The sequence below is a fragment of the Hydractinia symbiolongicarpus genome, chromosome 5 (assembly GCF_029227915.1).
Source record: "Hydractinia symbiolongicarpus strain clone_291-10 chromosome 5, HSymV2.1, whole genome shotgun sequence".
In the NCBI taxonomy this organism is placed as follows: domain Eukaryota; kingdom Metazoa; phylum Cnidaria; class Hydrozoa; order Anthoathecata; family Hydractiniidae; genus Hydractinia; species Hydractinia symbiolongicarpus.
Genome location: NC_079879.1, coordinates 31,350,835 through 31,422,923, shown reverse-complemented (window position 1 = coordinate 31,422,923; position 72,089 = coordinate 31,350,835).

Genomic DNA, 72,089 nt, shown 5'->3' with positions numbered 1-72,089 from the left:
ACATTTTTGAAAACTACAAGTCTCATGCGTTTTAGCGGTGAAAGAATAATATAAAAAATCGTTCGGGAAATGAGTTTACTCCCTGGGTACTTTCTTTGTATACTTTTGACTATACGCGCCAAGCCCGGGATTACGGGAAATGGCTGGTTTTCGTTTGCCGGCGATTAAACTTCTTTTATTCAGTGTCTCATCAAAAATGAAAACATTTTTAAAAACTACAAGTCTCATGCGTTTTAGTGGTGAAAAGATAATTTAGAAAATCGTTTTGGAAATGAGTTTACTCACAAGCTACTTTCTGTGTATACATTCGACTATACGGGCCAAGCCCGGGATTTACGGGAAATCGCGGGTTTTCTTTTGCCGGCGATTAAATCTCTTTCATTAAGCGTCTCATCAAAAATGAAAACATTTTTAAAAACTACAAGTCTCATGCGTTTTAGTGGTGAAAAAATAATTTAAAAAATCGTTCGGAAATTGAGTTTACTTCCTGGGTACTTTCTTTGTATACTTTTGACTATACGGGCCGAGTCCGGGATTTACGGGAAATCGCGGGATTTCGTTTGCCGGCGATTAAACCTCTTTCATTAAGCGTCTCATCAAAAATGAAAACATTTTTGAAAACTACAAGTCTCATGCGTTTTAGTGATGAAAAAATAATTTAAAAAATCGTTCGGAAATTGAGTTTACTTCCTGGGTACTTTCTTTGTATACTTTTGACTATACGGGCCGAGTCCGGGATTTACGTGAAATCGCGGGATTTCGTTTGCCGGCGACTAAACTTCTTTTATTCAGCGTCCCATCAAAAATGAAAACAATTTTGAAAACTACAAGTCTCATGCGTTTTAGCGGTGAAAGAATAATATAAAAAATCGTTCGGGAAATGAGTTTACTCCCTGGGTACTTTCTTTGTATACTTTTGACTATACGCGCCAAGCCCGGGATTACGGGAAATGGCTGGTTTTCGTTTGCCGGCGATTAAACTTCTTTTATTCAGTGTCTCATCAAAAATGAAAACATTTTTAAAAACTACAAGTCTCATGCGTTTTAGTGGTGAAAAGATAATTTAGAAAATCGTTTTGGAAATGAGTTTACTCACAAGCTACTTTCTGTGTATACATTCGACTATACGGGCCAAGCCCGGGATTTACGGGAAATCGCGGGTTTTCTTTTGCCGGCGATTAAACCTCTTTCATTAAGCGTCTCATCAAAAATGAAAACATTTTTAAAAACTACAAGTCTCATGCGTTTTAGTGGTGAAAAAATAATTTAAAAAATCGTTCGGAAATTGAGTTTACTTCCTGGGTACTTTCTTTGTATACTTTTGACTATACGGGCCGAGTCCGGGATTTACGGGAAATCGCGGGATTTCGTTTGCCGGCGATTAAACTTCTTTTATTCAGCGTCCCATCAAAAATGAAAACATTTTTGAAAACTACAAGTCTCATGCGTTTTAGTGGTGAAAAAATAATTTAAAAAATCGTTCGGGAAATGAGTTTACTCTCTGGGTACTTTCTTTGTATACTTTTGACTATACGCGCCAAGCCCGGGATTACGGGAAATGGCGGGTTTTCGTTTGCCGGTGATTAAACTTCTTTTATTCAGTGTCTCATCAAAAATGAAAACATTTTTGAAAACTACAAGTCTCATGCGTTTTAGTGGTGAAAAGATAATTCGAAAAATCGTTTTGGAAATGAGTTTACTCACAAGCTACTTTCTGTGTATACATTCGACTATACGGGCCAAGCCCGGGATTTACGGGAAATCGCGGGTTTTCTTTTGCCGGCGATTAAACCACTTTCATTAAACGTCTCATCAAAAATGAACACATTTCTGAAAACTACAAGTCTCATGCGTTTTAGTGGTGAAAAAATAATTTAAAAAATCGTTCGGGAAATGAGTTTACTCCCTGGGTACTTTCTTTGTATACTTTTGACTATACGGGCCGAGTCCGGGATTTACGGGAAATCGCGGGTTTTCGTTTGCCGGCGATTAAACTTCTTTTATTCAGCGTCTCATCAAAAATGAAAACAAGTTTGAAGACTACAAGCCTCATGCGTATTAGTGGTGAAAAAATAATTTAAAAAATCGTTGTGGAAATGAGTTTACTCACAGGGTACTTTCTTTGTATACTTTTGACTATACGGGCCAAGCCCGGGATTTACGGGAAATCGTGGGTTTTCATTTGCTGGGGATTAAACTTCTTTTATTCAGCGTCTCATAAAAAATGAAAACATTTTTGAAAACTACAAGTCTTATGCGTTTTAGTTGTGAAAAAATAATTTAAAAAATCGTTGTGGAAATGAGTTTACTCACAGGGTACTTTCTTTGTATACATTCGACTGTACGGGCCAAGCCCGGGATTTACGGGAAATCGCGGGTTTTCGTTTGCCGGCGATTAAACCTCTTTCATTAAGCGTCTCATCAAAAATGAAAACATTTTTAAAAACTACAAGTCTCATGCGTTTTAGTGGTGAAAAAAAAATTTAAAAATTCGTTCGGGAAATGAGTTTACTCCCTGGGTACTTTCTTTGTATACATTCGACTACACGGGCCAAGCCCGGGATTTAGGGGAAATCGCTGGTTTTCGTTTGCCGGCGATTAAACCTCTTTCATTAAGCGTCTCATCAAAAATGAAAACATTTTTGAAAACTACAAGTCTCATGCGTTTTAGTGATGAAAAAATAATTTAAAAAATCGTTCGGAAATTGAGTTTACTTCCTGGGTACTTTCTTTGTATACTTTTGACTATACGGGCCGAGTCCGGGATTTACGGGAAATCGCGGGATTTCGTTTGCCGGCGATTAAACTTCTTTTATTCAGCGTCCCATCAAAAATGAAAACATTTTTGAAAACTACAAGTCTCATGCGTTTTAGTGGTGAAAGAATAATATAAAAAATCGTTCGGGAAATGAGTTTACTCCCTGGGTACTTTCTTTGTATACTTTTGACTATACGGGCCAAGCCCGGGATTACGGGAAATGGCTGGTTTTCGTTTGCCGGCGATTAAACTTCTTTTATTCAGTGTCTCATCAAAAATGAAAACATTTTTGAAAACTACAAGTCTCATGCGTTTTAGTGGTGAAAAGATAATTTAGAAAATCGTTTTGGAAATGAGTTTACTCACAAGCTACTTTCTGTGTATACATTCGACTATACGGGCCAAGCCCGGGATTTACGGGAAATCGCGGGTTTTCTTTTGCCGGCGATTAAAGCACTTTCATTAAACGTCTCATCAAAAATGAACACATTTCTGTAAACTACAAGTCTCATGCGTTTTAGTGGTGAAAAAATAATTTAAAAAATCGTTCGGGTAATGAGTTTACTCCCTGGATACTTTCTTTGTATACTTTTGACTATACGGGCCGAGTCCGGGATTTACGGGAAATCGCGGGATTTCGTTTGCCGGCGATTAAACTTCTTTTATTCAGCGTCCCATCAAAAATGAAAACATTTTTGAAAACTACAAGTCTCATGCGTTTTAGTGGTGAAAGAATAATATAAAAAATCGTTCGGGAAATGAGTTTACTCCCTGGGTACTTTCTTTGAATACTTTTGACTATACGGGCCATGCCCGGGATTTACGGGAAATCGCGGGTTTTCTTTTGCCGGCGATTAAACCACTTTCATTAAGCGTCTCATCAAAAATGAACACATTTCTGAAAACTACAAGTCTCATGCGTTTTAGTGGTGAAAAAATAATTTAAAAAATCGTTCGGGAAATGAGTTTACTCCCTGGGTACTTTCTTTGTATACTTTTGACTATACGGGCCAAGCCCGGGATTTACGGGAAATCGCGGGTTTTCGATTGCCGGCGATTAAACTTCTTTTATTCAGCGTCTCATAAAAAATGAAAACATTTTTGAAAACTACAAGTCTTATGAGTTTTAGTGGTGAAAAAATAATTTAAAAAATCGTTGTGGAAATGAGTTGACTCACAGGGTACTTTCTTTGTATACATTCGACTATACGGGCCAAGCCCGGAATTTACGGGAAATCGCGGGTTTTCGTTTGCCGGCGATTAAACCTCTTTCATTAAGCGTCTCATCAAAAATGAAAACATTTTTGAAAACTACAAGTCTCATGCGTTTTAGTGGTGAGAAAAAAATTTAAAAATCGTTCGGAAAATGAGTTTACTTCCTGGGTACTTTCTTTGTATACTTTTGACTATACGGGTGAAGCCCGGGATTTACGGGAAATCGTGGGTTTTCATTTGCTGGGGATTAAACTTCTTTTATTCAGCGTCTCATAAAAAATGAAAACATTTTTGAAAACTACAAGTCTTATGCGTTTTAGTTGTGAAAAAATAATTTAAAAAATCGTTGTGGAAATGAGTTTACTCACAGGGTACTTTCTTTGTATACATTCGACTGTACGGGCCGAGTCCGGGATTTACGGGAAATCGCGGGATTTCGTTTGCCGGCGATTAAACTTCTTTTATTCAGCGTCCCATCAAAAATGAAAACATTTTTGAAAACTACAAGTCTCATGCGTTTTAGTGGTGAAAGAATAATATAAAAAATCGTTCGGGAAATGAGTTTACTCCCTGGATACTTTCTTTGTATACTTTTGACTATACGGGCGGAGTCCGGGATATACGGAAAATCGCGGGTTTTCGTTTGCCGGCGATTAAACTTCTTTTATTCAGCATGTCATCAAAAATGAAAACAAGTTTGAAGACTACAAGCCTCATGCGTTTTAGTGGTGAAAAATTAATTTAAAAAATCGTTCGGGAAATGAGTTTACTCACAGGGTACTTTCTTTGTATACACTCGACTGTACGGGCCAAGCCCGGGATTTACGGGAAATCGCGGGTTTTCGTTTGCCGGCGATTAAACCTCTTTCATTAAGCGTCTCATCAAAAATAAAAACATTTTTGAAAACTACAAGTCTCCTGCGTTTTAGTGGTGAAAAAATAATTTAAAAAATCGTTCGGAAATTGAGTTTACTTCCTGGGTATTTTCTTTGTATACTTTTGACTATACGGGCCAAGCCCGGGATTTACGGGAAATCGTGGGTTTTCGTTTGCCTGGGATTAAACTTCTTTTATTCAGCGTCTCATAAAGAATGAAAACATTTTTAAAAACTACAAGTCTTATGCGTTTTAGTGGTGAAAAAATAATTTAAAAAATCGTTGTGGAAATGAGTTTACTCACAGGGTACTTTCTTTGTATACATTCGACTGTACGGGCCAAGCCCGGGATTTACGGGAAATCGCGGGTTTTCGTTTGCCGGCGATTAAACCTCTTTCATTAAGCGTCTCATCAAAAATGAAAACATTTTTGAAAACTACAAGTCTCATGCGTTTTAGTGGTGAAAAAAAAATTTAAAATTTCGTTCGGAAAATGAGTTTACTCCCTGGGTACTTTCTTTGTATACATACGACTACACGGGCCAAGCCGGGATTTAGGGGAAATCGCTGGTTTTCGTTTGCCGGCGATTAAACCTCTTTCATTAAGCGTCTCATCAAAAATGAAAACATTTTTGAAAACTACAAGTCTCATGCGTTTTAGTGGTGAAAAAATAATTTAAAAAATCGTTCGGAAATTGAGTTTACTTCCTGGGTACTTTCTTTGTATACTTGTGACTATACGGACCGAGTCCGGGATTTACAGGAAATCGCGGGATTTCGTTTGCCGGCGATTAAACTTCTTTTATTCAGCGTCCCATCAAAAATGAAAACATTTTTGAAAACTACAAGTCTCATGCGTTTTAGTGGTGAAAAGATAATTTAAAAAATCGTTTTGGAAATGAGTTTACTCACAAGCTACTTTCTGTGTATACATTCGACTATACGGGCCAAGCCCGGGATTTACGGGAAATCGCGGGTTTTCTTTTGCCGGCGATTAAACCACTTTCATTAAACGTCTCATCAAAAATGATCACATTTCTGAAAACTACAAGTCTCATGCGTTTTAGTGGTGAAAAAATAATTTAAAAAATCGTTCGGGAAATGATTTTACTCCCTGGGTACTTTCTTTGTATACTTTTGACTATACGGGCCGAGTCCGGGATTTACGGAAAATCGCGGGTTTGCGTTTGCCGGCGATTAAACTTCTTTTATTCAGCGTCTCATCAAAAATGAAAACAAGTTTGCAGACTACAAGCCTCATGCGTTTTAGTGGTGAAAAAATAATATAAAAAATCGTTCGGTAAATGAGTTTACTCCCTGGGTACTTTCTTTGTATACTTTTGACTATACGGGCCAAGCCCGGGATTTACGGGAAATCGTGGGTTTTCGTTTGCCGGGGATTAAACTTCTTTTATTCAGCGTCTCATAAAGAATGAAAACATTTTTAAAAACTACAAGTCTTATGCGTTTTAGTGGTGAAAAAATAATTTAAAAAATCGTTGTGGAAATGACTTTACTCACAGGGTACTTTCTTTGTATACATTCGACTGTACGGGCCAAGCCCGGGATTTACGGGAAATCGCGGGTTTTCGTTTGCCGGCGATTAAACCTCTTTCATTAAGCGTCTCATCAAAAATGAAAACATTTTTGAAAACTACAAGTCTCATGCGTTTTAGTGGTGAAAAAAAAATTTAAAATTTCGTTCGGGAAATGAGTTTACTCCCTGGGTACTTTCTTTGTATACATTCGACTACACGGGCCAAGCCCGGGATTTAGGGGAAATCGCTGGTTTTCGTTTGCCGGCGATTAAACCTCTTTCATTAAGCGTCTCATCAAAATTGAAAACATTTTTGAAAACTACAAGTCTCATGCGTTTTAGTGGTGAAAAGATAATTGAAAAAATCGTTTTGGAAATGAGTTTACTCACAAGCTACTTTCTGTGTATACATTCGACTATACGGGCCAAGCCCGGGATTTACGGGAAATCGCGGGTTTTGTTTTGCCGGCGATTAAATCACTTTCATTAAACGTCTCATCGAAAATGATCACATTTCTGAAAACTACAAGTCTCATGCGTTTTAGTGGTGAAAAAATAATTTAAAAAATCGTTCGGGAAATGAGTTTACTCCCTGGGTACTTTCTTTGTATACTTTTGACTATACGGGCCAAGCCCGGGATTTACGGGAAATCGTGGGCTTTCGTTTGCCGGGGATTAAACTTCTTTTATTCAGCGTCTCATAAAGAATGAAAACATTTTTAAAAACTACAAGTCTTATGCGTTTTAGTGGTGAAAAAATAATTTAAAAAATCGTTGTGGAAATGAGTTTACTCACAGGGTACTTTCTTTGTATACATTCGACTGTACGGGCCAAGCCCGGGATTTACGGGAAATCGCGGGTTTTCGTTTGCCGGCGATTAAACCTCTTTCATTAAGCGTCTCATCAAAAATGAAAACATTTTTGAAAACTACAAGTCTCATGCGTTTTAGTGGTGAAAAAAAAATTTAAAATTTCGTTCGGGAAATGAGTTTACTCCCTGGGTACTTTCTTTGTATACATTCGACTACACGGGCCAAGCCCGGGATTTAGGGGAAATCGCTGGTTTTCGTTTGCCGGCGATTAAACCTCTTTCATTAAGCGTCTCATCAAAATTGAAAACATTTTTGAAAACTACAAGTCTCATGCGTTTTAGTGGTGAAAAAATAATTTAAAAAATCGTTCGGAAATTGAGTTTACTTCCTGGGTACTTTCTTTGTATACTTGTGACTATACGGGCCGAGTCCGGGATTTACAGGAAATCGCGGGATTTCGTTTGCCGGCGATTAAACTTCTTTTATTCAGCGTCCCCTCAAAAATGAAAACATTTTTGAAAACTACAAGTCTCATGCGTTTTAGTGGTGAAAAAATAATATAAAAAATCGTTCGGGAAATGAGTTTACTCCCTGGGTACTTTCTTTGTATACTTTTGACTATACGCGCCAAGCCCGGGATTACGGGAAATGGCGGGTTTTCGGTTGCCGGCGATTAAACTTCTTTTATTCAGTGTCTCATCAAAAATGAAAACATTTTTGAAAACTACAAGTCTCATGCGTTTTAGTGATGAAAAGATAATTTAAAAAATCGTTTTGGAAATGAGTTTACTCACAAGCTACTTTCTGTGTATACATTCGACTATACGGGCCAAGCCAGAGATTTACGGGAAATCGCGGGTTTTCTTTTGCCGGCGATTAAACCACTTTCATTAAACGTCTCATCTAAAATGAACACATTTCTGAAAACTACAAGTTTCATGCGTTTTAGTGGTGAAAAAATAATTTAAAAAATCGTTAGGGAAATGAGTTTACTCCCTGGGTACTTTCTTTGTATACTTTTGACTATACGGGCCGAGTTCGGGATTTACGGGAAGTCGCGGGTTTTCGTTTGCCGGCGATTAAACTTCTTTTATTCAGGGTTTCATCAGAAATGAAAACATTTTTAAAAACTACAAGTCTCATGGGCTTTAGTGGTGAAATAATAATTTAAAAAATCGTTCTGGAAATGAGTTTACACCCTGGGTACTATCTTTGTATACTTTTGACTATACGGACCGAGTCCGGGATTTACGGGTAATCGTAGGTTTTCGTTTGCCGGCGATTAAACTTCTTTTATTCAGCGTCTCATCAAAAATGAAAACATTTTTGAAAACTACAAGTCTCATGCGTTTTAGTGGTGAAAAAATAATTTAAAAAATCGTTCGGGAAATGAGTTTACTCCCTGGGAACTTTCTTTGTATACTTTTGATTATACGGGCCGAGTCCGGGGTTTACGGGAAATGGCGGGTTTTCGTTTGCCGGCGATTAAACTTCTTTTATTCAGCGTCTCATCAAAAATGAAAACATTTCTGAAAACTACAAGTCTCATGCGTTTTAGTGGTGAAAAAATAATTTAAAAAATCGTTCGGAAATTGAGTTTACTTCCTGGGTACTTTCTTTGTATACTTTTGACTATACGGGCCGAGTCCGGGATTTACGGGAAATCGCGGGATTTCGTTTGCCGGCGATTAAACTTCTTTTATTCAGCGTCCCATCAAAAATGAAAACATTTTTGAAAACTACAATTCTCATGCGTTTTAGTGGTGAAAAAATAATATAAAAAATCGTTTTGGAAATGAGTTTACTCACAAGCTACTTTCTGTGTATACATTCGACTATACGGGCCAAGCCCGGGATTTACGGGAAATCGCGGGTTTTCTTTTGCCGGCGATTAAACCACTTTCATTAAACGTCTCATCAAAAATGAACACATTTCTGAAAACTACAAGTCTCATGCGTTTTAGTGGTGAAAAAATAAATTAAAAAATCGTTCGGGAAAAGAGTTTACTCCCTGGGTACTTTCTTTGTATACTTTTGACTATACGGGCCGAGTCCGGGATTTTCGGGAAATCGCGGGTTTTCGTTTGCCGGCGATTAAACTTCTTTTATTCAGCGTCTCATCAAAAATGAAAACAAGTTTGAAGACTACAAGCCTCATCTGTTTTAGTGGTGAAAAAATAATTTAAAAAATCGTTCGGGAAATGAGTTTGCTCCCTGGGTACTTTCTTTGTATACTTTTGACTATACGGGCCAAGCCGGGATTTACGGGAAATCGTGGGTTTTCGTTTGCCGGGGATTAAACTTCTTTTATTCAGCGTCTCATAAAAAATGAAAACATTTTTGAAAACTACAAGTCTTATGCGTTTTAGTGGTGAAAAATGAATTTAAAAAATCGTTGTGGAAATGAGTTTACTCACAGGGTACTTTCTTTGTATACATTCGACTGTACGGGCCAAGCCCGGGATTTACGGGAAATCGCGGGTTTTCTTTTTTCCGGCGATTAAACCTCTTTCATTAAGCGTCTCATCAAAAATGAAAACATATTTGAAAACTACAAGTCTCATGCGTTTTAGTGGTGAAAAAAAAAAATTAAAAATTCGTTCGGGAAATGAGTTTACTCCCTGGGTACTTTCTTTGTATACATTCGACTACACGGGCCAAGCCCGGGATTTAGGGGAAATCGCTGGTTTTCGTTTGCCGGCGATTAAACCTCTTTTATTAAGCGTCTCATCAAAAATGAAAACATTTTTGAAAACTACAAGTCTCATGCGTTTTAGTGGTGAAAAAATAATATAAAAAATCGTTCGGGAAATGAGTTTACTCCCTGGGTACTTTCTTTGTATACTTTTGACTATACGCGCCAAGCCCGGGATTACGGGAAATGGCGGGTTTTCGTTTGCCGGCGATTAAACTTCTTTTATTCAGTGTCTCATCAAAAATGAAAACATTTTTGAAAACTACAAGTCTCATGCGTTTTAGTGGTGAAAACATAATTTAAAAAATCGTTTTGGAAATGAGTTTACTCACAAGCTACTTTCTGTGTATACATTCGACTATACGGGCCAAGCCCGGGATTTACGGGAAATCGCGGGTTTTCTTTTGCCGGCGATTAAACCACTTTCATTAAACGTATCATCAAAAATGAACACATTTCTGAAAAGTACAAGTCTCATGCGTTTTAGTGGTGAAAAAATAATTTAAAAAATCGTTCGGGAAAAGAGTTTACTCCCTGGGTACTTTCTTTGTATACTTTTGACTATACGGGCCGAGTCCGGGATTTTCGGGAAATCGCGGGTTTTCGTTTGCCGGCGATTAAACTTCTTTTATTCAGCGTCTCATCAAAAATGAAAACAAGTTTGAAGACTACAAGCCTCATCTGTTTTAGTGGTGAAAAAATAATTTAAAAAATCGTTCGGGAAAAGAGTTTGCTCCCTGGGTACTTTCTTTGTATACTTTTGACTATACGGGCCAAGCCGGGATTTACGGGAAATCGTGGGTTTTCGTTTGCCGGGGATTAAACTTCTTTTATTCAGCGTCTCATAAAAAATGAAAACATTTTTGAAAACTAGAAGTCTTATGCGTTTTAGTGGTGAAAAATTAATTTAAAAAATCGTTGTGGAAATGAGTTTACTCACAGGGTACTTTCTTTGTATACATTCGACTGTACGGGCCAAGCCCGGGATTTACGGGAAATCGCGGGTTTTCGTTTGCCGGCGATTAAACCTCTTTCATTAAGCGTCTCATCAAAAATGAAAACATATTTGAAAACTACAAGTCTCATGCGTTTTAGTGGTGAAAAAAAAAATTAAAAATTCATTCGGGAAATGAGTTTACTCCCTGGGTACTTTCTTTGTATACATTCGACTACACGGGCCAAGCCCGGGATTTAGGGGAAATCGCTGGTTTTCGTTTGCCGGCGATTAAACCTCTTTTATTAAGCGTCTCATCAAAAATGAAAACATTTTTGAAAACTACAAGTCTCATGCGTTTTAGTGGTGAAAAAATAATTTAAAAAATCGTTCGGAAATTGAGTTTACTTCCTGGGTAATTTCTTTGTATACTTTTGATTATACGGGCCGAGTCCGGGATTTACAGGAAATCGCGGGATTTCGTTTGCCGGCGATTAAACTTCTTTTATTCAGCGTCCCATCAAAAATGAAAACATTTTTAAAAACTACAAGTCTCATGCGTTTTAGTGGTGAAAAAATAATATACAAAATCGTTCGGGAAATGAGTTTACTCCCTGGGTACTTTCTTTGTATACTTTTGACTATACGCGCCAAGCCCGGGATTACGGGAAATGGCGGGTTTTCGTTTGCCGCCGATTAAACTTCTTTTACTCAGTGTCTCATCAAAAATGAAAATATTTTTGAGAACTACAAGTCTCATGCGTTTTAGTGGTGAAAAGATAATTTAAAAAATCGTTCGGAAATTGAGTTTACTCCCTGGGTACTTTCTTTGTATACTTTTGATTATACGGGCCGACTCCGGGGTTTACGGGAAATGGCGGGTTTTCGTTTGCCGGCGATTAAACTTCTTTTATTCAGCGTCTCATCAAAAATGAAAACATTTTTGAAAACTACAAGTCTCATGCGTTTTAGTGGTGAAAAAATAATATAAAAAATCGTTCGGGAAATGAGTTTACTCCCTGGGTACTTTCTTTGTATACTTTTGACTATACGCGCCAAGCCCGGGATTACGGGAAATGGCGGGTTTTCGTTTGCCGGCGATTAAACTTCTTTTATTCACTGTCTCATCAAAAATGAAAACATTTTTGAAAACTACAAGTCTCATGCGTTTTAGTGGTGAAAAGATAATTTAAAAAATCGTTTTGGAAATGAGTTTACTCACAAGCTACTTTCTGTGTATACATTCGACTATACGGGCCAAGCCCGGGATTTACGGGAAATCGCGGGTTTTCTTTTGCCGGCGATTAAACCACTTTCATTAAACGTCTCATCAAAAATGAACACATTTCTGAAAACTACAAGTCTCATGCGTTTTAGTGGTGAAAAAATAATTTAAAAAATCGTTCGGGAAATGAGTTTACTCCCTGGCTACTTTCTTTGTATACTTTTGACTATACGGGCCGAGTCCGGGATTTACGGGAAATCGCGGGTTTTCGTTTGCCGGCAATTAAACTTCTTTTATTCAGCGTCTCATCAAAAATGAAAACAAGTTTGAAGACTACAAGCCTCATCTGTTTTAGTGGTGAAAAAATAATTTAAAAAATCGTTCGGGAAATGAGTTTACTCCCTGGGTACTTTCTTTGTATACTTTTGACTATACGGGCCAAGCCCGGGATTTACGGGAAATCGTGGGTTTTCGTTTGCCGGGGATTAAACTTCTTTTATTCAGCGTCTCATAAAAAATGAAAACATTTTTGAAAACTACAAGTCTTATGCGTTTTAGTGGTGAAAAAATAATTTAAAAAATCGTTGTGGAAATGAGTTTACTCACAGGGTACTTTCTTTGTATACATTCGACTGCACGGGCCAAGCCCGGGATTTACGGGAAATTGCGGGTTTTCGTTTGCCGGCGATTAAACCTCTTTCATTAAGCGTCTCATCAAAAATGAAAACATTTTTGAAAACTACAAGTCTCATGCGTTTTAGTGGTGAAAAAAAAAAAATTAAAAATTCGTTCGGGAAATGAGTTTACTCCCTGGGTACTTTCTTTGTATACATTCGACTACACGGGCCAAGCCCGGGATTTAGGGGAAATCGCTGGTTTTCGTTTGCCGCCGATTAAACTTCTTTTATTCAGTGTCTCATCAAAAATGAAAACATTTTTGAAAAACTACAAGTCTCATGCGTTTTAGTGGTGAAAAGATAATTTAAAAAATCGTTCGGAAATTGAGTTTACTCCCTGGGTACTTTCTTTGTATTTTTTTGATTATACGGGCCGAGTCCGGGGTTTACGGGAAATGGCGGGTTTTCGTTTGCCGGCGATTAAACTTCTTTTATTCAGCGTCTCATCAAAAATGAAAACATTTTTGAAAACTACAAGTCTCATGCGTTTTAGTGGTGAAAAAAAAATTTAAAAAATCGTTCGGGAAATGAGTTTACTCCCTGGGTACTTTCTTTGTATACTTTTGATTATACGGGCCGAGTCCGGGGTTTACGGGAAATGGCGGGTTTTCGTTTGCCGGCGATTAAAGTTCTTTTTTTCAGGGTCTCGTCAAAAATGAAAACATTTTTGAAAACTACAAGTCTCATGCGTTTTAGTGGTGAAAAGATAATTTAAAAAATCGTTTTGGAAATGAGTTTACTCACAGGGTACTTTCTTTGTATACATTCGACTATACGAGCCAAGCCCGGGATTTACAGGAATTCGCGGGTTTTCGTTTGCCGGCGATTAAACCACTTTTCGTTTGCCGGTGATTACACTTCTTTTATTCAGCGTCTCATCAAAAATGAAAACATTTCTGAAAACTAAAAGTCTCATCCGTTTTAATGGTGAAAAAATAATTTAAAAAATTGTTCTGGAAATGAGTTTCCTCCTTGGGTACTTTCTTTGTATACTTTTGACTATACGGGCCGAGTCCGGGATTTACAGGAAGTCGCGGGTTTTCGTTTGTCGGCGATTAAACTTCTTTTATTCAGCGTCTCATCAAAAATGAAAACATTTTTAAAAACTACAAGTCTCATGGGCTTTAGTGGTGAAATAATAATTTAAAAAATCGTTCGGGAAATGAATTTACAGCCTGGGTACTTTCTTTGTATACTTTTGACTATACGGGCCGAGTCCGGGATTTACGGGAAATCGCAGGTTTTCGCTTGCCGGCGATTAAACTTCTTTTATTCAGCGTCTCATGAAAAATGAAAACATTTTTGAAAACTACAAGTCTCATGCGTTTTAGTGGTGAAAAAAAAATTTAAAAAATCGTTCGGGAAATGAGTTTACTCCCTGGGTACTTTCTTTGTATACTTTTGATTATACGGGCCGAGTCCGGGGTTTACGGGAAATGGCGGGTTTTCGTTTGCCGGCGATTAAAGTTCTTTTATTCAGGGTCTCGTCAAAAATGAAAACATTTTTGAAAACTACAAGTCTCATGCGTTTTAGTGGTGAAAAGATAATTTAAAAAATCGTTTTGGAAATGAGTTTACTCACAGGGTACTTTCTTTGTATACATTCGACTATACGAGCCAAGCCCGGGATTTACAGGAATTCGCGGGTTTTCGTTTGCCGGCGATTAAACCACTTTTCGTTTGCCGGCGATTAAACTTCTTTTATTCAGCGTCTCATCAAAAATGAAAACATTTCTGAAAACTAAAAGTCTCATGCGTTTTAGTGGTGAAAAAATAATTTAAAAAATCGTTCGGGAAATGAGTTTACTCCCTGGGTACTTTCTTTGTATACTTTTGACTATACGGGCCGAGTACGGGATTTACGGGAAGTCGCGGGTTTTCGTTTGCCGGCTATTAAACTTCTTTTATTCAGCGTCTCATCAAAAATGAAAACATTTTTGAAAACCACAAGTCTCATGCGTTTTAATGGTGAAAAAATAATTTAAAAAATCGTTCGGGAAATGAGTTTACTCCCTGGGTACTTTCTTTTTATACTTTTGATTATACGGGCCGAGTCCGGGGTTTACGGGGAATGGCGTGTTTTCGTTTGCCGGCGATTAAACTTCTTTTATTCAGCTTCTCATCAAAAATGAAAACATTTTTAAAAACTACAAGTCTCATGGGCTTTAGTGGTGAAATAATAATTTAAAAAATAGTTCTGGAAATGAGTTTACACCCTGGGTACTTTCTTTGTATACATTCGACTATACGGGCCAAGCCCGGGATTTACGGGAAATCGCGGGTTTTGGTTTGCCGGCGATTAAACCACTTTCATTAAGCGTCTCATCAAAAATGAAAACATTTTTAAAAACTACAAGTCTCATGGGCTTTAGTGGTGAAATAATAATTTAAAAAATAGTTCTGGAAATGAGTTTACACCCTGGGTACTTTCTTTGTATACATTCGACTATACGGGCCAAGCCCGGGATTTACGGGAAATCGCGGGTTTTGGTTTGCCGGCGATTAAACCACTTTCATTAAGCGTCTCATCAAAAATGAAAACATTTCTGAAAACTATAAGTCTTATGCGTTTTAGTGGTGAAAAAATAATTTAAAAAATTGTTCGGGAAATGAGTTTACTCCCTGGGTACTTTCTTTGTATACTTTTGACAATACGGGCCGAGTCCGGGATTTACAGGAAGTCGCGGGTTTTCGTTTGTCGGCGATTAAACTTCTTTTATTCAGCGTCTCATCAAAAATGAAAACATTTTTAAAAACTACAAGTCTCATGGGCTTTAGTGGTGAAATAATAATTTAAAAAATCGTTCGGGAAATGAATTTACAGCCTGGGTACTTTCTTTGTATACTTTTGACTATACGGGCCGAGTCCGGGATTTACGGGAAATCGCAGGTTTTCGTTTGCCGGCGATTAAACTTCTTTCATTCAGCGTCTCATCAAAAATGAAAACATTTTTGAAAACCACAAGTGTCATGCGTTTTAGTGGTGAAAAAATAATTTAAAAAATCGTTCGGGAAATGAGTTTACTCCCTGGGTACTTTCTTTGTATACTTTTGATTATACGGGCCGTGTCCGGGGTTTACGGGAAATGGCGGGTTTTCGTTTGTCGGTGATTAAACTTCTTTTATTCAGCGTCTCATCAAAAATGAAAACATTTTTAAAAACTACAAGTCTCATGGGCTTTAGTGGTGAAATAATAATTTAAAAAATCGTTCTGGAAATGAGTTTACACCCTGGGTACTTTCTTTGTATACTTTTGACTATACGGGCCGAGTCCGGGATTTACGGGAAATCGCAGGTTTTCGTTTGCCGGCGATTAAACTTCTTTTATTCAGCGTCTCATCAAAAATGAAAACATTTTTGAAAACTACAAGTCTTATGCGTTTTAGTGGTGAAATAATAATTTAAAAAATCGTTCGGGAAATGAGTTTACACCCTAGGTACTTTCTTTGTATACTTTTGACTATACGGGCCGAGTCCGGGATTTACGGGAAATCGCGGGTTTTCGTTTGCCGGCGATTAAACTTCTTTTATTCAGCGTCTCATCAAAAATGAAAATATTTTTGAGAACTACAAGTCTCATGCGTTTTAGTGGTGAAAAAAAAAAATTAAAAATTCGTTCGGGAAATGAGTTTACTCCCTGGTTACTTTCTTTGTATACATTCGACTACACGGGCCAAGCCCGGGATTTAGGGGAAATCGCTGGTTTTCGTTTGCCGCCGATTAAACTTCTTTTATTCAGTGTCTCATCAAAAATGAAAACATTTTTGAAAACTACAAGTCTCATGCGTTTTAGTGGTGAAAAGATAATTTAAAAAATCGTTCGGAAATTGAGTTTACTCCCTGGGTACTTTCTTTGTATACTTTTGGTTATACGGGCCGAGTCCGGGGTTTACGGGAAATGGCGGGTTTTCGTTTGCCGGCGATTAAACTTCTTTTATTCAGCGTCTCATCAAAAATGAAAACATTTTTGAAAACTACAAGTCTCATGCGTTTTAGTGGTGAAAAAAAAATTTAAAAAATCGTTCGGGAAATGAGTTTACTCCCTGGGTACTTTCTTTGTATACTTTTCATTATACGGGCTGAGTCCGGGGTTTACGGGAAATGGCGGGTTTTCGTTTGCCGGCGATTAAAGTTCTTTTATTCAGGGTCTCGTCAAAAATGAAAACATTTTTGAAAACTACAAGTCTCATGCGTTTTAGTGGTGAAAAGATAATTTAAAAAATCGTTTTGGAAATGAGTTTACTCACAGGGTACTTTCTTTGTATACATTCGACTATACGGGCCAAGCCCGGGATTTACAGGAATTCGCGGGTTTTCGTTTGCCGGCGATTAAACCACTTTCATTAAGCGTCTCATCAAAAATGAAAACATTTCTGAAAACTACAAGTCTCATGCGTTTTAGTGGTGAAAAAATAATTTAAAAAATCGTTCGGGAAATGAGTTTACTCCCTGGGTACTTTCTTTGTATACTTTTGACTATATGGGCCGAGTACGGGATTTACGGGAAGTCGCGGGTTTTCGTTTGCCGGCGATTAAACTTCTTTTATTCAGCGTCTCATCAAAAATGAAAACATTTTTAAAAACTACAAGTCTCATGGGCTTTAGTGGTGAAATAATAATTTAAAAAACCGTTCGGGAAATGAGTTTACACCCTGGGTACTTTCTTTGTATACTTTTGACTATACGGGTCGAGTCCGGGATTTACGGGAAATCGTAGGTTTTCGTTTGCCGGCGATTAAACTTCTTTCATTCAGCGTCTCATCAAAAATGAAAACATTTTTGAAAACCACAAGTCTCATGCGTTTTAATGGTGAAAAAATAATTTAAAAAATCGTTCGGGAAATGAGTTTACTCCCTGGGTACTTCCTTTTTATACTTTTGATTATACGGGCCGAGTCCGGGGTTTACGGGAAATGGCGTGTTTTCGTTTGCCGGCGATTAAACTTCTTTTATTCAGCTTCTAATCAAAAATGAAAACATTTTTAAAAACTACAAGTCTCATGGGCTTTAGTGGTGAAATAATAATTTAAAAAATCGTTCTGGAAATGAGTTTACACCCTGGGTACTTTCTTTGTATACATTCGACTATACGGGCCAAGCCCGGGATTTACGGGAAATCGCGGGTTTTGGTTTGCCGGCGATTAAACCACTTTCATTAAGCGTCTCATCAAAAATGAAAACATTTCTGAAAACTATAAGTCTTATGCGTTTTAGTGGTGAAAAAATAATTTAAAAAATTGTTCGGGAAATGAGTTTACTCCCTGGGTACTTTCTTTGTATACTTTTGACTATACGGGCCGAGTCCGGGATTTACAGGAAGTCGCGGGTTTTCGTTTGTCGGCGATTAAACTTTTTTTATTCAGCGTCTCATCAAAAATGAAAACATTTTTAAAAACTACAAGTCTCATGGGCTTTAGTGGTGAAATAATAATTTAAAAAATCGTTCGGGAAATGAATTTACAGCCTGGGTACTTTCTTTGTATACTTTTGACTATACGGGCCGAGTCCGGGATTTACGGGAAATCGCAGGTTTTCGTTTGCCGGCGATTAAACTTCTTTCATTCAGCGTCTCATCAAAAATGAAAACATTTTTGAAAACCACAAGTGTCATGCGTTTTAGTGGTGAAAAAATAATTTAAAAAATCGTTCGGGAAATGAATTTACTCCCTGGGTACTTTCTTTGTATACTTTTGATTATACGGGCCGTGTCCGGGGTTTACGGGAAATGGCATGTTTTCGTTTGCCGGTGATTAAACTTCTTTTATTCAGCGTCTCATCAAAAATGAAAACATTTTTAAAAACTACAAGTCTCATGGGCTTTAGTGGTGAAATAATAATTTAAAAAATCGTTCTGGAAATGAGTTTACACCCTGGGTACTTTCTTTGTATACTTTTGACTATACGGGCCAAGCCCGGGATTTACGGGAAATCGTGGGTTTTCGTTTGCCGGGGATTAAACTTCTTTTATTCAGCGTCTCATAAAAAATGAAAACATTTTTGAAAACTACAAGTCTCATGCGTTTTAGTGGTGAAAAAATAATTTAAAAAATCGTTCGGGAAATGAGTTTACTCGCTGGGTACTTTCTTTGTATACTTTTGAGTATACGGGCCGAGTCCGGGGTTTACGGGAAATGGCGGGTTTTCGTTTGCCGGCGATTAAACCACTTTCATTAAGCGTCTCATCAAAAATGAAAACATTTCTGAAAACTACAAGTCTCATGCGTTTTAGTGGTGAAAATTAATTTAAAAAATCGTTCGGGAAATAAGTTTACTCCCTGGGTACTTTCCTTGTATACTTTTGACTATACGGGCCGAGTACGGGATTTACGGGAAGTCGCGGTTTTCGTTTGCCGGCGATTAAACTTCTTTTATTCAGCTTCTCATCAAAAATGAAAACATTTTTAAAAACTACAAGTCTCATGGGCTTTAGTGGTGAAATAATAATTTAAAAAATCGTTCGGGAAATGAGTTTACAGCCTGGGTACTTTCTTTGTATACTTTTGATTATACGGGCCGTGTCCGGGGTTTACGGGAAATGGCGGGTTTTCGTTTGCCGGTGATTAAACTTCTTTTATTCAGCGTCTCATCAAAAATGAAAACATTTTTAAAAACTACAAGTCTCATGGGCTTTAGTGGTGAAATAATAATTTAAAAAATCGTTCTGGAAATGAGTTTACACCCTGGGTACTTTCTTTGTATACTTTTGACTATACGGGCCGAGTCCGGGATTTACGGGAAATCGCAGGTTTTCGTTTGCCGGGGATTAAACTTCTTTTATTCAGCGTCTCATAAAAAATGAAAACATTTTTGAAAACTACAAGTCTCATGCGTTTTAGTGGTGAAAAAATAATTTAAAAAATCGTTCGGGAAATGAGTTTACTCGCTGGGTACTTTCTTTGTATACTTTTGAGTATACGGGCCGAGTCCGGGGTTTACGGGAAATGGCGGGTTTTCGTTTGCCGGCGATTAAACCACTTTCATTAAGCGTCTCATCAAAAATGAAAACATTTCTGAAAACTACAAGTCTCATGCGTTTTAGTGGTGAAAATTAATTTAAAAAATCGTTCGGGAAATAAGTTTACTCCCTGGGTACTTTCCTTGTATACTTTTGACTATACGGGCCGAGTCCGGGGTTTACGGGAAGTCGCGGTTTTCGTTTGCCGGCGATTAAACTTCTTTCATTCAGCGTCTCATCAAAAATGAAAACATTTTTGAAAACCACAAGTGTCATGCGTTTTAGTGGTGAAAAAATAATTTAAAAAATCGTTCGGGAAATGAATTTACTCCCTGGGTACTTTCTTTGTATACTTTTGATTATACGGGCCGTGTCCGGGGTTTACGGGAAATGGCGGGTTTTCGTTTGCCGGTGATTAAACTTCTTTTATTCAGCGTCTCATCAAAAATGAAAACATTTTTAAAAGCTACAATTCTCATGGGCTTTAGTGGTGAAATAATAATTTAAAAAATCGTTCTGGAAATGAGTTTACACCCTGGGTACTTTCTTTGTATACTTTTGACTATACGGGCCAAGCCCGGGATTTACGGGAAATCGTGGGTTTTCGTTTGCCGGGGATTAAACTTCTTTTATTCAGCGTCTCATAAAAAATGAAAACATTTTTGAAAACTACAAGTCTCATGCGTTTTAGTGGTGAAAAAATAATTTAAAAAATCGTTCGGGAAATGAGTTTACTCGCTGGGTACTTTCTTTGTATACTTTTGAGTATACGGGCCGAGTCCGGGGTTTACGGGAAATGGCGGGTTTTCGTTTGCCGGCGATTAAACCACTTTCATTAAGCGTCTCATCAAAAATGAAAACATTTCTGAAAACTACAAGTCTCATGCGTTTTAGTGGTGAAAATTAATTTAAAAAATCGTTCGGGAAATAAGTTTACTCCCTGGGTACTTTCCTTGTATACTTTTGACTATACGGGCCGAGTACGGGATTTACGGGAAGTCGCGGTTTTCGTTTGCCGGCGATTAAACTTCTTTTATTCAGCTTCTCATCAAAAATGAAAACATTTTTAAAAACTACAAGTCTCATGGGCTTTAGTGGTGAAATAATAATTTAAAAAATCGTTCGGGAAATGAGTTTACAGCCTGGGTACTTTCTTTGTATACTTTTGACTATACGGGCCGTGTCCGGGGTTTACGGGAAATGGCGGGTTTTCGTTTGCCGGTGATTAAACTTCTTTTATTCAGCGTCTCATCAAAAATGAAAACATTTTTAAAAACTACAAGTCTCATGGGCTTTAGTGGTGAAATAATAATTTAAAAAATCGTTCTGGAAATGAGTTTACACCCTGGGTACTTTCTTTGTATACTTTTGACTATACGGGCCGAGTCCGGGGTTTACGGGAAATGGCGGGTTTTCGTTTGCCGGCGATTAAACTTCTTTTATTCAGCGTCTCATCAAAAATGAAAACATTTTTGAAAACTACAAGTCTTATGCGTTTTAGTGGTGAAAAAATAATTTAAAAAATCGTTCGGGAAATGAGTTTACTACCTGGGTACTTTCTTTGTATACTTTTGATTATACGGGCCGAGTCCGGGGTTTACGGGAAGTCGCGGTTTTCGTTTGCCGGCGATTAAACTTCTTTTATTCAGCGTCTCATCAAAAATAAAAACATTTTTGAAAACTACAAGTCTCATGCGTTTTAGTGGTGAAAAAATAATTTAAAAAATCGTTCGGGAAATGAGTTTACTCGCTGGGTACTTTCTTTGTATACTTTTGAGTATACGGGCCGAGTCCGGGGTTTACGGGAAATGGCGGGTTTTCGTTTGCCGGCGATTAAACCACTTTCATTAAGCGTCTCATCAAAAATGAAAACATTTCTGAAAACTACAAGTCTCATGCGTTTTAGTGGTGAAAATTAATTTAAAAAATCGTTCGGGAAATAAGTTTACTCCCTGGGTACTTTCTTTGTATACTTTTGACTATACGGGCCGAGTACGGGATTTACGGGAAGTCGCGGTTTTCGTTTGCCGGCGATTAAACTTCTTTTATTCAGCTTCTCATCAAAAATGAAAACATTTTTAAAAACTACAAGTCTCATGGGCTTTAGTGGTGAAATAATAATTTAAAAAATCGTTCTGGAAATGAGTTTACACCCTGGGTACTTCCTTTGTATACATTCGACTATACGGGCCAAGCCCGGGATTTACGGGAAATCGCGGGTTTTGGTTTGCCGGCGATTAAACCACTTTCATTAAGCGTCTCATCAAAAATGAAAACATTTCTGAAAACTACAAGTCTTATGCGTTTTAGTGGTGAAAAAATAATTTAAAAAATCGTTCGGGAAATGAGTTTACTCCCTGGGTACTTTCTCTGTATACTTTTGACTATACGGGCCGAGTCCGGGATTTACAGGAAGTCGCGGGTTTTCGTTTGTCGGCGATTAAACTTCTTTTATTCAGCGTCTTATCAAAAATGAAAACATTTTTAAAAACTACAAGTCTCATGGGCTTTAGTGGTGAAATAATAATTTAAAAAATCGTTCGGGAAATGAGTTTACAGCCTGGGTACTTTCTTTGTATACTTTTGACTATACGGGCTGAGTCCGGGATTTACGGGAAATCGCAGGTTTTCGTTTGCCGGCGATTAAACTTCTTTCATTCAGCGTCTCATCAAAAATGAAAACATTTTTGAAAACAACAAGTGTCATGCGTTTTAGTGGTGAAAAAATAATTTAAAAAATCGTTCGGGAAATGAGTTTACTCCCTGGGAACTTTCTTTGTATACTTTTGATTATACGGGCCGAGTCAGGGGTTTACGGGAAATGGCGGGTTTTCGTTTGCCGGCGATTAAACTTCTTTTATTCAGCGTCTCATCAAAAATGAAAATATTTCTGAAAACTACAAGTCTCATGCGTTTTAGTGGTGAAAAAATAATTTAAAAAATCGTTCGGGAAATAAGTTTACTCCCTGGGTACTTTTCTTGTATACTTTTGACTATACGGGCCGAGTACGGGATTTACGGGAAGTCGCGGTTTTCGTTTGCCGGCGATTAAACTTCTTTTATTCAGCTTCTCATCAAAAATGAAAACATTTTATAAACTACAAGTCTCATGGGCTTTAGTGGTGAAATAATAATTTAAAAAATCGTTCGGGAAATGAGTTTACAGCCTGGGTACTTTCTTTGTATACTTTTGATTATACGGGCCGTGTCCGGGGTTTACGGGAAATGGCGGGTTTTCGTTTGCCGGTGATTAAACTTCTTTTATTCAGCGTCTCACCAAAAATGAAAACATTTTTAAAAACTACAAGTCTCATGGGCTTTAGTGGTGAAATAATAATTTAAAAAATCGTTCTGGAAATGAGTTTACACCCTGGGTACTTTCTTTGTATACTTTTGACTATACGGGCTGAGTCCGGGATTTACGGGAAATCGCAGGTTTTCGTTTGCCGGCGATTAAACTTCTTTCATTCAGCGTCTCATCAAAAATGAAAACATTTTTGAAAACAACAAGTGTCATGCGTTTTAGTGGTGAAAAAATAATTTAAAAAATCGTTCGGGAAATGAGTTTACTCCCTGGGAACTTTCTTTGTATACTTTTGATTATACGGGCCGAGTCAGGGGTTTACGGGAAATGGCGGGTTTTCGTTTGCCGGCGATTAAACTTCTTTTATTCAGCGTCTCATCAAAAATGAAAATATTTCTGAAAACTACAAGTCTCATGCGTTTTAGTGGTGAAAAAATAATTTAAAAAATCGTTCGGGAAATAAGTTTACTCCCTGGGTACTTTCCTTGTATACTTTTGACTATACGGGCCGAGTACGGGATTTACGGGAAGTCGCGGTTTTCGTTTGCCGGCGATTAAACTTCTTTTATTCAGCTTCTCATCAAAAATGAAAACATTTTATAAACTACAAGTCTCATGGGCTTTAGTGGTGAAATAATAATTTAAAAAATCGTTCGGGAAATGAGTTTACAGCCTGGGTACTTTCTTTGTATACTTTTGATTATACGGGCCGTGTCCGGGGTTTACGGGAAATGGCGGGTTTTCGTTTGCCGGTGATTAAACTTCTTTTATTCAGCGTCTCACCAAAAATGAAAACATTTTTAAAAACTACAAGTCTCATGGGCTTTAGTGGTGAAATAATAATTTAAAAAATCGTTCTGGAAATGAGTTTACACCCTGGGTACTTTCTTTGTATACTTTTGACTATACGGGCCGAATCCGGGATTTACGGGAAATCGCAGGTTTTCGTTTGCCGGCGATTAAACTTCTTTTATTCAGCGTCTCATCAAAAATGAAAACATTTTTGAAAACTACAAGTCTTATGCGTTTTAGTGGTGAAAAAATAATTTAAAAAATCGTTCGGGAAATGAGTTTACTACCTGGGTACTTTCTTTGTATACTTTTGATTATACGGGCCGAGTCCGGGGTTTACGGGAAATGGCGGGTTTTCGTTTGCCGGCGATTAAACTTCTTTTATTCAGCGTCTCATCAAAAATGAAAACATTTTTGAAAACTACAAGTCTCATGCGTTTTAGTGGTGAAAAAATAATTTAAAAAATCGTTCGGGAAATGAGTTTATTCGCTGGGTACTTTCTTTGTATACTTTTGAGTATACGGGCCGAGTCCGGGGTTTACGGGAAATGGCGGGTTTTCGTTTGCCGGCGATTAAACCACTTTCATTAAGCGTCTCATCAAAAATGAAAACATTTCTGAAAACTACAAGTCTCATGCGTTTTAGTGGTGAAAATTAATTTAAAAAATCGTTCGGGAAATAAGTTTACTCCCTGGGTACTTTCTTTGTATACTTTTGACTATACGGGCCGAGTACGGGATTTACGGGAAGTCGCGGTTTTCGTTTGCCGGCGATTAAACTTCTTTTATTCAGCTTCTCATCAAAAATGAAAACAATTTTAAAAACTACAAGTCTCATGGGCTTTAGTGGTGAAATAATAATTTAAAAAATCGTTCTGGAAATGAGTTTACACCCTGGGTACTTCCTTTGTATACATTCGACTATACGGGCCAAGCCCGGGATTTACGGGAAATCGCGGGTTTTGATTTGCCGGCGATTAAACCACTTTCATTAGGCGTCTCATCAAAAATGAAAACATTTCTGAAAACTACAAGTCTTATGCGTTTTAGTGGTGAAAAAATAATTTAAAAAATCGTTCGGGAAATGAGTTTACTCCCTGGGTACTTTCTCTGTATTCTTTTGACTATACGGGCCGAGTCCGGGATTTACAGGAAGTCGCGGGTTTTCGTTTGTCGGCGATTAAACTTCTTTTATTCAGCGTCTTATCAAAAATGAAAACATTTTTAAAAACTACAAGTCTCATGGGCTTTAGTGGTGAAATAATAATTTAAAAAATCGTTCGGGAAATGAGTTTACAGCCTGGGTACTTTCTTTGTATACTTTTGACTATACGGGCCGAGTCCGGGATTTACGGGAAATCGCAGGTTTTCGTTTGCCGGCGATTAAACTTCTTTCATTCAGCGTCTCATCAAAAATGAAAACATTTTTGAAAACAACAAGTGTCATGCGTTTTAGTGGTGAAAAAATAATTTAAAAAATCGTTCGGGAAATGAGTTTACTCCCTGGGAACTTTCTTTGTATACTTTTGATTATACGGGCCGAGTCCGGGGTTTACGGGAAATGGCGGGTTTTCGTTTGCCGGCGATTAAACTTCTTTTATTCAGCGTCTCATCAAAAATGAAAATATTTCTGAAAACTACAAGTCTCATGCGTTTTAGTGGTGAAATAATAATTTAAAAAATCGTTCTGGAAATGAGTTTACACCCTGGGTACTTTCTTTGTATACTTTTGACTATACGGGCCGAGTCCGGGATTTACGGGAAATCGCAGGTTTTCGTTTGCCGGCGATTAAACTTCTTTTATTCAGCGTCTCATCAAAAATGAAAACATTTTTGAAAACAACAAGTGTCATGCGTTTTAGTGGTGAAAAAATAAGTTAAAAAATCGTTCGGGAAATGAGTTTACTCCCTGGGAACTTTCTTTGTATACTTTTGATTATACGGGCCGAGTCCGGGGTTTACGGGAAATGGCGGGTTTTCGTTTGCCGGCGATTAAACTTCTTTTATTCAGCGTCTCATCAAAAATGAAAATATTTCTGAAAACTACTAGTCTCATGCGTTTTAGTGGTGAAAAAATAATTTAAAAAATCGTTCGGAAATTGAGTTTACTTCCCGGGTACTTTCTTTGTATACTTTTGATTATACGGGCCGAGTCCGGGGTTTACGGGAAATCGCAGGTTTTCGTTTGCCGGCGATTAAACTTCTTTCATTCAGCGTCTCATCAAAAATGAAAACATTTTTTAAAACCACAAGTGTCATGCGTTTTAGTGGTGAAAAAATAATTTAAAAAATCGTTCGGGAAATGAGTTTACTCCCTGGGAACTTTCTTTGTATACTTTTGATTATACGGGCCGAGTCCGGGGTTTACGGGAAATGGCAGGTTTTCGTTTGCCGGCGATTAAACTTCTTTTATTCAGCGTCTCATCAAAAATGAAAACATTTCTGAAAACTACAAGTCTCATGCGTTTTAATGGTGAAAAAAAAATTTAAAAAATCGTTCGGAAATTGAGTTTACTTCCTGGGTACTTTCTTTGTATACTTTTGACTATACGGGCCGAGTCCGGGATTTACAGGAAGTCGCGGGTTTTCGTTTGTCGGCGATTAAACTTCTTTTATTCAGCGTCTCATCAAAAATGAAAACATTTTTAAAAACTACAAGTCTCATTGGCTTTAGTGGTGAAATAATAATTTAAAAAATCGTTCGGAAATGAGTTTACTCCCTGGGAACTTTTTTTGTATACTTTTGATTATACGGGCCGAGTCCGGGGTTTACGGGAAATGGCAGGTTTTCGTTTGCCGGCGATTAAACTTCTTTTATTCAGCGTCTCATCAAAAATGAAAACATTTCTGAAAACTACAAGTCTCATGCGTTTTAGTGGTGAAAAAATAATTTAAAAAATCGTTCGGAAATTGAGTTTACTTCCTGGGTACTTTCTTTGTATACTTTTGACTATACGGGCCGAGTCCGGGATTTACGGGAAATCGCGGGATTTCGTTTGCCGGCGATTAAACTTCTTTTATTCAGCGTCCCATCAAAAATGAAAACATTTTTGAAAACTACAAGTCTCATGCGTTTTAGTGGTGAAAAAATAATATAAAAAATCGTTCGGGAAATGAGTTTACTCCCTGGGTACTTTCTTTGTATACTTTTGACTATACGGGCCGAGTCCGGGATTTACGGGAAATCGCAGGTTTTCGTTTGCCGGCGATTAAACTTCTTTCATTCAGCGTCTCATCAAAAATGAAAACATTTTTGAAAACCACAAGTGTCATGCGTTTTAGTGGTGAAAAAATAATTTAAAAAATCGTTCGGGAAATGAGTTTACTCCCTGGGAACTTTCTTTGTATACTTTTGATTATACGGGCCGAGTCCGGGGTTTACGGGAAATGGCAGGTTTTCGTTTGCCGGCGATTAAACTTCTTTTATTTAGCGTCTCATCAAAAATGAAAACATTTCTGAAAACTACAAGTCTCATGCGTTTTAGTGGTGAAAAAATAATTTAAAAAATCGTTCGGAAATTGAGTTTACTTCCTGGGTACTTTCTTTGTATACTTTTGACTATACGGGCCGAGTCCGGGATTTACAGGAAGTCGCGGGTTTTCGTTTGTCGGCGATTAAACTTCTTTTATTCAGCGTCTCATCAAAAATGAAAACATTTTTAAAAACTACAAGTCTCATTGGCTTTAGTGGTGAAATAATAATTTAAAAAATCGTTCGGGAAATGAGTTTACAGGCTGGGTACTTTCTTTGTATACTTTTGACTATACGGGCCGAGTCCCGGATTTACGGGAAATCGCAGGTTTTCGTTTGCCGGCGATTAAACTTCTTTCATTCAGCGTCTCATCAAAAATGAAAACTTTTTTGAAAACCACAAGTGTCATGCGTTTTAGTGGTGAAAAAATAATTTAAAAAATCGTTCGGAAATGAGTTTACACCCTGGGTACTTTCTTTGTATACTTTTGACTATACGGGCCGAGTCCGGGATTTACGGGAAATCGCAGGTTTTCGTTTGCCGGCGATTAAACTTCTTTTATTCAGCGTCTCATCAAAAATGAAAACATTTTTGAAAACTACAAGTCTTATGCGTTTTAGTGGTGAAAAAATAATTTAAAAAATCGTTCGGGAAATGAGTTTACTACCTGGGTACTTTCTTTGTATACTTTTGATTATACGGGCCGAGTCCGGGGTTTACGGGAAGTCGCGGTTTTCGTTTGCCGGCGATTAAACTTCTTTTATTCAGCGTCTCATCAAAAATAAAAACATTTTTGAAAACTACAAGTCTCATGCGTTTTAGTGGTGAAAAAATAATTTAAAAAATCGTTCGGGAAATGAGTTTACTCGCTGGGTACTTTCTTTGTATACTTTTGAGTATACGGGCCGAGTCCGGGGTTTACGGGAAATGGCGGGTTTTCGTTTGCCGGCGATTAAACCACTTTCATTAAGCGTCTCATCAAAAATGAAAACATTTCTGAAAACTACAAGTCTCATGCGTTTTAGTGGTGAAAATTAATTTAAAAAATCGTTCGGGAAATAAGTTTACTCCCTGGGTACTTTCTTTGTATACTTTTGACTATACGGGCCGAGTCCGGGATTTACAGGAAGTCGCGGGTTTTCGATTGTCGGCGATTAAACTTCTTTTATTCAGCGTCTCATCAAAAATGAAAACATTTTTAAAAACTACAAGTCTCATTGGCTTTAGTGGTGAAATAATAATTTAAAAAATCGTTCGGGAAATGAGTTTACAGCCTGGGTACTTTCTTTGTATACTTTTGACTATACGGGCCGAGTCCGGGATTTACGGGAAATCGCAGGTTTTCGTTTGCCGGCGATTAAACTTCTTTCATTCAGCGTCTCATCAAAAATGAAAACATTTTTGAAAACCACAAGTGTCATGCGTTTAAATGGTGAAAAAATAATTTAAAAAATCGTTCGGAAATGAGTTTACTCCCTGGGAACTTTTTTTGTATACTTTTGATTATACGGGCCGAGTCCGGGGTTTACGGGAAATGGCAGGTTTTCGTTTGCCGGCGATTAAACTTCTTTTATTCAGCGTCTCATCAAAAATGAAAACATTTCTGAAAACTACAAGTCTCATGCGTTTTAGTGGTGAAAAAATAATTTAAAAAATCGTTCGGAAATTGAGTTTACTTCCTGGGTACTTTCTTTGTATACTTTTGACTATACGGGCCGAGTCCGGGATTTACGGGAAATCGCGGGATTTCGTTTGCCGGCGATTAAACTTCTTTTATTCAGCGTCCCATCAAAAATGAAAACATTTTTGAAAACTACAAGTCTCATGCGTTTTAGTGGTGAAAAAATAATATAAAAAATCGTTCGGGAAATGAGTTTACTCCCTGGGTACTTTCTTTGTATACTTTTGACTATACGGGCCGAGTCCGGGATTTACGGGAAATCGCAGGTTTTCGTTTGCCGGCGATTAAACTTCTTTCATTCAGCGTCTCATCAAAAATGAAAACATTTTTGAAAACCACAAGTGTCATGCGTTTTAGTGGTGAAAAAATAATTTAAAAAATCGTTCGGGAAATGAGTTTACTCCCTGGGAACTTTCTTTGTATACTTTTGATTATACGGGCCGAGTCCGGGGTTTACGGGAAATGGCAGGTTTTCGTTTGCCGGCGATTAAACTTCTTTTATTTAGCGTCTCATCAAAAATGAAAACATTTCTGAAAACTACAAGTCTCATGCGTTTTAGTGGTGAAAAAATAATTTAAAAAATCGTTCGGAAATTGAGTTTACTTCCTGGGTACTTTCTTTGTATACTTTTGACTATACGGGCCGAGTCCGGGATTTACAGGAAGTCGCGGGTTTTCGTTTGTCGGCGATCAAACTTCTTTTATTCAGCGTCTCATCAAAAATGAAAACATTTTTAAAAACTACAAGTCTCATTGGCTTTAGTGGTGAAATAATAATTTAAAAAATCGTTCGGGAAATGAGTTTACAGGCTGGGTACTTTCTTTGTATACTTTTGACTATACGGGCCGAGTCCCGGATTTACGGGAAATCGCAGGTTTTCGTTTGCCGGCGATTAAACTTCTTTCATTCAGCGTCTCATCAAAAATGAAAACTTTTTTGAAAACCACAAGTGTCATGCGTTTTAGTGGTGAAAAAATAATTTAAAAAATCGTTCGGAAATGAGTTTACACCCTGGGTACTTTCTTTGTATACTTTTGACTATACGGGCCGAGTCCGGGATTTACGGGAAATCGCAGGTTTTCGTTTGCCGGCGATTAAACTTCTTTTATTCAGCGTCTCATCAAAAATGAAAACATTTTTGAAAACTACAAGTCTTATGCGTTTTAGTGGTGAAAAAATAATTTAAAAAATCGTTCGGGAAATGAGTTAACTACCTGGGTACTTTCTTTGTATACTTTTGATTATACGGGCCGAGTCCGGGGTTTACGGGAAGTCGCGGTTTTCGTTTGCCGGCGATTAAACTTCTTTTATTAAGCGTCTCATCAAAAATAAAAACATTTTTGAAAACTACAAGTCTCATGCGTTTTAGTGGTGAAAAAATAATTTAAAAAATCGTTCGGGAAATGAGTTTACTCGCTGGGTACTTTCTTTGTATACTTTTGAGTATACGGGCCGAGTCCGGGGTTTACGGGAAATGGCGGGTTTTCGTTTGCCGGCGATTAAACCACTTTCATTAAGCGTCTCATCAAAAATGAAAACATTTCTGAAAACTACAAGTCTCATGCGTTTTAGTGGTGAAAATTAATTTAAAAAATCGTTCGGGAAATAAGTTTACTCCCTGGGTACTTTCTTTGTATACTTTTGACTATACGGGCCGAGTACGGGATTTACGGGAAGTCGCGGTTTTCGTTTGCCGGCGATTAAACTTCTTTTATTCAGCTTCTCATCAAAAATGAAAACATTTTTAAAAACTACAAGTCTCATGGGCTTTAGTGGTGAAATAATAATTTAAAAAATCGTTCTGGAAATGAGTTTACACCCTGGGTACTTCCTTTGTATACATTCGACTATACGGGCCAAGCCCGGGATTTACGGGAAATCGCGGGTTTTGGTTTGCCGGCGATTAAACCACTTTCATTAAGCGTCTCATCAAAAATGAAAACATTTCTGAAAACTACAAGTCTTATGCGTTTTAGTGGTGAAAAAATAATTTAAAAAATCGTTCGGGAAATGAGTTTACTCCCTGGGTACTTTCTCTGTATACTTTTGACTATACGGGCCGAGTCCGGGATTTACAGGGAGTCGCGGGTTTTCGTTTGTCGGCGATTAAACTTCTTTTATTCAGCGTCTTATCAAAAATGAAAACATTTTTAAAAACTACAAGTCTCATGGGCTTTAGTGGTGAAATAATAATTTAAAAAATCGTTCGGGAAATGAGTTTACAGCCTGGGTACTTTCTTTGTATACTTTTGACTATACGGGCTGAGTCCGGGATTTACGGGAAATCGCAGGTTTTCGTTTGCCGGCGATTAAACTTCTTTCATTCAGCGTCTCATCAAAAATGAAAACATTTTTGAAAACAACAAGTGTCATGCGTTTTAGTGGTGAAAAAATAATTTAAAAAATCGTTCGGGAAATGAGTTTACTCCCTGGGAACTTTCTTTGTATACTTTTGATTATACGGGCCGAGTCCGGGGTTTACGGGAAATGGCGGGTTTTCGTTTGCCGGCGATTAAACTTCTTTTATTCAGCGTCTCATCAAAAATGAAAATATTTCTGAAAACTACAAGTCTCATGCGTTTTAGTGGTGAAAATTAATTTAAAAAATCGTTCGGGAAATAAGTTTACTCCCTGGGTACTTTCCTTGTATACTTTTGACTATACGGGCCGAGTACGGGATTTACGGGAAGTCGCGGTTTTCGTTTGCCGGCGATTAAACTTCTTTTATTCAGCTTCTCATCAAAAATGAAAACATTTTATAAACTACAAGTCTCATGGGCTTTAGTGGTGAAATAATAATTTAAAAAATCGTTCTGGAAATGAGTTTACACCCTGGGTACTTCCTTTGTATACATTCGACTATACGGGCCAAGCCCGGGATTTACGGGAAATCGCGGGTTTTGGTTTGCCGGCGATTAAACCACTTTCATTAAGCGTCTCATCAAAAATGAAAACATTTCTGAAAACTACAAGTCTTATGCGTTTTAGTGGTGAAAAAATAATTTAAAAAATCGTTCGGGAAATGAGTTTACTCCCTGGGTACTTTCTCTGTATACTTTTGACTATACGGGCCGAGTCCGGGATTTACAGGGAGTCGCGGGTTTTCGTTTGTCGGCGATTAAACTTCTTTTATTCAGCGTCTTATCAAAAATGAAAACATTTTTAAAAACTACAAGTCTCATGGGCTTTAGTGGTGAAATAATAATTTAAAAAATCGTTCGGGAAATGAGTTTACAGCCTGGGTACTTTCTTTGTATACTTTTGACTATACGGGCTGAGTCCGGGATTTACGGGAAATCGCAGGTTTTCGTTTGCCGGCGATTAAACTTCTTTCATTCAGCGTCTCATCAAAAATGAAAACATTTTTGAAAACAACAAGTGTCATGCGTTTTAGTGGTGAAAAAATAATTTAAAAAATCGTTCGGGAAATGAGTTTACTCCCTGGGAACTTTCTTTGTATACTTTTGATTATACGGGCCGAGTCCGGGGTTTACGGGAAATGGCGGGTTTTCGTTTGCCGGCGATTAAACTTCTTTTATTCAGCGTCTCATCAAAAATGAAAATATTTCTGAAAACTACAAGTCTCATGCGTTTTAGTGGTGAAAATTAATTTAAAAAATCGTTCGGGAAATAAGTTTACTCCCTGGGTACTTTCCTTGTATACTTTTGACTATACGGGCCGAGTACGGGATTTACGGGAAGTCGCGGTTTTCGTTTGCCGGCGATTAAACTTCTTTTATTCAGCTTCTCATCAAAAATGAAAACATTTTATAAATTACAAGTCTCATGGGCTTTAGTGGTGAAATAATAATTTAAAAAATCGTTCGGGAAATGAGTTTACAGCCTGGGTACTTTCTTTGTATACTTTTGATTATATGGGCCGTGTCCGGGGTTTACGGGAAATGGCGGGTTTTCGTTTGCCGGTGATTAAACTTCTTTTATTCAGCGTCTCACCAAAAATGAAAACATTTTTAAAAACTACAAGTCTCATGGGCTTTAGTGGTGAAATAATAATTTAAAAAATCGTTCTGGAAATGAGTTTACACCCTGGGTACTTTCTTTGTATACTTTTGACTATACGGGCCGAATCCGGGATTTACGGGAAATCGCAGGTTTTCGTTTGCCGGCGATTAAACTTCTTTTATTCAGCGTCTCATCAAAAATGAAAACATTTTTGAAAACTACAAGTCTTATGCGTTTTAGTGGTGAAAAAATAATTTAAAAAATCGTTCGGGAAATGAGTTTACTACCTGGGTACTTTCTTTGTATACTTTTGATTATACCGGCCGAGTCCGGGGTTTACGGGAAATGGCGGGTTTTCGTTTGCCGGCGATTAAACTTCTTTTATTCAGCGTCTCATCAAAAATGAAAACATTTTTGAAAACTACAAGTCTCATGCGTTTTAGTGGTGAAAAAATAATTTAAAAAATCGTTCGGGAAATGAGTTTATTCGCTGGGTACTTTCTTTGTATACTTTTGAGTATACGGGCCGAGTCCGGGGTTTACGGGAAATGGCGGGTTTTCGTTTGCCGGCGATTAAACCACTTTCATTAAGCGTCTCATCAAAAATGAAAACATTTCTGAAAACTACAAGTCTCATGCGTTTTAGTGGTGAAAATTAATTTAAAAAATCGTTCGGGAAATAAGTTTACTCCCTGGGTACTTTCTTTGTATACTTTTGACTATACGGGCCGAGTACGGGATTTACGGGAAGTCGCGGTTTTCGTTTGCCGGCGATTAAACTTCTTTTATTCAGCTTCTCATCAAAAATGAAAACATTTTATAAACTACAAGTCTCATGGGCTTTAGTGGTGAAATAATAATTTAAAAAATCGTTCGGGAAATGAGTTTACAGCCTGGGTACTTTCTTTGTATACTTTTGATTATACGGGCCGTGTCCGGGGTTTACGGGAAATGGCGGGTTTTCGTTTGCCGGTGATTAAACTTCTTTTATTCAGCGTCTCACCAAAAATGAAAACATTTTTAAAAACTACAAGTCTCATGGGCTTTAGTGGTGAAATAATAATTTAAAAAATCGTTCTGGAAATGAGTTTACACCCTGGGTACTTTCTTTGTATACTTTTGACTATACGGGCCGAATCCGGGATTTACGGGAAATCGCAGGTTTTCGTTTGCCGGCGATTAAACTTCTTTTATTCAGCGTCTCATCAAAAATGAAAACATTTTTGAAAACTACAAGTCTCATGCGTTTTAGTGGTGAAAAAATAATTTAAAAAATCGTTCGGGAAATGAGTTTATTCGCTGGGTACTTTCTTTGTATACTTTTGAGTATACGGGCCGAGTCCGGGGTTTACGGGAAATGGCGGGTTTTCGTTTGCCGGCGATTAAACCACTTTCATTAAGCGTCTCATCAAAAATGAAAACATTTCTGAAAACTACAAGTCTCATGCGTTTTAGTGGTGAAAAAATAATTTAAAAAATCGTTCGGGAAACAAGTTTACTCCCTGGGTACTTTCCTTGTATACTTTTGACTATACGGGCCGAGTACGGGATTTACGGGAAGTCGCGGTTTTCGTTTGCCGGCGATTAAACTTCTTTTATTCAGCTTCTCATCAAAAATGAAAACATTTTTAAAAACTACAAGTCTCATGGGCTTTAGTGGTGAAATAATAATTTAAAAAATCGTTCTGGAAATGAGTTTACACCCTGGGTACTTCCTTTGTATACATTCGACTATACGGGCCAAGCCCGGGATTTACGGGAAATCGCGGGTTTTGATTTGCCGGCGATTAAACCACTTTCATTAGGCGTCTCATCAAAAATGAAAACATTTCTGAAAACTACAAGTCTTATGTGTTTTAGTGGTGAAAAAATAATTTAAAAAATCGTTCGGGAAATGAGTTTACTCCCTGGGTACTTTCTCTGTATTCTTTTGACTATACGGGCCGAGTCCGGGATTTACAGGAAGTCGCGGGTTTTCGTTTGTCGGCGATTAAACTTCTTTTATTCAGCGTCTTATCAAAAATGAAAACATTTTTAAAAACTACAAGTCTCATGGGCTTTAGTGGTGAAATAATAATTTAAAAAATCGTTCGGGAAATGAGTTTACAGCCTGGGTACTTTCTTTGTATACTTTTGACTATACGGGCCGAGTCCGGGATTTACGGGAAATCGCAGGTTTTCGTTTGCCGGCGATTAAACTTCTTTCATTCAGCGTCTCATCAAAAATGAAAACATTTTTGAAAACAACAAGTGTCATGCGTTTTAGTGGTGAAAAAATAATTTAAAAAATCGTTCGGGAAATGAGTTTACTCCCTGGGAACTTTCTTTGTATACTTTTGATTATACGGGCCGAGTCCGGGGTTTACGGGAAATGGCGGGTTTTCGTTTGCCGGCGATTAAACTTCTTTTATTCAGCGTCTCATCAAAAATGAAAATATTTCTGAAAACTACAAGTCTCATGCGTTTTAGTGGTGAAAATTAATTTAAAAAATCGTTCGGGAAATAAGTTTACTCCCTGGGTACTTTCCTTGTATACTTTTGACTATACGGGCCGAGTACGGGATTTACGGGAAGTCGCGGTTTTCGTTTGCCGGCGATTAAACTTCTTTTATTCAGCTTCTCATCAAAAATGAAAACATTTTATAAACTACAAGTCTCATGGGCTTTAGTGGTGAAATAATAATTTAAAAAATCGTTCGGGAAATGAGTTTACAGCCTGGGTACTTTCTTTGTATACTTTTGATTATATGGGCCGTGTCCGGGGTTTACGGGAAATGGCGGGTTTTCGTTTGCCGGTGATTAAACTTCTTTTATTCAGCGTCTCACCAAAAATGAAAACATTTTTAAAAACTACAAGTCTCATGGGCTTTAGTGGTGAAATAATAATTTAAAAAATCGTTCTGGAAATGAGTTTACACCCTGGGTACTTTCTTTGTATACTTTTGACTATACGGGCCGAATCCGGGATTTACGGGAAATCGCAGGTTTTCGTTTGCCGGCGATTAAACTTCTTTTATTCAGCGTCTCATCAAAAATGAAAACATTTTTGAAAACTACAAGTCTTATGCGTTTTAGTGGTGAAAAAATAATTTAAAAAATCGTTCGGGAAATGAGTTTACTACCTGGGTACTTTCTTTGTATACTTTTGATTATACCGGCCGAGTCCGGGGTTTACGGGAAATGGCGGGTTTTCGTTTGCCGGCGATTAAACTTCTTTTATTCAGCGTCTCATCAAAAATGAAAACATTTTTGAAAACTACAAGTCTCATGCGTTTTAGTGGTGAAAAAATAATTTAAAAAATCGTTCGGGAAATGAGTTTATTCGCTGGGTACTTTCTTTGTATACTTTTGAGTATACGGGCCGAGTCCGGGGTTTACGGGAAATGGCGGGTTTTCGTTTGCCGGCGATTAAACCACTTTCATTAAGCGTCTCATCAAAAATGAAAACATTTCTGAAAACTACAAGTCTCATGCGTTTTAGTGGTGAAAATTAATTTAAAAAATCGTTCGGGAAATAAGTTTACTCCCTGGGTACTTTCTTTGTATACTTTTGACTATACGGGCCGAGTACGGGATTTACGGGAAGTCGCGGTTTTCGTTTGCCGGCGATTAAACTTCTTTTATTCAGCTTCTCATCAAAAATGAAAACATTTTATAAACTACAAGTCTCATGGGCTTTAGTGGTGAAATAATAATTTAAAAAATCGTTCGGGAAATGAGTTTACAGCCTGGGTACTTTCTTTGTATACTTTTGATTATACGGGCCGTGTCCGGGGTTTACGGGAAATGGCGGGTTTTCGTTTGCCGGTGATTAAACTTCTTTTATTCAGCGTCTCACCAAAAATGAAAACATTTTTAAAAACTACAAGTCTCATGGGCTTTAGTGGTGAAATAATAATTTAAAAAATCGTTCTGGAAATGAGTTTACACCCTGGGTACTTTCTTTGTATACTTTTGACTATACGGGCCGAATCCGGGATTTACGGGAAATCGCAGGTTTTCGTTTGCCGGCGATTAAACTTCTTTTATTCAGCGTCTCATCAAAAATGAAAACATTTTTGAAAACTACAAGTCTCATGCGTTTTAGTGGTGAAAAAATAATTTAAAAAATCGTTCGGGAAATGAGTTTATTCGCTGGGTACTTTCTTTGTATACTTTTGAGTATACGGGCCGAGTCCGGGGTTTACGGGAAATGGCGGGTTTTCGTTTGCCGGCGATTAAACCACTTTCATTAAGCGTCTCATCAAAAATGAAAACATTTCTGAAAACTACAAGTCTCATGCGTTTTAGTGGTGAAAAAATAATTTAAAAAATCGTTCGGGAAACAAGTTTACTCCCTGGGTACTTTCCTTGTATACTTTTGACTATACGGGCCGAGTACGGGATTTACGGGAAGTCGCGGTTTTCGTTTGCCGGCGATTAAACTTCTTTTATTCAGCTTCTCATCAAAAATGAAAACATTTTTAAAAACTACAAGTCTCATGGGCTTTAGTGGTGAAATAATAATTTAAAAAATCGTTCTGGAAATGAGTTTACACCCTGGGTACTTCCTTTGTATACATTCGACTATACGGGCCAAGCCCGGGATTTACGGGAAATCGCGGGTTTTGATTTGCCGGCGATTAAACCACTTTCATTAGGCGTCTCATCAAAAATGAAAACATTTCTGAAAACTACAAGTCTTATGTGTTTTAGTGGTGAAAAAATAATTTAAAAAATCGTTCGGGAAATGAGTTTACTCCCTGGGTACTTTCTCTGTATTCTTTTGACTATACGGGCCGAGTCCGGGATTTACAGGAAGTCGCGGGTTTTCGTTTGTCGGCGATTAAACTTCTTTTATTCAGCGTCTTATCAAAAATGAAAACATTTTTAAAAACTACAAGTCTCATGGGCTTTAGTGGTGAAATAATAATTTAAAAAATCGTTCGGGAAATGAGTTTACAGCCTGGGTACTTTCTTTGTATACTTTTGACTATACGGGCCGAGTCCGGGATTTACGGGAAATCGCAGGTTTTCGTTTGCCGGCGATTAAACTTCTTTCATTCAGCGTCTCATCAAAAATGAAAACATTTTTGAAAACAACAAGTGTCATGCGTTTTAGTGGTGAAAAAATAATTTAAAAAATCGTTCGGGAAATGAGTTTACTCCCTGGGAACTTTCTTTGTATACTTTTGATTATACGGGCCGAGTCCGGGGTTTACGGGAAATGGCGGGTTTTCGTTTGCCGGCGATTAAACTTCTTTTATTCAGCGTCTCATCAAAAATGAAAATATTTCTGAAAACTACAAGTCTCATGCGTTTTAGTGGTGAAATAATAATTTAAAAAATCGTTCTGGAAATGAGTTTACACCCTGGGTACTTTCTTTGTATACTTTTGACTATACGGGCCGAGTCCGGGATTTACGGGAAATCGCAGGTTTTCGTTTGCCGGCGATTAAACTTCTTTTATTCAGCGTCTCATCAAAAATGAAAACATTTTTGAAAACAACAAGTGTCATGCGTTTTAGTGGTGAAAAAATAATTTAAAAAATCGTTCGGGAAATGAGTTTACTCCCTGGGAACTTTCTTTGTATACTTTTGATTATACGGGCCGAGTCCGGGGTTTACGGGAAATGGCGGGTTTTCGTTTGCCGGCGATTAAACTTCTTTTATTCAGCGTCTCATCAAAAATGAAAATATTTCTGAAAACTACAAGTCTCATGCGTTTTAGTGGTGAAAAAATAATTTAAAAAATCGTTCGGAAATTGAGTTTACTTCCCGGGTACTTTCTTTGTATACTTTTGACTATACGGGCCGAGTACGAGATTTACGGGAAGTCGCGGTTTTCGTTTGCCGGCGATTAAACTTCTTTTATTCAGCTTCTCATCAAAAATGAAAACATTTTTAAAAACTACAAGTCTCATGGGCTTTAGTGGTGAAATAATAATTTAAAAAATCGTTCTGGAAATGTGTTTACACCCTGGGTACTTTCTTTGTATACATTCGACTATACGGGCCAAGCCCGGATTTACGGGAAATCGCGGGTTTTGGTTTGCCGGCGATTAAACCACTTTCATTAAGCGTCTCATCAAAAATGAAAACATTTCTGAAAACTACAAGTCTGATGCGTTTTAGTGGTGAAAAAATAATTTAAAAATTCGTTTTGGAAATGAGTTTACTCCCTGGGTACTTTCTTTGTATACTTTTGACTATACGGGCCGAGTCCGGGATTTACAGGAAGTCGCGGGTTTTCGTTTGTCGGCGATTAAACTTCTTTTATTCAGCGTCTCATCAAAAATGAAAACATTTTTAAAAACTACAAGTCTCATGGGCTTTAGTGGTGAAATAATAATTTAAAAAATCGTTCGGGAAATGAGTTTACAGCCTTGGTACTTTCTTTGTATACTTTTGACTATACGGGCCGAGTCCGGGATTTACGGGAAATCGCAGGTTTTCGTTTGCCGGCGATTAAACTTCTTTCATTCAGCGTCTCATCAAAAATGAAAACATTTTTTAAAACCACAAGTGTCATGCGTTTTAGTGGTGAAAAAATAATTTAAAAAATCGTTCGGGAAATGAGTTTACTCCCTGGGAACTTTCTTTGTATACTTTTGATTATACGGGCCGAGTCCGGGGTTTACGGGAAATGGCAGGTTTTCGTTTGCCGGCGATTAAACTTCTTTTATTCAGCGTCTCATCAAAAATGAAAACATTTCTGAAAACTACAAGTCTCATGCGTTTTAGTGGTGAAAAAATAATTTAAAAAATCGTTCGGAAATTGAGTTTACTTCCTGGGTACTTTCTTTGTATACTTTTGACTATACGGGCCGAGTCCGGGATTTACAGGAAGTCGCGGGTTTTCGTTTGTCGGCGATTAAACTTCTTTTATTCAGCGTCTCATCAAAAATGAAAACATTTTTAAAAACCACAAGTGTCATGCGTTTTAATGGTGAAAAAATAATTTAAAAAATCGTTCGGAAATGAGTTTACTCCCTGGGAACTTTCTTTGTATACTTTTGATTATACGGGCCGAGTCCGGGGTTTACGGGAAATGGCAGGTTTTCGTTTGCCGGCGATTAAACTTCTTTTATTCAGCGTCTCATCAAAAATGAAAACATTTCTGAAAACTACAAGTCTCATGCGTTTTAGTGGTGAAAAAATAATTTAAAAAATCGTTCGGAAATTGAGTTTACTTCCTGCGTACTTTCTTTGTATACTTTTGACTATACGGGCCGAGTCCGGGATTTACGGGAAATCGCGGGATTTCGTTTGCCGGCGATTAAACTTCTTTTATTCAGCGTCCCATCAAAAATGAAAACATTTTTGAAAACTACAAGTCTCATGCGTTTTAGTGGTGAAAAAATAATATAAAAAATGGTTCGGGAAATGAGTTTACTCCCTGGGTACTTTCTTTGTATACTTTTGACTATACGGGCCGAGTCCGGGATTTACGGGAAATCGCAGGATTTCGTTTGCCGGCGATTAAACTTCTTTCATTCAGCGTCTCATCAAAAATGAAAACATTTTTGAAAACCACAAGTGTCATGCGTTTTAGTGGTGAAAAAATAATTTAAAAAATCGTTCGGGAAATGAGTTTACTCCCTGGGAACTTTCTTTGTATACTTTTGATTATACGGGCCGAGTCCGGGGTTTACGGGAAATGGCAGGTTTTCGTTTGCCGGCGATTAAACTTCTTTTATTTAGCGTCTCATCAAAAATGAAAACATTTCTGAAAACTACAAGTCTCATGCGTTTTAGTGGTGAAAAAATAATTTAAAAAATCGTTCGGAAATTGAGTTTACTTCCTGGGTACTTTCTTTGTATACTTTTGACTATACGGGCCGAGTCCGGGATTTACAGGAAGTCGCGGGTTTTCGTTTGTCGGCGATTAAACCACTTTCATTAAACGTCTCATCAAAAATGAACACATTTCTGAAAACTACAAGTCTCATGCGTTTTAGTGGTGAAAAAATAATTTAAAAAATCGTTCGGGAAATGAGTTTACTCCCTGGGTACTTTCTTTGTATACTTTTGACTATACGGGCCGAGTCCGGGATTTACGGGAAATCGCAGGTTTTCGTTTGCCGGCGATTAAACTTCTTTTATTCAGCGTCTCATCAAAAATGAAAACAAGTTTGAAGACTGCAAGCCTCATCCGTTTTAGTGGTGAAAAAATAATTTAAAAAATCGTTCGGAAATTGAGTTTACTTCCTGGGTATTTTCTTTGTATACTTTTGACTATACGGGCCGAGTCCGGGATTTACAGGAAGTCGCGGGTTTTCGTTTGTCGGCGATTAAACTTCTTTTATTCAGCGTCTCATCAAAAATGAAAACATTTTTAAAAACTACAAGTCTCAATGGCTATAGTGGTGAAATAATAATTTAAAAAATCGTTCGGGAAATGAGTTTACAGCCTGGGTACTTTCTTTGTATACTTTTGACTATACGGGCCGAGTCCGGGATTTACGGGAAATCGCAGGTTTTCGTTTGCCGGCGATTAAACTTCTTTCATTCAGCGTCTCATCAAAAATGAAAACATTTTTGAAAACCACAAGTGTCATGCGTTTTAGTGGTGAAAAAATAATTTAAAAAATCGTTCGGAAATGAGTTTACTCCCTGGGAACTTTCTTTGTATACTTTTGATTATACGGGCCGAGTCCGGGGTTTACGGGAAATGGCAGGTTTTCGTTTGCCGGCGATTAAACTTCTTTTATTCAGCGTCTCATCAAAAATGAAAACATTTCTGAAAACTACAAGTCTCAAGCGTTTTAGTGGTGAAAAAATAATTTAAAAAATCGTTCGGAAATTGAGTTTACTTCCTGGGTACTTTCTTTGTATACTTTTGACTATACGGGCCGAGTCCGGGATTTACGGGAAATCGCGGGATTTCGTTTGCCGGCGATTAAACTTCTTTTATTCAGCGTCCCATCAAAAATGAAAACATTTTTGAAAACTACAAGTCTCATGCGTTTTAGTGGTGAAAAAATAATATAAAAAATCGTTCGGGAAATGAGTTTACTCCCTGGGTACTTTCTTTGTATACTTTTGACTATACGCGCCAAGCCCGGGATTACGGGAAATGGCGGGTTTTCGTTTGCCGGCTATTAAACTTCTTTTATTCAGTGTCTCATCAAAAATGAAAACATTTTTGAAAACTACAAGTCTCATGCGTTTTAGTGGTGAAAAGATAATTTAAAAAATCGTTTTGGAAATGAGTTTACTCACAAGCTACTTTCTGTGTATACATTCGACTATACGGGCCAAGCCCGGGATTTACGGGAAATCGCGGGTTTTTTTTGCCGGCGATTAATACACTTTCATTAAACGTCTCATCAAAAATGAACACATTTCTGAAAACTACAAGTCTCATGCGTTTTAGTGGTGAAAAAATAATTTAAAAAATCGTTCGGGAAATGAGTTTACTCCCTGGGTACTTTCTTTGTATACTTTTGACTATACGGGCCGAGTCCGGGATTTACGGGAAATCGCAGGTTTTCGTTTGCCGGCGATTAAACTTCTTTCATTCAGCGTCTCATCAAAAATGAAAACATTTTTGAAAACCACAAGTGTCATGCGTTTTAGTGGTGAAAAAATAATTTAAAAAATCGTTCGGAAATGAGTTTACTCCCTGGGAACTTTCTTTGTATACTTTTGATTATACGGGCCGAGTCCGGGGTTTACGGGAAATGGCAGGTTTTCGTTTGCCGGCGATTAAACTTCTTTTATTCAGCGTCTCATCAAAAATGAAAACATTTCTGAAAACTACAAGTCTCATGCGTTTTAGTGGTGAAAAAATAATTTAAAAAATCGTTCGGAAATTGAGTTTACTTCCTGGGTACTTTCTTTGTATACTTTTGACTATACGGGCCGAGTCCGGGATTTACGGGAAATCGCGGGATTTCGTTTGCCGGCGATTAAACTTCTTTTATTCAGCGTCCCATCAAAAATGAAAACATTTTTGAAAACTACAAGTCTCATGCGTTTTAGTGGTGAAAAAATAATATAAAAAATCGTTCGGGAAATGAGTTTACTCCCTGGGTACTTTCTTTGTATACTTTTGACTATACGCGCCAAGCCCGGGATTACGGGAAATGGCGGGTTTTCGTTTGCCGGCTATTAAACTTCTTTTATTCAGTGTCTCATCAAAAATGAAAACATTTTTGAAAACTACAAGTCTCATGCGTTTTAGTGGTGAAAAGATAATTTAAAAAATCGTTTTGGAAATGAGTTTACTCACAAGCTACTTTCTGTGTATACATTCGACTATACGGGCCAAGCCCGGGATTTACGGGAAATCGCGGGTTTTCTTTTGCCGGCGATTAAACCACTTTCATTAAACGTCTCATCAAAAATGAACACATTTCTGAAAACTACAAGTCTCATGCGTTTTAGTGGTGAAAAAATAATTTAAAAAATCGTTCAGGAAATGAGTTTACTCCCTGGGTACTTTCTTTGTATACTTTTGACTATACGGGCCGAGTCCGGGATTTACGGGAAATCGCGGGTTTTCGTTTGCCGGCGATTAAACTTCTTTTATTCAGCGTCTCATCAAAAATGAAAACAAGTTTGAAGACTACAAGCCTCATCCGTTTTAGTGGTGAAAAAATAATTTAAAAAATCGTTCGGGAAATGAGTTTACTCCCTGGGTACTTTCTTTGTATACTTTCGACTATACGGGCCAAGCCCGGGATTTACGGGAAATCGTGGGTTTTCGTTTGCCGGGGATTAAACTTCTTTTATTCAGCGTCTCATAAAAAATGAAAACATTTTTGAAAACTACAAGTCTTATGCGTTTTAGTGGTGAAAAAATAATTTAAAAAATCGTTGTGGAAATGAGTTTACTCACAGGGTACTTTCTTTGTATACATTCGACTGTACGGGCCAAGCCCGGGATTTACGGGAAATCGAGGGTTTTCGTTTGCCGGCGATTAAACCTCTTTCATTAAGCGTCTCATCAAAAATGAAAACATTTTTGAAAACTACAAGTCTCATGCGTTTTAGTGGTAAAAAAAAAAATTTAAAAATTCGTTCGGGAAATGAGTTTACTCCCTGGGTACTTTCTTTGTATACATTCGACTACACGGGCCAAGCCCGGGATTTAGGGGAAATCGCTCGTTTTCGTTTGCCGGCGATTAAACCTCTTTTATTAAGCGTCTCATCAAAAATGAAAACATTTTTGAAAACTACAAGTCTCATGCGTTTTAGTGGTGAAAAAATAATTTAAAAAATCGTTCGGAAATTGAGTTTACTTCCTGGGTAATTTCTTTGTATACTTTTGACTATACGGGCCGAGTCCGGGATTTACAGGAAATCGCGGGATTTCGTTTGCCGGCGATTAAACTTCTTTTACTCAGCGTCCCATCAAAAATGAAAACATTTTTGAAAACTACAAGTCTCATGCGTTTTAGTGGTGAAAAAATAATATAAAAAATCGTTCGGGAAATGAGTTTACTCCCTGGGTACTTTCTTTGTATACTTTTGACTATACGCGCCAAGCCCGGGATTACGGGAAATGGCGGGTTTTCGTTTGCCGGCGATTAAACTTCTTTTATTCAGTGTCTCATCAAAAATGAAAACATTTTTGAAAACTACAAGTCTCATGCGTTTTAGTGGTGAAAAGATAATTTAAAAAATCGTTCGGAAATTGAGTTTACTCCCTGGGTACTTTCTTTGTATACTTTTGATTATACGGGCCGAGTCCGGGGTTTACGGGAAATGGCGGGTTTTCGTTTGCCGGCGATTAAAGTTCTTTTATTCAGGGTCTCATCAAAAATGAAAACATTTTCGAAAACTACAAGTCTCATGCGTTTTAGTGGTGAAAAGATAATTTAAAAAATCGTTCGGAAATTGAGTTTACTTCCTGGGTAATTTCTTTGTATACTTTTGACTATACGGGCCGAGTCCGGGATTTACAGGAAATCGCGGGATTTCGTTTGCCGGCGATTAAACTTCTTTTATTCAGCGTCCCATCAAAAATGAAAACATTTTTGAAAACTACAAGTCTCATGCGTTTTAGTGGTAAAAAAATAATATAAAAAATCGTTCGGGAAATGAGTTTACTCCCTGGGTACTTTCTTTGTATACTTTTGACTATACGCGCCAAGCCCGGAATTACGGGAAAAGGCGGGTTTTCGTTTGCCGGCGATTAAACTTCTTTTATTCAGTGTCTCATCAAAAATGAAAACATTTTTGAAAACTACAAGTCTCATGCGTTTTAGTGGTGAAAAGGTAATTTAAAAAATCGTTCGGAAATTGAGTTTACTCCCTGGGTACTTTCTTTGTATTCCTTTGATTATACGGGCCGAGTCCAGGGTTTACGGGAAATGGCGGGTTTTCGTTTGCCGGCGATTAAACTTCTTTTATTCAGCGTCTCATCAAAAATGAAAACATTTTTGAAAACTACAAGTCTCATGCGTTTTAGTGGTGAAAAAAAAATTTAAAAAATCGTTCGGGAAATGAGTTTACTCCCTGGGTACTTTCTTTGTATACTTTTGATTATACGGGCCGAGTCCGGGGTTTACGGGAAATGGCGGGTTTTCGTTTGCCGGCGATTAAAGTTCTTTTATTCAGGGTCTCATCAAAAATGAAAACATTTTTGAAAACTACAAGTCTCATGCGTTTTAGTGGTGAAAAGATAATTTAAAAAATCGTTTTGGAAATGAGTTTACTCACAGGGTACTTTCTTTGTATACATTCGACTATACGGGCCAGGCCCGGGATTTACAGGAATTCGCGGGTTTTCGTTTGCCGGCGATTAAACCACTTTCATTAAGCGTCTCATCACAAATGAAAACATTTTTGAAAACCACAAGTCTCATGCGTTTTAATGGTGAAAAAATAATTTAAAAAATCGTTCGGGAAATGAGTTTACTCCCTGGGTACTTTCTTTTTATACTTTTGATTATACGGGCCGAGTCCGGGGATTACGGGAAATGGCGGGTTTTCGTTTGCCGGCGATTAAACTTCTTTTATTCAGCTTCTCATCAAAAATGAAAACATTTTTAAAAACTACAAGTCTCATGGGCTTTAGTGGTGAAATAATAATTTAAAAAATCGTTCGGGAAATGAGTTTACTCCCTGGGTACTTTCTTTGTATACTTTTGACTATACGGGCCGAGTCCGGGATTTACAGGAAGTCGCGGGTTTTCGTTTGTCGGCGATTAAACTTCTTTTATTCAGCGTCTCATCAAAAATGAAAACATTTTTAAAAACTACAAGTCTCATGGGCTATAGTGGTGAAATAATAATTTAAAAAATCGTTCTGGAAATGAGTTTACACCCTGGGCGCTTTCTTTGTATACTTTTGACTATACGGGCCGAGTCCGGGATTTACGGGAAATCGCAGGTTTTCGTTTGCCGGCGATTAAACTTCTTTTATTCAGCGTCTCATCAAAAATGAAAACATTTTTGAAAACTACAAGTCTTATGCGTTTTAGTGGTGAAAAAAAATTTTAAAAAATCGTTCGGGAAATGAGTTTACTCCCTGGGTACTTTCTTTGTATACTTTTGATTATACGGGCCGAGTCCGGGGTTTACGGGAAATGGCGGGTTTTCGTTTGCCGGCGATTAAACTTCTTTTATTCAGCGTCTCATCAAAAATGAAAACATTTTTGAAAACTACAAGTCTCATGCGTTTTAGTGGTGAAAAAATAATTTAAAAAATCGTTTGGGAAATGAGTTTACTCGCTGGGTACTTTCTTTGTATACTTTTGACTATACGGGCCGAGTCCGGGATTTACGGGAAATCGCAGGTTTTTGTTTGCCGGCGATTAAACTTCTTTCATTCAGCGTCTCATCAAAAATGAAAACATTTTTGAAAACCACAAGTGTCATGCGTTTTAGTGGTGAAAAAATAATTTAAAAAATCGTTCGGGAAATGAGTTTACTCCCTGGGTACTTTCATTGTATACTTTTGATTATAAGGGCCGTGTCCGGGATTTAAAGGAAATGGCGGGTTTTCGTTTGCCGGTGATGAAACTTCTTTTATTCAGCGTCTCATCAAAAATGAAAACATTTTTAAAAACTACAAGTCTCATGGGCTTTAGTGGTGAAATAATAATTTAAAAAATCGTTCTGGAAATGAGTTTACACCCTGGGTACTTTCTTTGTATACTTTTGACTATACGGGCCGAGTCCGGGATTTACGGGAAATCGCAGGTTTTCGTTTGCCGGCGATTAAACTTCTTTTATTCAGCGTCTCATCAAAAATGAAAACATTTTTGAAAACTACAAGTCTTATGCGTTTTAGTGGTGAAAAAATAATTTAAAAAATCGTTCGGGAAATGAGTTTACTCCCTGGGTACTTTCTTTGTATACTTTTGATTATACGGGCCGAGTCCGGGGTTTACGGGAAATGGCGGGTTTTCGTTTGCCGGCGATTAAACTTCTTTTATTCAGCGTCTCATCAAAAATGAAAACATTTTTGAAAACTACAAGTCTCATGCGTTTTAGTGGTGAAAAAATAATTTAAAAAATCGTTCGGGAAATGAGTTTACTCGCTGGGTACTTTCTTTGTATACTTTTGAGTATACGGGCCGAGTCAGGGGTTTACGGGAAATGGCGGGTTTTCGTTTGCCGGCGATTAAACCACTTTCATTAAGCGTCTCATCAAAAATGAAAACACTTCTGAAAACTACAAGTCTCATGCGTTTTAGTGGTGAAAATTAATTTAAAAAATCGTTCGCGAAATGAGTTTACTCCCTGGGTACTTTCTTTGTATACTTTTGACTATACGGGCCGAGTACGGGATTTACGGGAAGTCGCGGTTTTCGTTTGCCGGCGATTAAACTTCTTTTATTCAGCTTCTCATCAAAAATGAAAATATTTTTAAAAACTACAAGTCTCATGGGCTTTAGTGGTGAAATAATAATTTAAAAAATCGTTCTGGAAATGAGTTTACACCCTGGGTACTTTCTTTGTATACATTCGACTATACGGGCCTAGCCCGGGATTTACGCGAAATCGCGGGTTTTGGTTTGCCGGCGATTAAACCACTTTCATTAAGCGTCTCATCAAAAATGAAAACATTTCTGAAAACTACAAGTCTTATGCGTTTTAGTGCTGAAAAAATAATTTAAAAAATCGTTCGGGAAATGAGTTTACTCCCTGGGTACTTTCTTTGTATACTTTTGATTATACGGGCCGAGTCCGGGGTTTACGGGAAATGGCGAGTTTTCGTTTGCCGGCGATTAAACTTCTTTTATTCAGCGTCTCATCAAAAATGAAAACATTTTTGAAAACTACAAGTCTCATGCGTTTTAGTGGTGAAAAAATAATTTAAAAAATCGTTCGGGAAATGAGTTTACTCGCTGGGTACTTTCTTTGTATACTTTTGACTATACGGGCCGAGTACGGGATTTACGGGAAGTCGCAGTTTTCGTTTGCCGGCGATTAAACTTCTTTTATTCAGCTTCTCATCAAAAATGAAAACATTTTTAAAAACTACAAGTCTCATGGGCTTTAGTGGTGAAATAATAATTTAAAAAATCGTTCTGGAAATGAGTTTACACCCTGGGTACTTTCTTTGTATACATTCGACTATACGGGCCAAGCCCGGGATTTACGCGAAATCGCGGGTTTTGGTTTGCCGGCGATTAAACCACTTTCATTAAGCGTCTCATCAAAAATGAAAACATTTTTGAAAACTACAAGTCTCATGCGTTTTAGTGGTGAAAAAATAATTTAAAAAATCGTTCGGGAAATGAGTTTACTCGCTGGGTACTTTCTTTGTATACTTTTGAGTATACGGGCCGAGTCCGGGGTTTACGGGAAATGGCGGGTTTTCGTTTGTCGGCGATTAAACCACTTTCATTAAGCGCCTCATCAAAAATGAAAACACTTCTGAAAACTACAAGTCTCATGCGTTTTAGTGGTGAAAATTAATTTAAAAAATCGTTCGGGAAATGAGTTTACTCCCTGGGTACTTTCTTTGTATACTTTTGACTATACGGGCCGAGTACGGGATTTACGGGAAGTCGTGGTTTTCGTTTGCCGGCGATTAAACTTCTTTTATTCAGCTTCTCATCAAAAATGAAAACATTTTTAAAAACTACAAGTCTCATGGGCTTTAGTGGTGAAATAATAATTTAAAAAATCGTTCTGGAAATGAGTTTACACCCTGGGTACTTTCTTTGTAAACATTCGACTATACGGGCCAAGCCCGGGATTTACGGGAAATCGCGGGTTTTGGTTTGCCGGCGATTAAACCACTTTCATTAAGCGTCTCATCAAAAATGAAAACATTTCTGAAAACTACAAGTCTTATGCGTTTTAGTGGTGAAAAAATAATTTAAAAAATCGTTCGGGAAATGAGTTTACTCCCTGGGTACTTTCTTTGTATACTTTTGACTATACGGGCCGAGTCCGGGATTTACAGGAAGTCGCGGGTTTTCGTTTGTCGGCGATTAAACTTCTTTTATTCAGCGTCTCATCAAAAATGAAAACATTTTTAAAAACTACAAGTCTCATGGGCTTTAGTGGTGAAATAATAATTTAAAAAATCGTTCGGGAAATGAGTTTACAGCCTGGGTACTTTCTTTGTATACTTTTGACTATACGGGCCGAGTCCGGGATTTACGGGAAATCGCAGGTTTTCGTTTGCCGGCGATTAAACTTCTTTCATTCAGCGTCTCATCAAAAATGAAAACATTTTTGAAAACCACAAGTGTCATGCGTTTTAGTGGTGAAAAAATAATTTAAAAAATCGTTCGGGAAATGAGTTTACTCCCTGGGTACTTTCTTTGTATATTTTTGATTATACGGGCCGTGTCCGGGGTTTACGGGAAATGGCGGGTTTTCGTTTGCCGGTGATTAAACTTCTTTTATTCAGCGTCTCATCAAAAATGAAAACATTTTTAAAAACTACAAGTCTCATGGGCTTTAGTGGTGAAATAATAATTTAAAAAATCGTTCGGGAAATGAGTTTACACCATGGGTACTTTCTTTGTATACTTTTGACTATACGGGCCGAGTCCGGGATTTACGGGAAATCGTAGGTTTTAGTTTGCCGGCGATTAAACTTCTTTCATTCAGCGTCTCATCAAAAATGAAAACATTTTTGAAAACCACAAGTCTCATGCGTTTTAATGGTGAAAAAATAATTCAAAAAATCGTTCTGGAAATGAGTTTTCACCCTGGGTACTTTCTTTGTATACATTCGACTATACGGGCCAAGCCCGGGATTTACGGGAAATCGCGGGTTTTCGTTTGTCGGCGATTAAACCACTTTCATTAAGCGTCTCATCAAAAATGAAAACATTTCTGAAAACTACAAGTCTTATGCGTTTTAGTGGTGAAAAAATAATTTAAAGAATCGTTCCGGAAATGAGTTTACTCCCTGGGTACTTTCTTTGTATACTTTTGACTATACGGGCCGAGTCCGGGATTTACGAGAAGTCGCGGGTTTTCGTTTGCCGGCGATTAAACTTCTTTTATTCAACGTCTCATCAAAAATGAAAACATTTTTAAAAACTACAAGTCTCATGAGCTTTAATGGTGAAATAATAATTTAAAAAATCGTTCGGGAAATGAGTTTACTGCCTGGGTACTTTCTTTGTATACTTTTGACTATACGGGCCGAGTCCGGAATTTACGGGAAATCGCAGGTTTTGGTTTGCCGGCGATTAAACTTCTTTCATTCAGCGTCTCATCAAAAATGAAAACATTTTTGAAAACCACAAGTCTCATGCGTATTAGTGGTGAAAAAGTAATTTAAAAAATCGTTCGGGAAATGAGTTTACTCCCTGGGTACTTTCTTTGTATACTTTTGATTATACGGGCAGAGTCCGGGGTTTACGGGAATTGGCGGGTTTTCGTTTGCCGGCGATTAAAGTTCTTTTATTCAGCGTCTCATCAAAAATGAAAACATTTTTAAAAACTACAAGTCTCATGGGCTTTAGTGGTGAAATAATAATTTAAAAAATCGTTCTGAAAATGAGTTTACACCCTGGGTACTTTCTTTGTATACTTTTGACTATACGGGCCGAGTCCGGGATTTACGGGAAATCGCAGGTTTTCGTTTTGCCGGCGATTAAACTTGTTTTATTCAGCGTCTCATCAAAAATGAAAACATTTTTGAAAACTACAAGTCTCATGCGTTTTAGTGGTGAAAAAATAATTTAAAAAATCGTTCGGGAAATGAGTTTACACCCTGTGTACTTTCTTTGTATACTTTTGACTATACGGGCCGAGTCCGGGATTTACGGGAAATCGCAGGTTTTCGTTTTGCCGGCGATTAAACTTGTTTTATTCAGCGTCTCATCAAAAATGAAAACATTTTTGAAAACTACAAGTCTCATGCGTTTTAGTGGTGAAAAAATAATTTAAAAAATCGTTCGGGAAATGAGTTTACTCCCTGGGTACTTTCTTTGTACACTTTTGATTATACGGGCCGAGTCCAGGGTTTACGGGAAATGGCGGGTTTTCGTTTGCCGGCGATTAAACTTCTTTTATTTAGAGTCTCATCAAAAATGAAAACATTTCTGAAAACTACAAGTCTCATGCGTTTTAGTGGTGAAAATTAATTTAAAAAATCGTTCGGGAAATGAGTTTACTCCCTGGGTACTTTCTTTGTATACTTTTGACTATACGGGCCGAGTCCGGGGTTTACGGGAAATGGCGGGTTTTCGTTTGCCGGCGATTAAACTTCTTTTATTCAGCGTCTCATCAAAAATGAAAACATTTTTAAAAGCTACAAGTCTCATGGGCTTTAGTGGTGAAATAATAATTTAAAAAATCGTTCTGGAAATGAGTTTACACCCTGGGCACTTTCTTTGTATACTTTTGACTATACGGGCCGAGTCCGGGATTTACGGGAAGTCGCGGGTTTTCGTTTGCCGGCGACTAAACTTCTTTTATTCAGCCTCTCATCAAAAATGAAAACATTTTTAAAAACTACAAGTCTCATGGGCTTTAGTGGTGAAATAATAATTTTAAAAAAATCGTTCGGGAAATGAGTTTACACCCTGGGTACTTTCTTTGTATACTTTTGATTATACGGGCCGAGTCCGGGGTTTACGGGAAATGGCGGGTTTTCGTTTGCCGGCGATTAAACTTCTTTTATTCAGCGTCTCATCAAAAATGAAAACATTTTTAAAAGCTACAAGTCTCATGGGCTTTAGTGGTGAAATAATAATTTAAAAAATCGCTCTGGAAATGAGTTTACACCCTGGGTACTTTCTTTGTATACTTTTGACTATACGGGCCGAGTCCAGGATTTACGGGAAATCGCAGGTTTTCGTTTGCCGGCGATTAAACTTCTTTTATTCAGCGTCTCATCAAAAATGAAAACATTTTTGAAAACTACAAGTCTCATGCGTTTTAGTGGTGAAAATTAATTTAAAAAATCGTTCGGGAAATGAGTTTACTCCCTGGGTACTTTCTTTGTATACTTTTGACTATACGGGCCGAGTCCAGGATTTACGGGAAGTCGCGGGTTTTCGTTTGCCGGCGACTAAACTTCTTTTATTCAGCCTCTCATCAAAAATAAAAACATTTTTAAAAACTACAAGTCTCATGGGCTTTAGTGGTGAAATAATAATTTAAAAAAAATCGTTCGGGAAATGAGTTTACACCCTGGGTACTTTCTTTGTATACTTTTGATTATACGGGCCGAGTCCGGGGTTTACGGGAAATGGCGGGTTTTTGTTTGCCAGTGATTAAACTTCTTTTGTTCAGCGTCTCATCAAAAATGAAAACATTTTTGAAAACTACAAGTCTCATGCTTTTTAGTGGTGAAAAAATAATAAAAAAAATCGTTCGGGAAATGAGTTTACTCCCTGGGTACTTTCTTTGTATACTTTTGACTATACGGGCCAAGCCCTGGATTTACGGGAATTGGCGGGTTTTCGTTTGCCGGCGATTAAACTTCTTTTATTCAGTGTCTCATCAAAAATGAAAACATTTTTGAAAACTTCAAGTCTCATGGGCTTTAGTGGTAAAATAATAATTTAAAAAATCGTTCGGGAAATGAGTTTACACCCTGGGTACTTTCTTTGTATACTTTTGACTATACGGGCCGAGTCCGGGATTTACGGGAAATCGCAGGTTTCCGTTTGCCGGCGATTAAACTTCTTTCATTCAGCGTCTCATCAAAAATGAAAACATTTTTGAAAACTGCAAGTCTCATGCGTTTTAGTGGTGAAAAAATAATTTAAAAAATCGTTCCGGAAATGAGTTTACTCCCTGAGTACTTTCTTTGTATACTTTTGAGTATACGGGCCGAGTCCGGGGTTTACGGGAAATGGCGGGTTTTTGTTTGCCGGCAATTAAACTTCTTTTATTCAGCGTCTCATCAAAAATAAAAACATTTTTAAAATACAAGTCTCATGGGCTTTAGTGGTGAAATAATAATTTAAAAAATCGTTCTGGAAATGAGTTTGCACCCTGGGTACTTTCTTTGTATACTTTTGACTATACGGGCCGAGTCCGGGATTTACTGGAAATCGCAGGTTTTCGTTTGCCGGCGATTAAACTTCATTTATTCAGCGTCTCATCAAAAAGGAAAACATTTTTGAAAACTACAAGTCTCATGCGTTTTAGTGGTGAAAAAATAATTTAAAAAATCGTTCGGGAAATGAGTTAACTCCCTGGGTACTTTCTTTGTATACTTTTGATTATACGGGCCGGGTCCGGGGTTTACGGGAATTGGCGGGTTTTCGTTTGCCGGCGATTAAACTTCTTTTATTCAGCGTCTCATCAAAAATAAAAACATTTTTGAAAACTACATGTCTCATGCGTTTTAGTGATGAAAAAATAATATAAAAAATCGTTCGGGAAATGAGTTTACTCCCTGAGTACTTTCTTTGTATACTTTTGAGTATACGGGCCGAGTCCGGGGTTTACGGGAAATGGCGGGTTTTCGTTTGCCGGCAATTAAACTTCTTTTATTCAGCGTCTCATCAAAAATAAAAACATTTTTAAAATACAAGTCTCATGGGCTTTAGTGGTGAAATAATAATTTAAAAAATCGTTCTGGAAATGAGTTTACACCCTGGGTACTTTCTTTGTATACTTTTGACTATACGGGCCGAGTCCGGGATTTACTGGAAATCGCAGGTTTTCGATTGCCGGCGATTAAACTTCATTTATTCAGCGTCTCATCAAAAAGGAAAACATTTTTGAAAACTACAAGTCTCATGCGTTTTAGTGGTGAAAAAATAATTTAAAAAATCGTTCGGGAAATGAGTTTACTCCCTGGGTACTTTCTTTGTATACTTTTGATTATACGGGCCGAGTCCGGGGTTTACGGGAAATGGCGGGTTTTCGTTTGCCGGCGATTAAACTTCTTTTATTCAGTGTCTCATCAAAAATGAAAACATTTTTGAAAACTACAAGTCTTATGCATTTTAGTGGTGAAAAAATAATTTAAAAAATTGTTCTGGAAATGAGTTTACACACAGGGTACTTTCTTTGTATACATTCGACTATACGGGCCAATCCCAGGATTTACGGGAAATGGCGGGTTTTCGTTTGCCGGCGATTAAACCTCTTTCATTTAGCGTCTCATCAAAAATGAAAACAATTTTGAAAACTACAAGTCTCATGCGTTTTAGTGGTGAAATAATAATTTAAAAAATCTTTCCGGAAATGAGTTTACTCCCTGGGTACTTTCTTTGTATACTTTTGAGTTTACGGGCCGAGTCCGGGGTTTACGGGAAATGGCGGGTTTTCGTTTGCCGGCGATTAAACTTCTTTTATTCAGCGTCTCATCAAAAATGAAAACATTTTTAAAATACAAGTCTCATGGGCTTTAGTGGTGAAATAATAATTTAAAAAATCGTTCTGGAAAAGTGTTTACACCCTGGGTACATTCTTTGTATACTTTTGACTATACAGGCCGAGTCCGGGATTTACTGGAAATCGCAGGTTTTCGTTTGCCGGCGATTAAACTACTTTCATTAAGCGTCTCATCAAAAATGAAAACATTTCTGAAAACTACAAGTCTCATGCGTTTTAGTGGTGAAAATTAATTTAAAAAATCGTTCGGGAAATGAGTTTACTCCCTGGGTACTTTCTTTGTATACTTTTGACTATACGGGCCGAGTCCAGGATTTACTGGAAGTCGCGGGTTTTCGTTTGCCGGCGATTAAACTTCTTTTATTCAGCGTCTCATCAAAAATGAAAACATTTTTAAAAACTACAAGTCTCATGGGCTTTAGTGGTGAAATAATAATTTAAAAAAAATCGTTCGGGAAATGAGTTTACACCCTGGGTACTTTCTTTGTATACTTTTGACTATACAGGCCGAGTCCAGGATTTACGGGAAATCGCAGGTTTTCGTTTGCCGGCGATTAAACTTCTTTTATTCAGCGTCTAATCAAAAATGAAAATATTTTTGAAAACTACAAGTCTCATGCGTTTTAGTGGTGAAAAAATAATTTAAAAAATCGTTCGGGAAATGAGTTTACTCCCTGGGTACTTTCTTTGTATACTTTTGATTATACGGGCCGAGTCCGGGGTTTACGGGAAATGGCGGGTTTTCGTTTGCCGGCGATTAAACTTATTTTATTCAGCGTTACATCAAAAATGAAAACATTTTTAAAAACTACAAGTCTCATGGGCTTTAGTGGTGAAATAATAATTTAAAAAATCGTTCTGGAAATGAGTTTACACCCAGGGTACTTTCTTTGTATACTTTTGACTATACGGGCCGAGTCCGGGATTTACGGGAAATCGCAGGTTTTCGTTTGCCGGCGATTAACCTTTTTTTATTCAGCATCTCATCAAAAATGAAAACATTTTTGAAAACTACAAGTCTCATGCGTTTTAGTGGTGAAAAAATAATTTAAAAAAACGTTCGGGAAATGAGTTTACTCCCTGGGTACTTTCTTTGTATACTTTTGATTCTACGGGCCGAGTCCGGGGTTTACGGAAAATGGCGGGTTTTCGTTTGCTGGCGATTAAACTTCTTTTATTCAGCGTCTCATCAAAAATGAAAACATTTTTGAAAACTACAAGTCTCATGCGTTTTAGTGGTGAAAAAATAATAAAAAAAATCGTTCGGGAAATGAGTTTACTCCCTGGGTACTTTCTTTGTATACTTTTGACTATACGGGCCAAGCCCGGAATTTACGGGAAATGGCGGGTTTTCGTTTGCCGGCGATTAAACTTCTTTTATTCAGTGTCTCATCAAAAATGAAAACATTTTTGAAAACTACAAGTCTCATGGCCTTTAGTGGTGAAATAATAATTTAAAAAATCGTTCGGGAAATGAGTTTACACCCTGGGTACTTTCTTTGTATACTTTTGACTATACGGGCCGAGTCCGGGATTTACGGGAAATCGCAGGTTTTCGTTTGCCGGCGATTAAACTTCTTTCATTCAGCGTCTCATCAAAAATGAAAACATTTTTGAAAACTGCAAGTCTCATGCGTTTTAGTGGTGAAAAAATAATTTAAAAAATCGTTCCGGAAATGAGTTTACTCCCTGGGCACTTTCTTTGTATACTTTTGAGTATACGGGCCGAGTCCGGGGTTTACGGGAAATGGCGGGTTTTCGTTTGCCGGCAATTAAACTTCTTTTATTCAGCGTCTCATCAAAAATGAAAACATTTTTAAAATACAAGTCTCATGGGCTTTAGTGGTGAAATAATAATTTGAAAAATCGTTCTGGAAATGAGTTTACACCCTGGGTACTTTCTTTTAATACTTTTGACTATACGGGCCGAGTCTGGGATTTACTGGAAATCGCAGGTTTTCGTTTGCCGGCGATTAAACTTCTTTTATTCAGCGTCTCATCAAAAAGGAAAACATTTTTGAAAACTACAAGTCTCATGCGTTTTAGTGGTGAAAAAATAATTTAAAAAATCGTTCGGGAAATGAGTTTACTCCCTGGGTACTTTCTTTGTATACTTTTGATTCTACGGGCCGAGTCCGGGGTTTACGGGAAATGGCGGGTTTTCGTTTGCCGGCGATTAAACTTCTTTTATTCAGTGTCTCATCAAAAATGAAAACATTTTTGAAAACTACAAGTCTTATGCATTTTAGTGGTGAAAAAATAATTTAAAAAATTGTTCTGGAAATGAGTTTACACACAGGGTACTTTCTTTGTATACATTCGACTATACGGGCCAATCCCAGGATTTACGGGAAATGGCGGGTTTTCGTTTGCCGGCGATTAAACCTCTTTCATTTAGCGTCTCATCAAAAATGAAAACAATTTTGAAAACTACAAGTCTCATGCGTTTTAGTGGTGAAATAATAATTTAAAAAATCTTTCCGGAAATGAGTTTACTCCCTGGGTACTTTCTTTGTATACTTTTGAGTTTACGGGCCGAGTCCGGGGTTTACGGGAAATGGCGGGTTTTCGTTTGCCGGCGATTAAACTTCTTTTATTCAGCGTCTCATCAAAAATGAAAACATTTTTAAAATACAAGTCTCATGGGCTTTAGTGGTGAAATAATAATTTAAAAAATCGTTCTGGAAAAGTGTTTACACCCTGGGTACATTCTTTGTATACTTTTGACTATACAGGCCGAGTCCGGGATTTACTGGAAATCGCAGGTTTTCGTTTGCCGGCGATTAAACTACTTTCATTAAGCGTCTCATCAAAAATGAAAACATTTCTGAAAACTACAAGTCTCATGCGTTTTAGTGGTGAAAATTAATTTAAAAAATCGTTCGGGAAATGAGTTTACTCCCTGGGTACTTTCTTTGTATACTTTTGACTATACGGGCCGAGTCCAGGATTTACTGGAAGTCGCGGGTTTTCGTTTGCCGGCGATTAAACTTCTTTTATTCAGCGTCTCATCAAAAATGAAAACATTTTTAAAAACTACAAGTCTCATGGGCTTTAGTGGTGAAATAATAATTTAAAAAAAATCGTTCGGGAAATGAGTTTACACCCTGGGTACTTTCTTTGTATACTTTTGACTATACAGGCCGAGTCCAGGATTTACGGGAAATCGCAGGTTTTCGTTTGCCGGCGATTAAACTTCTTTTATTCAGCGTCTAATCAAAAATGAAAATATTTTTGAAAACTACAAGTCTCATGCGTTTTAGTGGTGAAAAAATAATTTAAAAAATCGTTCGGGAAATGAGTTTACTCCCTGGGTACTTTCTTTGTATACTTTTGATTATACGGGCCGAGTCCGGGGTTTACGGGAAATGGCGGGTTTTCGTTTGCCGGCGATTAAACTTATTTTATTCAGCGTTACATCAAAAATGAAAACATTTTTAAAAACTACAAGTCTCATGGGCTTTAGTGGTGAAATAATAATTTAAAAAATCGTTCTGGAAATGAGTTTACACCCAGGGTACTTTCTTTGTATACTTTTGACTATACGGGCCGAGTCCGGGATTTACGGGAAATCGCAGGTTTTCGTTTGCCGGCGATTAACCTTTTTTTATTCAGCATCTCATCAAAAATGAAAACATTTTTGAAAACTACAAGTCTCATGCGTTTTAGTGGTGAAAAAATAATTTAAAAAAACGTTCGGGAAATGAGTTTACTCCCTGGGTACTTTCTTTGTATACTTTTGATTCTACGGGCCGAGTCCGGGGTTTACGGAAAATGGCGGGTTTTCGTTTGCTGGCGATTAAACTTCTTTTATTCAGCGTCTCATCAAAAATGAAAACATTTTTGAAAACTACAAGTCTCATGCGTTTTAGTGGTGAAAAAATAATAAAAAAAATCGTTCGGGAAATGAGTTTACTCCCTGGGTACTTTCTTTGTATACTTTTGACTATACGGGCCAAGCCCGGAATTTACGGGAAATGGCGGGTTTTCGTTTGCCGGCGATTAAACTTCTTTTATTCAGTGTCTCATCAAAAATGAAAACATTTTTGAAAACTACAAGTCTCATGGCCTTTAGTGGTGAAATAATAATTTAAAAAATCGTTCGGGAAATGAGTTTACACCCTGGGTACTTTCTTTGTATACTTTTGACTATACGGGCCGAGTCCGGGATTTACGGGAAATCGCAGGTTTTCGTTTGCCGGCGATTAAACTTCTTTCATTCAGCGTCTCATCAAAAATGAAAACATTTTTGAAAACTGCAAGTCTCATGCGTTTTAGTGGTGAAAAAATAATTTAAAAAATCGTTCCGGAAATGAGTTTACTCCCTGGGCACTTTCTTTGTATACTTTTGAGTATACGGGCCGAGTCCGGGGTTTACGGGAAATGGCGGGTTTTCGTTTGCCGGCAATTAAACTTCTTTTATTCAGCGTCTCATCAAAAATGAAAACATTTTTAAAATACAAGTCTCATGGGCTTTAGTGGTGAAATAATAATTTGAAAAATCGTTCTGGAAATGAGTTTACACCCTGGGTACTTTCTTTTAATACTTTTGACTATACGGGCCGAGTCTGGGATTTACTGGAAATCGCAGGTTTTCGTTTGCCGGCGATTAAACTTCTTTTATTCAGCGTCTCATCAAAAAGGAAAACATTTTTGAAAACTACAAGTCTCATGCGTTTTAGTGGTGAAAAAATAATTTAAAAAATCGTTCGGGAAATGAGTTTACTCCCTGGGTACTTTCTTTGTATACTTTTGATTCTACGGGCCGAGTCCGGGGTTTACGGGAAATGGCGGGTTTTCGTTTGCGGGCGATTAAACTTCTTTTATTCAGCGTCTCATCAAAAATGAAAACATTTTTGAAAACTACAAGTCTCACGCGTTTTAGTGGTGAAAAAATAATAAAAAAAATCGTTCAAGAAATGAGTTTACTCCCTGGGTACTTTCTTTGTATACTTTCGACTATACGGGCCAAGCCCGGGATTTACGGGAAATGGCGGGTTTTCGTTTGCCGGCGATTAAACTTCTTTTATTCAGTGTCTCATCAAAAATGAAAACATTTTTGAAAACTACAAGTCTCATGGCCTTTAGTGGTGAAAAAATAATTTAAAAAATCGTTCCGGAAATGAGTTTACTTCCTGGGCAATTTCTTTGTATACTTTTGAGTATACGGGCCGAGTCCGGGGTTTACGGGAAATGGCGGGTTTTCGTTTGCCGGCAATTAAACTTCTTTTATTCAGCGTCTCATCAAAAATGAAAACATTTTTAAAATACAAGTCTCATGGGCTTTAGTGGTGAAATAATAATTTGAAAAATCGTTCTGGAAATGAGTTTACACCCTGGGTACTTTCTTTGTATACTTTTGACTATACGGGCCGAGTCTGGGATTTACTGGAAATCGCAGGTTTTCGTTTGCCGGCGATTAAACTTCTTTTATTCAGCGTCTCATCAAAAATGAAAACATTTTTGAAAACTACAAGTCTCATGCGTTTTAGTGGTGAAAAAATAATTTAAAAAATCGCTCGGGAAATGAGTTTACTCCCTGGGTACTTTCTTTGTATACTTTTGATTATACGGCCGAGTCCGGGGTTTACGGGAAATGGCGGGTTTTCGTTTGCCGGCGATTAAACTTCTTTTATTCAGCGTCTCATCAAAAATAAAAACATTTTTGAAAACTACATGTCTCATGCGTTTTAGTGATGAAAAAATAATATAAAAAATCGTTCGGGAAATGAGTTTACTTCCTGGGTACTTTCTTTGTATACTTTTGACTATACGGGCCAAGCCCGGGATTTACGGGAAATGGCGGGTTTTCGTTTGCCGGCGATTAAACTTCTTTTATTCAGTGTCTCATCAAAAATGAAAAAATTTTTAAAAACTACAAGTCTCATGCGTTTTAGTGGTGAAAAAAAAATTTAAAAAATCGTTCGGGAAATGAGTTTACTCCCGGGTACTTTTTTTGTATACATTCGACTATACAGGCCAAGCCCGGGATTTACGGGAAATCGCGGGATTTCGTTTGCCGGGGATTAAACCACTTTCATTAAGCGTCTAATCAAAAATGAAAACATTTCTGAAAACTACAAGTCTCATGCGTTTTAGTGGTGAAAATTAATTTAAAAAATCGTTCGGGAAATGAGTTTACTCCCTGGGTACTTTCTTTGTATACTTTTGACTATACGGGCCGAGGCCAGGATTTACGGGAAATCGCAGGTTTTCGTTTGCCGGCGATTAAACTTCTTTTATTCAGCGTCTCATCAAAAATGAAAACATTTTTAAAAACTATAAGTCTCATGTGTTTTAGTGGTGAAAAAATAATTTAAAAAATCGTTCGAGAAACGAGTTTAATCCCTGGGTACTTTCTTTGTATACTTTTGACTATGCGGGCCGAGTCCGGGGTTTACGGGAAATGGCGGGTTTTCGTTTGCCGGCGATTAAACTTCTTTTATTCAGCGTCTCATCAAAAATGAAAACATTTTTGAAAACTACAAGTTTCATGCGTTTTAGTGGTGAAAAAATAATAAAAAAAATCGTTCGGGAAATGAGTTTACTCCCTGGGTACTTTCTTTGTATACTTTTGACTATACGGGCCAAGCCCGGGATTTACGGGAAATGGCGGGTTTTCGTTTGCCGGCGATTAAACTTCTTTTATTCAGTGTCTCATCAAAAATGAAAACATTTTTGAAAACTACAAGTCTCATTGCCTTTAGTGGTGAAATAATAATTTAAAAAATCGTTCCGGAAATGAGTTTACTCCCTGGGCACTTTCTTTGTATACTTTTGAGTATACGGGCCGAGTCCGGGATTTACGGGAAATCGCAGGTTTTCGTTTGCCGGCGATTAAACTTCTTTCATTCAGCGTCTCATCAAAAATGAAAACATTTTTGAAAACTACAATACTCATGGGCTTTAGTGGTGAAATAATAATTTGAAAAATCGTTCTGGAAATGAGTTTACACCCTGGGTACATTCTTTGTATACTTTTGACTATACGGGCCGAGTCTGGGATTTACTGGAAATCGCAGGTTTTCGTTTGCCGGCGATTAAACTTCTTTTATTCAGCGTCTCATCAAAAAGGAAAACATTTTTGAAAACTACAAGTCTCATGCGTTTTAGTGGTGAAAAAATAATTTAAAAAATCGTTCGGGAAATGAGTTTACACCCTGGGTACTTTCTTTGTATACTTTTGATTATACGGGCCGAGTCCGGGGTTTACGGGAAATGGCGGGTTTTCGTTTGCCGGCGATTAAACTTCTTTTATTCAGCGTCTCATCAAAAATGAAAACATTTTTAAAAGCTACAAGTCTCATGGGCTTTAGTGGTGAAATAATAATTTAAAAAATCGTTCTGGAAATGAGTTTACACCCTGGGCACTTTCTTTGTATACTTTTGACTATACGGGCCGAGTCCAGGATTTACGGGAAGCCGCGGGTTTTCGTTTGCCGGCGACTAAACTTCTTTTATTCAGCCTCTCATCAAAAATGAAAACATTTTTAAAAACTACAAGTCTCATGGGCTTTAGTGGTGAAATAATAATTTAAAAAAAATCGTTCGGGAAATGAGTTTACACCCTGGGTACTTTCTTTGTATACTTTTGATTATACGGGCCGAGTCCGGGGTTTACGGGAAATGGCGGGTTTTCGTTTGCCGGCGATTAAACTTCTTTTATTCAGCGTCTCATCAAAAATGAAAACATTTTTAAAAACTACAAGTCTCATTGCCTTTAGTGGTGAAATAATAATTTAAAAAATCGTTCCGGAAATGAGTTTACTCCCTGGGCACTTTCTTTGTATACTTTTGAGTATACGGGCCGAGTCCGGGATTTACGGGAAATCGCAGGTTTTCGTTTGCCGGCGATTAAACTTCTTTCATTCAGCGTCTCATCAAAAATGAAAACATTTTTGAAAACTACAATACTCATGGGCTTTAGTGGTGAAATAATAATTTGAAAAATCGTTCTGGAAATGAGTTTACACCCTGGGTACATTCTTTGTATACTTTTGACTATACGGGCCGAGTCTGGGATTTACTGGAAATCGCAGGTTTTCGTTTGCCGGCGATTAAACTTCTTTTATTCAGCGTCTCATCAAAAAGGAAAACATTTTTGAAAACTACAAGTCTCATGCGTTTTAGTGGTGAAAAAATAATTTAAAAAATCGTTCGGGAAATGAGTTTACACCCTGGGTACTTTCTTTGTATACTTTTGATTATACGGGCCGAGTCCGGGGTTTACGGGAAATGGCGGGTTTTCGTTTGCCGGCGATTAAACTTCTTTTATTCAGCGTCTCATCAAAAATGAAAACATTTTTAAAAGCTACAAGTCTCATGGGCTTTAGTGGTGAAATAATAATTTAAAAAATCGTTCTGGAAATGAGTTTACACCCTGGGCACTTTCTTTGTATACTTTTGACTATACGGGCCGAGTCCAGGATTTACGGGAAGCCGCGGGTTTTCGTTTGCCGGCGACTAAACTTCTTTTATTCAGCCTCTCATCAAAAATGAAAACATTTTTAAAAACTACAAGTCTCATGGGCTTTAGTGGTGAAATAATAATTTAAAAAAATCGTTCGGGAAATGAGTTTACACCCTGGGTACTTTCTTTGTATACTTTTGATTATACGGGCCGAGTCCGGGGTTTACGGGAAATGGCGGGTTTTCGTTTGCCGGCGATTAAACTTCTTTTATTCAGCGTCTCATCAAAAATGAAAACATTTTTAAAAACTACAAGTCTCATGGGCTTTAGTGGTGAAATAATAATTTAAAAAATTGTTCTGGAAATGAGTTTACACCCTGGGTACTTTCTTTGTATACTTTTGACTATACGGGCCGAGTCCAGGATTTACGGGAAATCGCAGGTTTTCGTTTGCCGGCGATTAAACTTCTTTTATTCAGCGTCTCATCAAAAATGAAAACATTTTTGAAAACTACAAGTCTCATGCGTTTTAGTGGTGAAAATTAATTTAAAAACTCGTTCGGGAAATGAGTTTACTCCCTGGGTACTTTCTTTGTATACTTTTTACTATACGGGCCGAGTCCAGGATTTACGGGAAGTCGCGGGTTTTCGTTTGCCGGCGACTAAACTTCTTTTAGTCAGCCTCTCATCAAAAATGAAAACATTTTTAAAAACTACAAGTCTCATGGGCTTTAGTGGTGAAATAATAATTTAAAAAAAATCGTTCGGGAAATGAGTTTACACCCTGGGTACTTTCTTTGTATACTTTTGATTATACGGGCCGAGTCCGGGGTTTACGGGAAATGGCGGGTTTTTGTTTGCCGGTGATTAAACTTCTTTTATTCAGCGTCTCATCAAAAATGAAAACATTTTCGAAAACTACAAGTCTCATGCGTTTTAGTGGTGAAAAAATAATAAAAAAAATCGTTCGGGAAATGAGTTTACTCCCTGGGTACTTTCTTTGTATACTTTTGACTATACGGGCCAAGCCCGGGATTTACGGGAAATGGCGGGTTTTCGTTTGCCGGCGATTAAACTTCTTTTATTCAGTGTCTCATTAAAAATGAAAACATTTTTGAAAACTACAAGTCTCATGGGCTTTAGTGGTAAAATAATAATTTAAAAAATCGTTCGGGAAATGAGTTTACACCCTGGGTACTTTCTTTGTATACTTTTGACTATACGGGCCGAGTCCGGGATTTACGGGAAATCGCAGGTTTTCGTTTGCCGGCGATTAAACTTCTTTCATTCAGCGTCTCATCAAAAATGAAAACATTTTTGAAAACTGCAAGTCTCATGCGTTTTAGTGGTGAAAAAATAATTTAAAAAATCGTTCCGGAAATGAGTTTACTCCCTGAGTACTTTCTTTGTATACTTTTGAGTATACGGGCCGAGTCCGGGGTTTACGGGAAATGCTGGGTTTTCGTTTGCCGGCAATTAAACTTCTTTTATTCAGCGTCTCATCAAAAATGAAAACATTTTTAAAATACAAGTCTCATGGGCTTTAGTGGTAAAATAATAATTTAAAAAATCGTTCGGGAAATGAGTTTACACCCTGGGTACTTTCTTTGTATACTTTTGACTATACGGGCCGAGTCCGGGATTTACGGGAAATCGCAGGTTTTCGTTTGCCGGCGATTAAACTTCTTTCATTCAGCGTCTCATCAAAAATGAAAACATTTTTGAAAACTGCAAGTCTCATGCGTTTTAGTGGTGAAAAAATAATTTAAAAAATCGTTCCGGAAATGAGTTTACTCCCTGAGTACTTTCTTTGTATACTTTTGAGTATACGGGCCGAGTCCGGGGTTTACGGGAAATGCTGGGTTTTCGTTTGCCGGCAATTAAACTTCTTTTATTCAGCGTCTCATTAAAAATGAAAACATTTTTAAAATACAAGTCTCATGGGCTTTAGTGGTGAAATAATAATTTAAAAAATCGTTCTGGAAATGAGTTTACACCCTGGGTACTTTCTTTGTATACTTTTTACTATACGGGCCGAGTCCAGGATTTACGGGAAGTCGCGGGTTTTCGTTTGCCGGCGACTAAACTTCTTTTATTCAGCCTCTCATCAAAAATGAAAACATTTTTAAAAACTACAAGTCTCATGGGCTTTAGTGGTGAAGTAATAATTTAAAAAAAATCGTTCGGGAAATGAGTTTACACCCTGGGTACTTTCTTTGTATACTTTTGATTATACGGGCCGAGTCTGGGGTTTACGGGAAATGGCGGGTTTTTGTTTGCCGGTGATTAAACTTCTTTTATTCAGCGTCTCATCAAAAATGAAAACATTTTTGAAAACTACAAGTCTCATGCGTTTTAGTGGTGAAAAAATAATAAAAAAAATCGTTCGGGAACTGAGTTTACTCCCTGGGTACTTTCTTTGTATACTTTTGACTATACGGGCCAAGCCCGAGAATTACGGGAAATGGCGGGTTTTCGTTTGCCGGCGATTAAACTTCTTTTATTCAGTGTCTCATCAAAAATGAAAACATTTTTGAAAACTACAAGTCTCATGGGCTTTAGTGGTAAAATAATAATTTAAAAAATCGTTCGGGAAATGAGTTTACACCCTGGGTACTTTCTTTTTATACTTTTGACTATACGGGCCGAGTCCGGGATTTACTGGAAATCGCAGGTTTTCGTTTGCCGGCGATTAAACTTCATTTATTCAGCGTCTCATCAAAAAGGAAAACATTTTTGAAAACTACAAGTCTCATGCGTTTTAGTGGTGAAAAAATAATTTAAAAAATCGTTCGGGAAATGAGTTTACTCCCTGGGTACTTTCTTTGTATACTTTTGGCTGTACGGGCCAAGCCCGGGATTTACGGCAAATGGCGGGTTTTCGTTTGCCGGCGATTAAACTTCTTTTATTCAGTGTCTCATCAAAAATGAAAACATTTTTGAAAACTACAAGTCTTATGCATTTTAGTGGTGAAAAAATAATTTAAAAAATTGTTCTGGAAATGAGTTTACACACAGGGTACTTTCTTTGTATACATTCGACTATACGGGCCAATCCCAGGATTTACGGGAAATGGCGGGTTTTCGTTTGCCGGCGATTAAACCTCTTTCATTAAGCGTCTCATCAAAAATGAAAACAATTTTGAAAACTACAAGTCTCATGCGTTTTAGTGGTGAAAAAATAATTTAAAAAATCGTTCTGGAAATGAGTTTACTCCCTGGGTACTTTCTTTGTATACTTTTGAGTTTACGGGCCGAGTCCGGGGTTTACGGGAAATGGCGGGTTTTCGTTTGCCGGCGATTAAACTTCTTTTATTCAGCGTCTCATCAAAAATGAAAACATTTTTAAAATACAAGTCTCATGGGCTTTAGTGGTGAAATAATAATATAAAAAATCGTTCTGGAAAAGTGTTTACACCCTGGGTACTTTCTTTGTATACTTTTGACTATACGGGCCGAGTCCGGGATTTACTGGAAATCGCAGGTTTTCGTTTGCCGGCGATTAAACTACTTTTATTCAGCGTCTCATCAAAAATGAAAACATTTTTAAAAACTACAAGTCTCATGGGCTTTAGTGGTGAAATAATAATTTAAAAAAAATCGTTCGGGAAATGAGTTTACACCCTGGGTACATTCTTTGTATACTTTTGACTATACGGGCCGAGTCCGGGATTTACGGGAAATCGCAGGTTTTCGTTTGCCGGCGATTAAACTTCTTTTATTCAGCGTCTAATCAAAAATGAAAATATTTTTGAAAACTACAAGTCTCATGCGCTTTAGTGGTGAAATAATAATTTAAAAAATCGTTCTGGAAATGAGTTTACACCCTGGGTACTTTCTTTGTATACTTTTGACTATACGGGCCGAGTCCGGGATTTACGGGAAATCGCAGGTTTTCGTTTGCCGGCGATTAACCTTTTTTTATTCAGCATCTCATCAAAAATGAAAACATTTTTGAAAACTACAAGTCTCATGCGTTTTAGTGGTGAAAAAATAATTTAAAAAATCGTTCGGGAAATAAGTTTACTCCCTGGGTACTTTCTTTGTATACTTTTGATTCTACGGGCCGAGTCCGGGGTTTACGGGAAATGGCGGGTTTTCGTTTGCCGGCGATTAAACTTCTTTTATTCAGCGTCTCATCAAAAATGAAAACATTTTTGAAAACTACAAGTCTCATGCGTTTTAGTGGTGAAAAAATAATAAAAATAATCGTTCGGGAAATGAGTTTACTCCCTGGGTACTTTCTTTGTATACTTTTGACTATACGGGCCAAGTCCGGGATTTACGGGAAATGGCGGGTGTTCGTTTGCCGGCGATTAAACTTCTTTTATTCAGTGTCTCATCAAAAATGAAAACATTTTTGAAAACTACAAGTCTCATGGCCTTTAGTGGTGAAATAATAATTTAAAAAATCGTTCGGGAAATGAGTTTACACCCTGGGTACTTTCTTTGTATACTTTTGACTATACGGGCCGAGTCCGGGATTTACGGGAAATCGCAGGTTTTCGTTTGCCGGCGATTAAACTTCTTTCATTCAGCGTCTCATCAAAAATGAAAACATTTTTAAAATACAAGTCTCATGGGCTTTAGTGGTGAAATAATAATTTGAAAAATCGTTCTGGAAATGAGTTTACACCCTGGGTACTTTCTTTGTATACTTTTGACTATACGGGCCGAGTCTGGGATTTACTGGAAATCGCAGGTTTTCGTTTGCCGGCGATTAAACTTCTTTTATTCAGCGTCTCATCAAAAAGGAAAACATTTTTGAAAACTACAAGTCTCATGCGTTTTAGTGGTGAAAAAATAATAAAAATAATCGTTCGGGAAATGAGTTTACTCCCTGGGTACTTTCTTTGTATACTTTTGACTATACGGGCCAAGTCCGGGATTTACGGGAAATGGCGGGTTTTCGTTTGCCGGCGATTAAACTTCTTTTATTCAGTGTCTCATCAAAAATGAAAACATTTTTGAAAACTACAAGTCTCATGCGTTTTAGTGGTGAAAAAATAATTTAAAAAATCGTTCCGGAAATGAGTTTACTCCCTGGGCACTTTCTTTGTATACTTTTGAGTATACGGGCCGAGTCCGGGGTTTACGGGAAATGGCGGGTTTTCGTTTGCCGGCAATTAAACTTCTTTTATTCAGCGTCTCATCAAAAATGAAAACATTTTTAAAATACAAGTCTCATGGGCTTTAGTGGTGAAATAATAATTTGAAAAATCGTTCTGGAAATGAGTTTACACCCTGGGTACTTTCTTTGTAAACTTTTGACTATACGGGCCGAGTCTGGGATTTACTGGAAATCGCAGGTTTTCGTTTGCCGGCGATTAAACTTCTTTTATTCAGCGTCTCATCAAAAAGGAAAACATTTTTGAAAACTACAAGTCTCATGCGTTTTAGTGGTGAAAAAATAATTTAAAAAATCGTTCGGGAAATGAGTTTACTCCCTGGGTACTTTCTTTGTATACTTTTGATTCTACGGGCCGAGTCCGGGGTTTACAGGAAATGGCGGGTTTTCGTTTGCCGGCGATTAAACTTCTTTTATTCAGCGTCTCATCAAAAATGAAAACATTTTTGAAAACTACAAGTCTCATGCGTTTTAGTGGTGAAAAAATAATAAAAAAAATCGTTCGGGAAATGAGTTTACTCCCTGGGTACTTTCTTTGTATACTTTTGACTATACGGGCCAAGCCCGGGATTTACGGGAAATGGCGGGTTTTCGTTTGCCGGCGATTAAACTTCTTTTATTAAGTGTCTCATCAAAAATGAAAACATTTTTGAAAACTACAAGTCTCATGGCCATTAGTGGTGAAATAATAATTTAAAAAATCGTTCGGGAAATGAGTTTACACCCTGGGTACTTTCTTTGTATACTTTTGACTATACGGGCCGAGTCCGGGATTTACGGGAAATCGCAGGTTTTCGTTTGCCGGCGATTAAACTTCTTTCATTCAGCGTCTCATCAAAAATGAAAACATTTTTAAAATACAAGTCTCATGGGCTTTAGTGGTGAAATAATAATTTGAAAAATCGTTCTGGAAATGAGTTTACACCCTGGGTACTTTCTTTGTATACTTTTGACTATACGGGCCGAGTCTGGGATTTACTGGAAATCGCAGGTTTTCGTTTGCCGGCGATTAAACTTCTTTTATTCAGCGTCTCATCAAAAAGGAAAACATTTTTGAAAACTACAAGTCTCATGCGTTTTAGTGGTGAAAAAATAATAAAAATAATCGTTCGGGAAATGAGTTTACTCCCTGGGTACTTTCTTTGTATACTTTTGACTATACGGGCCAAGTCCGGGATTTACGGGAAATGGCGGGTTTTCGTTTGCCGGCGATTAAACTTCTTTTATTCAGTGTCTCATCAAAAATGAAAACATTTTTGAAAACTACAAGTCTCATGCGTTTTAGTGGTGAAAAAATAATTTAAAAAATCGTTCCGGAAATGAGTTTACTCCCTGGGCACTTTCTTTGTATACTTTTGAGTATACGGGCCGAGTCCGGGGTTTACGGGAAATGGCGGGTTTTCGTTTGCCGGCAATTAAACTTCTTTTATTCAGCGTCTCATCAAAAATGAAAACATTTTTAAAATACAAGTCTCATGGGCTTTAGTGGTGAAATAATAATTTGAAAAATCGTTCTGGAAATGAGTTTACACCCTGGGTACTTTCTTTGTATACTTTTGACTATACGGGCCGAGTCTGGGATTTACTGGAAATCGCAGGTTTTCGTTTGCCGGCGATTAAACTTCTTTTATTCAGCGTCTCATCAAAAAGGAAAACATTTTTGAAAACTACAAGTCTCATGCGTTTTAGTGGTGAAAAAATAATTTAAAAAATCGTTCGGGAAATGAGTTTACTCCCTGGGTACTTTCTTTGTATACTTTTGATTCTACGGGCCGAGTCCGGGGTTTACAGGAAATGGCGGGTTTTCGTTTGCCGGCGATTAAACTTCTTTTATTCAGCGTCTCATCAAAAATGAAAACATTTTTGAAAACTACAAGTCTCATGCGTTTTAGTGGTGAAAAAATAATAAAAAAAATCGTTCGGGAAATGAGTTTACTCCCTGGGTACTTTCTTTGTATACTTTTGACTATACGGGCCAAGCCCGGGATTTACGGGAAATGGCGGGTTTTCGTTTGCCGGCGATTAAACTTCTTTTATTAAGTGTCTCATCAAAAATGAAAACATTTTTGAAAACTACAAGTCTCATGGCCATTAGTGGTGAAATAATAATTTAAAAAATCGTTCGGGAAATGAGTTTACACCCTGGGTACTTTCTTTGTATACTTTTGACTATACGGGCCGAGTCCGGGATTTACGGGAAATCGCAGGTTTTCGTTTGCCGGCGATTAAACTTCTTTCATTCAGCGTCTCATCAAAAATGAAAACATTTTTGAAAACTACAAGTCTCATGCGTTTTAGTGGTGAAAAAATAATTTAAAAAATCGTTCCGGAAATGAGTTTACTCCCTGGGCACTTTCTTTGTATACTTTTGAGTATACGGGCCGAGTCCGGGGTTTACGGGAAATGGCGGGTTTTCGTTTGCCGGCAATTAAACTTCTTTTATTCAGCGTCTCATCAAAAATGAAAACATTTTTAAAATACAAGTCTCATGGGCTTTAGTGGTGAAATAATAATTTGAAAAATCGTTCTGGAAATGAGTTTACACCCTGGGTACTTTCTTTGTATACTTTTGACTATACGGGCAGAGTCTGGGATTTACTGGAAATCGCCGGTTTTCGTTTGCCGGCGATTAAACTTCTTTTATTCAGCGTCTCATCAATAAGGAAAACATTTTTGAAAACTACAAGTCTCATGCGTTTTAGTGGTAAAAAAATAATTTAAAAAATCGTTCGGGAAATGAGTTTACTCCCTGGGCACTTTCTTTGTATACTTTTGATTATACGGGCCGAGTCCGGGGTTTACGGGAAATGGCGGGTTTTCGTTTGCCGGCGATTAAACTTCTTTTATTCAGCGTCTCATCAAAAATAAAAACATTTTTGAAAACTACATTTCTCATGCGTTTTAGTGATGAAAAAATAATTTAAAAAATCGTTCGAGAAACGAGTTTAATCCCTGGGTACTTTCTTTGTATACTTTTGACTATGCGGGCCGAGTCCGGGGTTTACGGGAAATGGCGGGTTTTCGTTTGCCGGCGATTAAACTTCTTTTATTCAGCGTCTCATCAAAAATGAAAACATTTTTGAAAACTACAAGTCTCATGCGTTTTAGTGGTGAAAATTAATTTAAAAAATCGTTCGGGAAATGAGTTTACTCCCTGGGTACTTTTTTTGTATACATTCGACTATACAGGCCAAGCCCGGGATTTACGGGAAATCGCGGGATTTCGTTTGCCGGGGATTAAACCACTTTCATTAAGCGTCTCATCAAAAATGAAAACATTTCTGAAAACTACAAGTCTCATGCGTTTTAGTGGTGAAAATTAATTTAAAAAATCGTTCGGGAAATGAGTTTACTCCCTGGGTACTTTCTTTGTAAACTTTTGATTATACGGGCCGAGTCCGGGGTTTACGGGAAATGGCGGGTTTTCGTTTGCCGGCGATTAAACTTCTTTTATTCAGCGTCTCATCAAAAATGAAAACATTTTTAAAAACTACAAGTCTCATGGGCTTTAGTGGTGAAATAATAATTTAAAAAATCGTTCGGGAAATGAGTTTACACCCTGGGTACTTTCTTTGTATACTTTTGACTATACGGGCCGAGGCCGGGATTTACGGGAAATCGCAGGTTTTCGTTTGCCGGCAATTAAACTTCTTTTATTCAGCGTCTCATCAAAAATGAAAACATTTTTGAAAACTATAAGTCTCATGTGTTTTAGTGGTGAAAAAATAATTTAAAAAATCGTTCGAGAAACGAGTTTAATCCCTGGGTACTTTCTTTGTATACTTTTGACTATGCGGGCCGAGTCCGGGGTTTACGGGAAATGGCGGGTTTTCGTTTGCCGGCGATTAAACTTCTTTTATTCAGCGTCTCATCAAAAATGAAAACATTTTTGAAAACTACAAGTCTCATGCGTTTTAGTGGTGAAAATTAATTTAAA